A 72,089-nucleotide genomic window follows, 5' to 3' on the forward strand; every position below is an offset into this window, starting at 1 on the left:
AACAAAGAGTACGATTCAAGTATGCACTTATGTAGCGTTCACTTTCAGAGTTTCGGCTTATGATGAGTAAAACATAAATACAGTCCCTGAACTATTGTGTAAGGGTAAGTTTTAGTCCCTCTCAACATTTTTTGGAGAGTTTTAGTCCCTCCCCCATTTTGAAAGGTGTTTTCTAGCCAAAAGTTTAGGGACTAAGCTGAATACGCATTAGTTTAGGGACTATGACTCAGCAAATTAATTTAGGGATGTTGAATCATCAATTCAGAAAATAGTTTAGGGACGTTGACAAAGCAAATAGTTTAGGGACTTCATTGATTAATGTTTTCAACCAGTACAAAGCAATTTTTGTTTTATAGTTCCTTTTTTTTGTGTAACCTATTGAATCTATTAATTTGTTTTTCAAGTATGTTAACCGAATGATTGTTGGTAACATGAATACATTATACAGATTAGAGTTAATTTTACATCAATTAAAAAGCGTAAAATTAATTGATTGACAGTGGGCTATAAACAATTGATTTTGATTGCCGACTTAAAAAAGATGATGCTTGAAATTGATTCACGCCCAATTGCAGCGGCAGCCACCATCACCTCAAATTGCTTCGCTGCACCATCTGCTAGCACTTAATCGTGTCATAGATGCAATCACCATCATTCGTCCAATTTGAATAGTAGTAGTAGTCATGCAAAATCACCACCACAATTGCTGCAATTTTTCCCCTTCAAAGGCCAATGTCAGACCCAAGTAAATCTAATTAGTTGGCAAAAATCCAAAGTTTGAAGTAGTTTACAATCAATTGAAAAAAAATGAAGAATAAAAAAAAATCACTCAAAAGAAACATTAGCATTTAGCAGACAATTGAAATACTGAAAATACCTAGAAAATTAATTACTTGGCTAAAATCCAGACTTTAAAATAAGTAGTTTTAGTTTTTTTTAAACATGAAATCAAACAAATAAAATAAACAAGGAATTTGTAGTGAGAGAATGAGGAGTCGATGTAGAAAGCCCAGAAATCAGAAGGTTGGTTGAAAAATTATTTAAAAATAAAAATCATCAGTTCTTAATCAAGCTCAGTTAAATAATGAAGCTTGCAGAAGAAGTTTGGTTGAAAAATTATTTTAAAATAGAAATCTGACTAAACATCCCTAAATTATTGATGACTCACCATCCCTAAATTAATTTGTTGAGTCATAGTCCCTAAACTAATGCTTATTCAGCTAAGTCCCTAAACTTTTGGCTGGAAAACACCTTTCAAGTTGGGGGAAGGACTAAAACTCTCCAAAAAAGTTGAGAGGGGCTAAAACTTACCCTTATACAATAGTTCAGGGACCGTATTTATGCTTTACTCGGCTTATGATTGCTATTATTTGCATAGCTACGTCTTATATTATTGGATACTACTTCCGTTTTTTTTATTAATTGACACGCTTGACTTTAGCACCATTCACACACTTCCCCTTTTCGTGTTTTTTGCTTTATACGTAATGAAAAATATAGTCATGTGGAATCTTGTTAGATTTATCACAATATATTTTTTCAAAATACCAACATTTTATAATTTGAGCTTATCAGTAATTAAATATATTAATGGTTGAATCTATGCATCGGCAAACGTGACTAAAGAAATGTGTCAACTTGACCATGGTTTCTCAGTCTAAATTGCCATACGATTTCTCATATTGTATTGCCCGTATTGGATTTACTTCATGACTATAAACTTTAGTGTCATATACATTTAGTTGATTAAATGTGATGCAAAGCTTGGATACAATTGTTGAGTAATCTTGTATATAATTTGATGCAATATAGAGTGTATTACCTCTTTATATAGAGTGTCATAGAGTAGTAAACAAGATATCTATCAAATATTCTACGAGATCGTGAAGATAATATCTTATATTTTTTGATATTATCTCCTTATTTACATATATCTGACATCTAATAATTAACAAAATTTCGGTGTCAACACCGTGCTTGATAATTTACTTGATTAAATGTAATTCAATGCTTAAATAATTCAATTGTTGTTAGTTGTATTTTGCAATTACTTATTATTTATCAATGATCACATGGGATAATTGAGAACTTAATTACCTTGAACAATAACTCAAATGTCTCGAATTAACACTTTTATCTGAAAATATAAAAGTCTTTTAGGCTTGAAATGTATATCAGTATATGCAGCATAGGCGAGAAATATTCAATAGTTATTATGTGCACCTCGTGTATACTTTTGAACACTTAATAATGAAATATTTAAAAAATATTGAACACTTAGTAAAAAAAATATATTGAACACTTAGTAAAAAAAATATGAACACGTCACAAATGAGCATAAACATTCAATTTTATATGTTCCTATTTTATATAGAAATGTTCATATTACGAGTCAACCAAACTTCTTTCAAAAAATTGATATTCTTTATATAGTGTTGTGTTCATATTTAAAATTTCAATATTCATTTTCAAATAATAATTGTTCAAATTCGAGTAGTGTGATGTTCATATTTATTAATGCTTTTAATGTAAAATAATGTAATGACTCTATTTAAAAACTTCAATGTTTATTTTCAAAAATTATATGTTCAATTCTAATAGTGTCATGTTCATATTTTAAATTATAATGTCCATTTTATAAACAAATAGGTTCAAATACAATTTATATACGAATAAAGATACAATAAATTGTTTAAAATATGTACATTATAAATAAATGTATGTTGATTTTTACTGTAGTAAATAAATGTTCCTTTGTACAAAATCTTCATATTTAATGTATACATATTTAAATTTGCGATTTTTCATATATTTTTTTACAAAATATTAAAAAATATAAACGTGGTACACCTTATAATTTGAGGAGAAATATTCTATTTAAAAGTGAAGGTGAATGAAATTTCAACCCATAACTTTTATGTCACACTGTCGCTATTCAATTTTAAATGATTAACTCAACCAAAACCATAAACTGATTGTTAAAGCCTCGGACCGGTTTATACACTACCGAATATATCAATATCAAAGCATTGTCTATTTATCAAACTCGAGCACTATTTGGAATCTACAAAAAGTAGGACAGTCTCTCAATTCCAAGTTATAAAGCCCATTCACAACTTTGTGCATATTATATTATTGGGCCGTCGCATGTTCCCTAACCTTATCTCTACATCAAACCAAAATAATAAGTGTCAAACACAACAACTTAACATAAGACAGCAACTCAACAATCCTAAAACGTGTTATCTTCTAAAGCAACACGTCACAAATTCAACCCACGTGTCACTATCCCACAATTCTCATGACTTCCTTAAATGCTCCTATCCACCGTACTTCAAAATCAACCAACAAAACAAAGATAGAAAAAGAAAATATTCTTGCATTTATCCAAAAATAGAAAGACAAAAGAGAGACTAAGCAAGCTTATTTGCTAGTGAAAATGGACGCAATGAAGGAGAAGGCTTCTGACGCAGTTGCGTCAACAAAGGCAGGGGCCGAGAAGGCGAAGGCGACGGTGACGGAGAAGGTGGATCAGATGAAGGGTGATAACACAATCGATAAGAATGCGGCTACTGCGAAGAAGGAGGCTACTAAGGGCGGAGCCGAGGTTCGTAAGCAGGGGGAACACGCTAAGAATGCGGTCGAGAGGCAGACTAACACTTAGCTGCCTCTTTTAAATCTGCTCCCTATTAGTTACAATAGTTTTTTTGTTTAATTTTTAATTCGGTGTAGTAATATAAGTATCAAGCAAGGTTCGGCCTAGTGAAAAAAATGTGAAATTAAGAATTGATTCTTACAAAGGGGTGTTTAGGGTAGGGATCTAATCCTTACCCTTTCTATACTTCTAAGGAGTTTTGTTCGTTAACTTGGGTCGGGTTAACCTGTGAGAGAAAAAGTTGTAATAGTTGTTGTAGCAGGCGCATGACCACATACATGTAGATGTGTAATGCATAGTTCAAACTCTTTAAAGCTTAAATAAAATGTTCTTTTATATTTTCGATCTCATGTTGAACACTTTTACTTGTTTTTTTGTTATTCAATTCAAAGTAAAAAGAGTTTGATTGTGTTGAAGTTTAATTTGTTTATTCATTCAATATTAAAAGAGAGAGATTGAATAACTTTTGTATCTCGAGGACAATCAAATGTGTAGGTCCAATCTTTGTGGTACAAGTTTATGAAGAATTTTTTTTATTACATTAATTTATTTTACTACTCATTATGTATTTCTAAGAACAGATCAAACTCATTTTGTTAATTTATGCCATTTTTTATTTATTTATTTATTTTATTCATCAGTTTATAACCTTTCAAAGTAAACTTCAGTTTATAACCATTTAATGAATATAATTAACAAGTTCATAAACTTCAGCAACAATATATTGACTACTTTAGATCGAATACTAGTTGTGTTCTATTCACCTGATTTTTACTTATCAGATCTTATATGAACTTATTATAGCCCTTATTAGAACTTATTTTAGCTATAAATTAAATGGAATAAGGTGAATAGAATAGGGGTTAAATTGAAAATGCCTTTTAGCTGATAAATTTTACTATCTTTAAATTAACCCTTTTAAGTTGTAAAATTACCTTTTTTTTTATATATATACAATCAATAACAGATTGGGGTATAAAGCAAGTGGTTAGAGCTTCCTTAAAAAAAATAATAAATAAATAAATAAATAAACATTTTGGTTACACGTATAACCTTTATTAGAAAACATTAATAGGATGTATAAACATAACATTAAGGTCTATATTGTATATAAAAACAATTAAGACTTAATCACATTAGTTTGATAGTATGAAGATGAAAAACCAGCCTTCTTAAGTTTATCTTGAATTTGATCAATACGCTTAGCCATTGAAGGAGTCAAGTAATTGGTCCAATCTCCAACCTCCCCTTTCCTAAAGAAAGCCTTGTACTCAAACCAAGGATAAAACATTGTACTCTTATTGACATCCATATCTTTCAAGCTCTTAAGGCTACAAAGCTCTATTATCTCATCTATAACATTTTCTTTCTCCTCCTCCTTCGAAAACGGGTAACCCACAAACTCAGCTAACCTTTTCAAGTGTTCTTTTGGTTCTTTCTTTAACCCTTCATATTCCAAAAACAACACATTTTGTGGGTTTTTCTTGCTTTCATTCCAATAACTCAATATGTGATCTTCATAAGGTCCCCAAGGGATGACACCTGACCAAAACTTGTGAACATATTGTTCCATCAATTCCATATTGGGTGTAATGCCCTTGCATGATTCAAATTGTAGGTAAAAATGCCAGAGTGAAACAAAGGTGTCAAAAGAATTTCGACAAATATAAACAATTCGACATTTTGAAGTCTTGATCGAGTCTGGGAGTGATAGATATGGCATGTGGGTAGATAATATTCGAGGTGCGGGTGTTTCAGCTAAGTTTGGTAGATGCTCAATAATTTCCATCTCTAAGTTGATGATTAGGTCGTGAGGATTTTTTGTGTTGAAAGGGTGCTGGCTAAGATTGTTGGACAATGTTTCTCGATTTACAATGGTAAATAGGAGAGATTTTAGCCATGTTGTACCAGTTTTGGGTAGGCTGGCAAAGACGATATCAGTGTCACGAGCTTGAAAGTGGGTTTTGAATGCGATTACACCCTCAAAAATATGACTTAGGATCCATAGACCTTGATAGAGGTACATAGGCCATACAAACCAAGTTTCTTTTGGGAGGGAGAGTTGTAACTCTTTGATTTCGTCTTCCAATTTTTCTTGGGTATTTGGTGTTTGTGGTCTCTGAGGCTGCCATCTAATTAAATAAAATGGGTAGATGTTATTTGTTGTGCGACAGCGGAAGCAAAGGTCGTAAACAAACAAGAAAACAATAAAGAAATTCAATGCAAACAATAAGAACAACACCAAGAATTTACGTGGTTCACTATCGATGTGATAGCTACGTCCACGGGCACCGAGATCGAATGATTTCACTATAAACTGCAAAGATTACAAAGATGATTCTTGTATTTCTCAAGAACGGCTTTCACTCTGTCTCTCTTCACCCTAATACTGATATTAGGGAGGTTTTATATTAATCCCTAATTAAAAGATACTTGGGCAAAAAGATAATAAAATAAGATAACCTAAAACCGCAAAATCCGCGTTCCGTATTTTTCCTTCTCCGCCCGGTCAGACCGGGCAAGGTCTGCCCGATCGGGCGCGAGAAGAAAACTCCATACGAATGCTTCAACGTATCCAACCCCCACCGCCCGGTCAGACCGGGCAAGGTCTGCCCGATCGGGCGAAGGCTCGCCCGGTCGGGCGAAGGCTCGCCCGGTCGGGCGCGAGAGCAGCTTCTTCAACGAATTTGCCAGGCACCTCTTCTTCTTCCGCCCGGTCAGACCGGGCAATGTCCGCCCGATCGGGCGGACAAAGCTACGAAGTACGAGTCACCTAATATACTTATCAACAATCTCCACCTTGACGAGAACTCGTAGTCAGCAAACGACCCCATCAAGACATAGTGAAAAAACATCTCAAGCCAAACCCGATGCAGGACTCATGCATAAGCCATACATCCCGATAAGTCTTCAACCAAGACCCATCACATACTCGTCTCCAAGTATAACAACTCATAATGCTCCACCTGCATCACAAGCCCCGGGCAAGCTCCACCTTAATGCCAACACACCTACACCAGGAGCTCCCCAACTTCGCCCCTCAGGGCCTACTACATCACGTAGTAATCAATATTTAGCAAGTCTAAGCAATGTTTAAACTTGCTAAACGGAACAGGCTTAGTGAAGAAATCAGCCGGGTTGTCAGCAGTCCCAATCTTCTTCACCTTAATCCTCTTGTCAGTACGCAAGAAATGATACCTGACATCAATGTGCTTCGTCCGATCATGGTGTACTTGATCTTTAGCTAAGCAAATCGCACTTAGACTATCACAATACACTGTAGCAAAATCCTGTGCAATACCCAGTTCACCTACTAGGCCTTTGAGCCAAATAGACTCCTTAGCTGCAGAAGTTAAAGCCATATACTCAGCTTCAGTGGTTGACAACGTAACTGATGACTGCAATGTAGACTTCCAACTAACCACAGAACCACCCAAAGTGAACACATAACCAGTCACAGACCTCCTGGTATCCACATCAGCTGCATAATCAGAATCACTGTACCCAGTGACCAAGCATTCCTTACCATTCCCGTACACAAGACCAATATCAGCTGTCCCTCTCAGGTAGCGAAAAATCCTTTTCACCCCTTGCCAGTGTTCCCTCCCAGGTCGAGCCATAAACCTGCTTACAACACTAACAGCATGCGCAATATCCGGCCTAGTACAGACCATAGCATACATCAAACAACCAACCGCGTTTGCATATGGAACTCTAGACATATAAGACAACTCCTCCTCTGATTGAGGTGACATAGACAAAGACAACTTACAACTAACAGTAGTTGGCGTACTTATAGGCTTCGATTTTTCCATCCCAAAACGAGACAGAATCTTTTCAATGTAGCTTTTCTGAGTCAAGAAAAGCTTACCTCTAGCCCGATCCCTGTAGATCTCCATACCCAAAATCTTCCTAGCTGCACCCAAGTCTTTCATGTCAAACTCCGAGTTAAGCATCTCCTTTAATCTAGCAATATCAGATTTATTCTTTGTGGCAACCAACATGTCATCAACATATAACAAAAGATAAATCATGGAACCATTATCCAGCTTACTATGATACACACAGCAATCATATGAATTCCTGTCAAAACCTTGTGAAACCATAAAAGAATCAAACCTTTTGTACCACTGTCGGGGGGATTGCTTAAGTCCATACAATGACTTTAGCAATCTGCAGGCATAGTGTTCCTTTCCAGGAGCTTCGAATCCTTCGGGCTGCTTCATCAGAATCTCCTCCTCCAAATCGCCATGAAGGAAGGCCGTTTTAACATCCAACTGCTCCAGCTCAAGATCAAAATGTGCTACAATTGACAATAACACACGGATAGAAGTATGTCGAACCACAGGTGAGAATATCTCAACAAAGTCAATCCCTTCTACCTGACTGAACCCCTTAGCAACTAGCCTAGCCTTAAAACGTATTTGCTCAGTTTCCGACAACCCTTCTTTCTTCTTGTAAATCCATTTACAACCCACAAGCTTCCTCCCTTCCGGTACCTTTACCAGTTCCCACACTCTGTTCTTGTAAAGGGACTGCATCTCTTCACCCATTGCGGCAAGCCATTGCGCAGACTCACTACAACTAATTGCTTGTTTATATGTGGCAGGTTCAAATGACTCTACATCATCAGCTACACTCAATGCATAACCTGTCATCGCATCAACACAGCAATTTCTTCCCTCCATCTCTTCAATCAATCTAACAGGCTTCTTGATAACTCGTTTAGGCATCTCAAGAATGGTGTCAGGTTGACTAGATGACCCCTGATTAGATTGCTCCACCTCATCCCCAGAGTTAGAATGAGTAGGAGTAATCTCAGGTTCAGGAGTACCCGGCACTGGAACATCAGCATCATCATCAATATATTGTACCCGAGGTAAATCAGCAATGGTAGACTGATGTACCTCAAGTACCCCATCTGTCTGTAATAAATTGTCTCCTTCCCTTCTCAAATCTGAAATCTCTGCATTTTTAATTGAATACATGGTGTTTTCATCGAAAGTAACATCCCTACTAAGAATGACCCGACCCTCCGAAGGTGAAAAAATTCTAAACCCCTTCACACCATCCCCGTACCCAACAAAACACCCCTTCTTGGCTCGTGGATCCAGCTTACCCTCAATAACATGATAATAAGCAACACAACCAAAAATCTTCAAATTCGAAAAATTAGGCAACTTACCACTCCAGATCTCAAACGGAATTTTGGAATCAATTCCAGAATGAGGACCCCTATTAATGACATAACAAGCTGTTAACACAGCTTCACTCCAGTACCTCCTCCCAAGCCCTGCATTAGAGAGCATGCATCGAACTCTCTCTAGCAGTGTCTGATTAACCCGTTCTGCTACACCGTTCTGCTGTGGTGTCTTCCTGACAGTATGATGCCGACCTATACCCTCATCTGCACAGAACTGATTAAACTCGTCTTTGCAAAACTCTAGCCCATTGTCCGTTCGTAGCTTCTTGATCTTCCTTCCTTGTCGATTTTCCACCAAAGCTTTCCATTGCTTGAAAACTTTGAAGGCCTCATCCTTTGACTTAAGCAACCTAAGCCATGTGTATCGGGACTTGTCATCAACAAATGACACAAAATAGTGGTAACCTCCCATACCTTCAACTCTAGATGGACCCCAGCAATCTGAATGGATGTAATCGAGCACTGCATCAGTAATGTGAGCACCCTTGCTGAACTTTGACCTGTGTTTCTTACCAAACACACAATGCTCACAAAATTCAAGGTTGGCAACCTTGACCCCGGATAGAAGACCCCTCTTGGACAATAGCTGCATCCCCTTCTCCCCCATATGACCAAGCCTCATGTGCCAAATCTTAGTCATCTCCTGGTGAGATACAGATGCGCAAACCGCAGAACTAGGCAGTGTAACACCCTCAAAAACATAGAGGGTGTTCCTTTTGATACCCTTAAGTACCAACTCAGAACCTCTGAAAATACACAACTCCCCATCTGAAAACACACCATTGTACCCCAAGTCATCCAGGGTACCCAATGAAATCAGATTCTTTCCTAAAGCAGGAACATGCCGTACATTAGTCAAAGTTAACCTCCGCCCATCAACAGTCCTCAACCTCATGGAACCAATACCTGTGACCTTACATGGAGCATTGTTACCGACTATAACCATACCCCCATTGCGAGGTTCATATGTATCAAACCAATCTCGACGTGGACACATATGGAACGAACACCCCGAATCTAGAACCCAGTTATCAGATAAATCATCAGACCTAGCAGAACTGACTAATGCTAAATCTTCCTCTGAATTATAGCTCTCATTCGGTTTCTCTTCAACTACAGCAGCCTGGGACTTGTTTTTCCTCACCGGACAATTATTCCTAAAGTGACCCGGTTCTTTACAGTAATAACATGTTTTAGTAGTAGTTTTACTAGATCCATCCTTGCCGTTTCCAGCACCCGACCCAGCATTGTTCCCCTTGTTAAACCCCTTATTCTTTTTAGACTTTCCGGACTTAACAAACAACCCACTACCATTATCCCCATTATCACTCGTAGCTTTCATTCTGAGTTCCCTAGTATGAAGTGCTGCCTTCACTTCTTCTAAGGTTATAGAATCCTTACCAACAACAAAAGACTCTACAAAATTCTCAAAGCTAGACGGTAGAGATACAAGTAAAATCAACGCAGCATCCTCATCATCAATTTTAACATCTAAATTACGTAAATCAAGCAAAATAGAGTTAAGTTTTTCTAGATGTTCCCGTAAGGAAGTACCTGACTGCATCCGGAGGCTAAACAACCGCTGTTTCAGTAATAATTTGTTGGTCAACGACTTAGTCATATACAATGACTCCAGCTTCAGCCACAATCCAGCCGCCGTTTCCTGATCAGCCACCTCCGTGATGATTTGATCATCAAGACTAAGTAATATGGTAGAGTGTGCCTTCTCTTCCATAACTTCTAACTGCGAGTCAGTCGGTCCGTCTCCTGACTCCGAAGTAGTACTCTTTGGAGCCAACGGACGCCATATCTGCTGTTGTTTTAACAGAGCCTTCATCTTAATTTGCCATAGCCCGAAACTATTTTTCCCGGTAAACTTCTCAATTCTTATTGTTGAATCTCCTGCCATTGTTATTTTCAAGAAACTCTCCAAGGATTGAACCTGAGCTCTTGATACCAATTGTTGTGCGACAGCGGAAGCAAAGGTCGTAAACAAACAAGAAAACAATAAAGAAATTCAATGCAAACAATAAGAACAACACCAAGAATTTACGTGGTTCACTATCGATGTGATAGCTACGTCCACGGGCACCGAGATCGAATGATTTCACTATAAACTGCAAAGATTACAAAGATGATTCTTGTATTTCTCAAGAACGGCTTTCACTCTGTCTCTCTTCACCCTAATACTGATATTAGGGAGGTTTTATATTAATCCCTAATTAAAAGATACTTGGGCAAAAAGATAATAAAATAAGATAACCTAAAACCGCAAAATCCGCGTTCCGTATTTTTCCTTCTCCGCCCGGTCAGACCGGGCAAGGTCTGCCCGATCGGGCGCGAGAAGAAAACTCCATACGAATGCTTCAACGTATCCAACCCCCACCGCCCGGTCAGACCGGGCAAGGTCTGCCCGATCGGGCGAAGGCTCGCCCGGTCGGGCGAAGGCTCGCCCGGTCGGGCGCGAGAGCAGCTTCTTCAACGAATTTGCCAGGCACCTCTTCTTCTTCCGCCCGGTCAGACCGGGCAATGTCCGCCCGATCGGGCGGACAAAGCTACGAAGTACGAGTCACCTAATATACTTATCAACATTATTAATGGCAAAAGAGTTCGTTCCATTATATAACCATGATTCCTTTAAGGCTAAATCTTACAAATAAAGGAAGATGCAAATGAGTTTTGTTCACATGTCGAAGCTTTGTATCTAAGTTAAAAAAATGTGCGGATCCTAATCCATATCTAAGTCAACTATTCTACTTTGATATTTTTCGTTCTTTTTTAGTAGTTTGACTTTTGCATTATTTTTTGCACATCTTTGTCCATCTTTCGTGATTTAAACATAAGAAAATAAAATAATTGAGTTTTTTTTCGACTATCTTAAAATGCTATCCAAATGTCCACTTTTTAAAAAATATAGTCTTGATTTATTATTACTTTAAAAATTATGTGCAATTTTGAGGCTTGACATGAAAACCAATGTAAAAGTTGATATACATACAACTATTGTATGTTGTCCCTACATACAACACCATTAGAAATTTAACACATGATCAAAATAAGGTAGAAAATTATAAGTCGAATATAAATTGAATTTAATGGAACTTGGGCCCATTATTCTAGCCAATAAAAACATGATCAATTATAATTATATGTATGGACCACATGCAACAATTGTATGTGTAGTATTTATCGTGATCCAATGTATTCTAGGGGTATGTAATTAAGGTGGAGAGAGATTGTATAGATAATTAATCAACCACCCACTGCCACCACCAAGAGCAGCCAACACCACCGCCACCTTCAACGCCAGCTTCACCACCAACACTACCACCCCCACAAAACCACCATCACTACCAACCCCCACAAAACCACCAGTCCTCCACCACTACCAACCACACAAAACCCATCATTACAAAACCCACTAGCCCCACGAAACCCAGGCACCACTTCAACAAAATACCTCCCCCCCCCCCCAAAAAAAACAAAACCCACAAAAGCCAAACCACCATTCTCACAAAAACCCCCATAGATCCGGCGGAAACCACTGCAAAATCATCACCACAAAATCGACAAACCCATCACAAATGAATTTCTTGAAAGTTGAAGAAAGAGAAAGAAGATCTCAAATCCATGAAACCCACTATAAATTTTTTGAAAGTTGACGAAAGAAAACGGAGATCTAAAAAAGATGAAGAGGGATAATGAGATTGAAAGAGGAGAGTGAAAATATGGGGGAAGATGAAGATGGCCGGAGATGAATATGTAGATGAATGAAGATGGTTTTGAGTTTCTTGAATTGAAGATGAAGAGTTGATGAATTAGATTGGGTTAGTTCGTTGGGGTGAAAATTGGGTGAGAATTAGTGATTAATTAAATCTTATTATAGTTAGTTTGTGTTTTAGTTTTTTAAGTGAGGGTAAAATTGACATTTGACTTTTTTTACTAAAAGAGGAAAGAAATTTCTTAGTTGCACATAATGTTTAGCAGACAAAAATAGTAAAAGTTGCACATTATATTTAACGGAGGTAGTATAAATTAAAGATATGCATCGTTAGATTTGTACGGAAATACAAATTTATTACTCCGTACCTTGATAAATAAATTTGGCAAAACTATAAATATATCAATCTTTTTATTATGTAAGGGTTCACAATTGTTGATAAAATTATGAAAATGTCATGTTGACTTAACATTTTTGTTAATTTATTTACGATTTTTCCACTTAATAAACAACGTGATAAAGTGAGGCTCGCTCTAGATTTATGCATTGACAAATGCTTGATAAATAAAAAATTAAATAATAAAATTAGAATTGAGAAAGATAGAAATAATTTTAAAATCCCAATATTGATTGTGTGCCATGTTGTCTTCCATTATGTTTTCAAAATGGTATTATTATTGTTCTTGACAATTGCTTGGAGCTAGCAAAATTTGAGATTTGAGAATGCTGCAATAACTCTTACTGGGAGAGATTTTTTCCAACTGATGATGTATTGATGCAAAATCCCATACTTAAATTTAGATTTGTTTCAATCTAGTACTCCCTCTGTTCCTTTATACAAAGCCTCTTTCTACCAATTATTGCTCACATAATAAAAAAAAAAAAAAACTTTTAATTTAAGGACGGAGGGAGTAGGTTTTAGCTTATGAGTTTGTAATTGTGTGTAAGTAGATGTTAAGTCCTTGACTGATTTTTATACTCTATATCTCTATCATATACCAAAGTCAAAAGGAGATAAAATAGAGCGGATAATTTAATGGAATATAATAAGGTAGCACTAAACAGCTAAAACTAATAGGACGTGAAAAAAATATAAACATAATTGATTGCACGTATAAAATATTTGTTAGAAGTCAAAAGTCTTCTTTTATCACTTTTAATTTACTTAATGTGAAGCTGGAATAATACTAATTACAGTATTTTTTTTTTTAAAGATGATAATGTGTTGTCATATTATTAAACATATAGTTATGTGTCTTCTCTCTTTTAACAAAGAATTTGAACTTCATATTATTAAACATATTGGTTATTGTGAAACACAAATATTAACTAATACAATGTCCTTAAATTTCTCCACACTCAATAATTAACTCAAGTGGTCAAATTAAATGTAATTATAGTCACATGGAAGAAAATGGATCAATTATTGAGCGGTCATATTTCCTCTTTTACAAACACAACTCCATAAGCAACATTTAAATACTACTTTCACATTAAAAATAAAAAAATAAAAAAAATATTAACATTGTCAAAATGTACTTTCTTTGTCATTAAAAGTTCTTATTTTGACATTTTTGTGCAACAAAGATAAACTTTGAAAGAGTGGAGGAATAACAAGCTAAGGGCCTGTTCTCTTCAGATTATTTTGAGTTCAGTTGAGTTCGGTTCAACTTTGATAAGTTCAATTCAGTTCTTAATTTCCTTCTCTCATAAAATATTCAATTCAGTTCAGCTCTAATAAGTTCAATTCAGTTAAATTCAGCTCAATTTAGTCAATCGAAACAAGCACTAAGTATACTTGAATTAAATAATAAATAAATAAAACAATATACTTTGAATTAGAACACAATTATACTTCAAAAGACAAGGTTTTTTTTATCTCCTTCGAAAAATAAGGTGTTCTCTTTGCTTGGAATAGTATTATGTTATATAGAGTCACGATTTATACTGATTACTCTTATTCAGGATATAAATTTGTCACAAGAATTTTCTTCCTTCAAAAATTACGAAGCGACGACATATCCACTTAAAAAGTTGTATGAGACAAAGAATCGAGAATGTGTCAAATTGTGTAATACCTATTGTATGTATTTGGATTCTTAGTCCTTCCCCATTTATTTCTTTTTTTATTTTGTTAAATCTATTTCTTTGTCGTTAATCATGAATTGTAAATGTTGTAGCCTGTAGGGCTTTAATCAATGATAATTAGTGTTCTTTGGGACTTATTAATTAAAAAATACACACACAAAAACATATGATCAATAGCATTAAAATTGAAGTTAATTACATACTACTTCCAACTCTGGATATCTTACCCATTTTTTTTGGGCACTATATTTGTAAATAGAAACACTTGACTTTACTTTGTATAGATTAAAGGAAATGGAGGAAAAAAGGAAGGAAAGGCATGGGAGGGATGGATTATCATCCATTTGTAGAGGTGAAAGTTTAGTGTGGATTATATTATAGCCAAAACTGAATTCAAATCGAATTGATTCGGTTTTGGATTTCTCAAATCGAATCCAAGTCGAATTACGATTCGATCCAATCCAAACCAAACCGAATTATTTTGGATTTTCAAATTAGCATTCAATCCAAACCAAAATTAGTTCCCTTTTTCGCAACATTATTCAAACTTGAAACCCGAACTTCACCCAAAAAATCTATGCAATCATTCAACCTTTCTTGTTAAATACATTCACTTTTAGTATCCACTAACGAAATTGAGAAAGGATGGAGAACTAGAGAAGATGTGGAAAATGAGGGTGTCGGTAGATCGAAGTGTGAAATGAAGGAGAAAGTGAGAAAATGTGACGTGAGTTGTGAGCCATGACTTTTTTAAGAGAGTGAAATACTGACAAAGAGGAATTTGAGAATTAGGGTTTCATATTTTGGTTTATATATGAAAGGTTAAAGTGGGTTGGGATACATTGTTAAAGAAATGATATGGGTTTAGTGTAATGAGTAAAAATTTTAGTTTGTAATTTGTCTTTCGGTTTTTTTAAATCCCAAAACTAAATCCCAACCGTAATTCATATTATTTTAATTTTTACAAACTGTTCAAATCCGAATTATTACTAATTAGGTTTGGTTTGGTTTGGTTTAAATCTGAAACACTTTCACCCCATTCATTTGTATAGTAAAAGAGAAAGAAAGGGAATTGTAAAGGAGAGAAATAGAGGGATTAAATTGTAATAAAGTGATCTCTTGAATAATTGAGAAATTTGAAAGGAAAACTCATCTTTCTCTTTTCTTCCCTCCCCTTCTTTTCTTTCCCATTTCTTTATCCAAACACACCGTAGATTTCTATATATACCTAAGCTAGCAATTCCTTCACTAGTAGAATAAACTTAATGGGCAGCCACAAATGGCAAGCGGTTATTGAATTCCGCTTGCCAAAATGTAAATGGCAAGCTGTTTTGGATGAACCGCTTACCAAAATGTAAATGGCAAGCGGTTTCAGCATTGAACCGCTTGCCATTTGGTCAAAAAAACCCTAGATAATCAAAACCCACTCACGCGGCCTCATCTTCTCTCTCCTCTGTCCCCTTTCCCCTCATTTTCACGCTCTCTCTCCTCTCTATCCCCTCATTTTTCTCTCTCCTCTCAGTTTCACGCTCTCTTTCCTCTTTCTCCCCTCCATCATGCCTCAGTTCTCTCTCCTCTATCTCCCCTCCATCCTCCATCTCCTTCTCTTTCTTCTCTTATCTCCTTTCTCAGCCTCCCTTCTTTCCTTTCTCACGCCTCACCACAACGAAGAGCGACGACGAACACCGAGCGATGAACACCGAGTACCCAGCAACGAGAATGAAGAAAATGTTTGGGTTCAGTTTTCCGGCTCGGCGTTAAGGTTCAGGCTTCTCAAGTCATATCTCACTTGATTATTTTCCGGTATTTCATTAAATTTTTAGCTAATTTTCGAGTTTTGCATATATTATGTTTGTGTATAATTTAAGTTCTGAACCCAGTATGTTTGTGTATAATTTTTGAGTTTTTTGCTTTAAAATTTTGTTCTTTATAATTTAAGATCTGAATTTTTTTTTTTTTTTACAACAAAAGATCTGAAATTAAGTTAATTATTGTTGTTTATTTTTTTCATTTTATTGTTTGGCAGATATGGTGAATCGGGATAGGGTGGTGGTGGTGATACAGGTTAAGATGGTTGGTGGTAGCGCGCGCGGCTGGTGGCGCGTACGGCTGGTGGTGCGTGCGGCTGGTGGTGCGCGTGGCTGGTGGTGTGCACGGTTGGTGAACAACAGCAGCATCCATTTTAATACTTGTATTTTTTTTATGAAAATGTAATATTAAACAATTAATTAATAAAAATATTAATGTTTTTGCATATATTATATTTGTGTTTCAATTTAATTGAAAAAACTAAAAAAATAAATAAAAATTATACCCATAATGGGCAGCGGTTTTGCGCCAAAACCGCTGCCCTTTCACTACAAATGGCAAGCGGTTCAGAACCGTTTGTCATTTAAAAGGCTAATGGCAAGCCCCTCCAATGGCATGCGGTTCAAAACCGCTTCCCATTAGGGGGTTTGAACCGCTTGCCATTACGTTTATTCTACTAGTGCTTACACACAGAAAAAGAAATGAAGTTAATGTACTGAATATATATATATATATATATATGTATATATATATATATATATTGACAGGATCTAAGCAAACACCTAAGGTCAGCAGGTGCCTCAATTCCTAGCTTGGACTGCTAAGCCATGGGCATCTTGCATGACCTGTCTAGAAACATAAATACTACCTCCATTTCATATTATTTGCAACGATTTGACGTAAATTAGAGAAAAAAATGTCTAATCGTTGCAAATAATATTTAACGGAGGTAGTAATATTACAAAACATAAATAGACTACCCGTCAAGCGAATTTCCTTTAAGAGATGATGCAATTGTACCGGCCCTGTTGATGGTGATCTTAGGAATTGTATCGCAAGCTGGCAATCTGTTTTCACCTGGATTTCTTGTAGGTGGTTTGCATGACACCATTCCAACGCCAAAAGGATCCCTCTATGTGGAAAACGAGCTATTTGCTCGGGTTTTGTTTAAAGCTTCAGTTTTTTAGGTTGAACATGCCTTTCTCTCAGATGAATATTTTGGGAGAATGTTTTCTGTGTATGAAGAAAACGGCGCTCAATCCTCTTGGGGATCAGCAAACCTAGTATTGTACAATATATACAAAAGCTAAGCCACTAATAAGCTTACACCTAGGCTACACAAAAAAAGAAAAAGAAAAACAGCTAGCTGTACAAAAACAGAGAAGACAGGGAGCTGTAAAGGAGCATGTACAAATACAAAAGAAAATACAGAATCCTATTTCATAAGGATTTTCTTCATCCCCTCCTCAAGTTAGACTTGATGATGAGAAACAAGTCCCAACTTTCAAAAACTTTTAACAGATTTGCAATTACAAAAATCTAAGTGTTTCATCTTAGACAAATATCCATGCCCAAGTCTAGTATGCATAACATCTAGAGTCACTGTATTATTACAAGCCAAAAACTCAGAGTTATTTACCAAACTTGTTGTTAAGACAGTCTTGTTGGTTGATTTGTTGCTTCTTAACTCCTTGCTCAAATTAAACTTGTATATATCATTTGTAATCTTCCCAAAAGTCAGACACTCTTCACTGATAGGGTCCTAAAAAACACACCCATTTTGATCAAAAATCACTTTGATGTTGCTGCACCTTATTATCTTGCACAAAGATAATAAGTTGTTCTTGAACTCAGGAAGAAACAGAACATCATAGAGAACAATCTTAGGTCTAAATTTTACAGTTCCTATTTGAACCACTTCCTTTATTGACCCATCTAGTAATATCACCTTAACAGGTCTGGACAGTTTTCTCAAGTCACAAAACAACCTCTTATTCCCAGCCATGTGATCAGATGCCCCAGAGTCAATAATCCAAGAATTGCAATCAAATTTTTCATGAATACTAGCCACATTTGAAAAGGAGATAATACCTGCAAAATTTCTCATGGCATTTTTTTGAGTGATCATTTCCTGTTCCTTGTTTTTCTTAAAGAGCTCTCATTACTTCCTTCACAACTGCAGAAATCATACCTTCATCTGCCTTGCTGCTGGAACCTGTTCCTGCATCATATTCATCTTCATCTAAGGGAGAATTGATCTCATCCTCAAGCTTCCTAGTATTTGCTGCAGTTCTCTTTCCCTCATACCAGTCAAGGAACCCATAGATTTCAAAGCACCCAGACCTTTCATGACCCTTCTTTTTGCAATGGTCACAAACAACATCAGATCTAGGTTTCTTTGCATCTCTTTTCTGATACCTATTCTCATTCTGTTTTGCTGGAGGATGTCCTCTAGACTCCCTCTGAAGTTGAAATGCTGAAGCTTATGCTATCTCTTGCATATCACCAGACACTTTCTTCTGTTTTTCAGTTTGTTGCACTAAGTGGAAGGCTTTGTTAACACTAGGGAGAGGATCCACCACGAGAATATTCTCTCTGATATTTTGATATCCTCTATTCAAACCCATCAGAAATTGAATGACCCTATTTGTTTCAACTATTGCTAGTATCTTCTTGTACATATTACATGTACATTTTACCATTATCCTACAAGTGCATTCTGGTATTGCCTCAATATTGTAAATTTCATCCCAAAGCTTCTTCAACTTACAGTAGTAATCACCTACTGACATATCACCTTGTTCAAGATTTCCAAGATCCTTCTTGAGCTAATACAGGAGGGGTATATTTCTCTCAGAATACCTCTCAATCAACTCATCCCATAGTTGCTTAGAAGTTTGAACAAGACTCAAACCACCAGCCACCTAGTCAGTCATTGATCTAAAAATCCAGCACCTCACCATGTAGTCATTTCTCTCCTACCTGGTGTAGTCTTTATGCCCTGCTGCTGGTTTCGGTATCTTGCCTTCAATGAAACCCCTTTTGTTCTTAGCCCCTAGAGCTAGCTTCACATTCCTACTCCAAATCATGAAGTTTGTTCCATCAAACAGCATTGGAGTTAAAGATGCAGCATGACTATCAGAATGTGACAGAAACAATGAGTCTTGATAGTTCATTTGAGCATCAGAACTCTCATTTTCTGGCATCTTGAACTAATGGAAGGTAAAAAATTGAAGAAAAAAGATTAAAGCTTTCAGGCGAAATTTTAACCTGGTAGCTCTGATACCATGTGGAAAACGAGCTATTTGCTCGGGTTTTGTTTAAAGCTTCAGTTTTTTAGGTTGAATATGCCTTTCTCTCAGATGAATATTTTGGGAGAATGTTTTCTGTGTATGAAGAAAATGGCGCTCAATCCTCTTGGGGATCAGCAAACCTAGAATTGTACAATATATACAAAAGCTAAGCCACTAATAAGCTTACACCTAGGATACACAAAAAAACAAAGAAAAACAGCTAGTTGTACAAAAACAGAGAAGACATGGAGTTGTAGACACCCATTTGTATCTCCCCAAAACCAAACCCTGTGATGAGTACATTTCACGTCGAATCATAATCGAATGAAGTGAAAGTGTAGAAAGTCTAGTGTTGTGGATAGTTTTAATTTCTCTTCTTTTCTCTTTGTTTTTTAAAAATCTATTTTAAGAAAATAGCCAATCCAATTTGGCTGGTCCATGATATGGGTCCGATAATAGTGTAGCTGGATAGGGCTTGAAAAGAACTTTCCAACGATATATTATAAGCCCAATTCCAATGAATATTGAGGAAGTTATGGCCAAATTACTAAACTGGGCCCGATTTGAGCTTTATATGCGACCCAATGATCTAGGGAAGGTCCTAATATGGATTTATCATTCCTAATGCAATTAGAAATGATTTTAGTTTTCTAGACTCTTCTAGAAGGTTCTTTTCATTCCTAATCCAATTAGCATTGATAAATTGACTTTTGTTGACTTTTTAGAGTTTTAAACAGAATAAAAGTGTTTTTGAGGAAAATACGATTTTATCCTCTTGTATGGTTAAATTCTATCTGATTTTAGAAAACGCAACAGAAATTTAATTAGCGCCAAATGCCAGCATTAGCGCCAGGCGCTAAGCTTGGCGCCTGGCGCTAATGTCAGCGTCTGGCGCTAACTTTGTTTTTTGCGTCAAAACTCTGGTTCGATTTTTCTATCTTTTTGGCTGATTTTCTCTATAAATAGCCTCCTAAAAAACTCCGTTTTCATTCATCTACAATCATCAACTCTCTAGTTTTCTAATTACTCTCTCTAAGCTAAAGCTTTTTTCTCTCTCTCTTTTCTAAACCTACCTTTCTTACAAAAATTCCGCATTCACAAGACCTAGATACACCTAGCATTATTCGAAGTTGCCTTCGCCCTAGACGTGAAAGGTTTTAATTTCTGAGGGTGTGGTCCCAAATCTCTATTTCAATTATTTAATTTAATTTTTTAATTTTACTATTTTCCTTGAAGTTACTAACGTGTGTATTTTGTTATTAGAAAGAGGTTCGAGGCATCCAAGTAAGTGCTTTAATTGTTTGCATTGTTATTATGACGTAGAAATCATGCTTAGGTTGTTGTTATGATTCCTAATGTTATGTTAGGGAGTTTTGATCTTCATAGTATCATGTCTATGGTAACTTTAATATCAAGTATGATTAAAAGTATGATGCCTTTTATGTTCTTCCTAATATTTATGATGTTAGTATCATGTTAGGGCTATATATTTGATCTTTGTTGTTTAGTGACTTGCTAGGGTTTGTTATTAATCTTGTTAGTATCATGCTTAGGATCTTACTATTTTTATGCTTTAACATGAACATGATTATGATTATTACTATGATTATAATTATTATTATTATGATTATTATGATTATTATTATGTTGCTTGATTATATATTTATTGTTATTACTTGATCACACCTTTTATGCATGTTTTAAGGGAATTGGTACTTGTAATCACGCTTAATAAGATAATTAATAATCTTGTTCAGGGTTAATTTGATTATAATTCAAGTGATCGCCAATAATAGATTTATTTGTGCATTAAATTCAACCAACATAGATAAACAGGTTTAGGGTTAAACCTATTGATTGCATGTTAGTCAGGAAGCGCACATGAATACGATCATAATAAAGTAGAGGCCTATTATTAGGGAAGGTTCAATCTCTTTTAGGTTGGATTTGTACTTTCATCCCCGAACTACCAGTCATGGTTCCAGACCTATTGGAGTTAACAATCTCCTGGATCGTTAAGGGGTGTAACCTTCACCTCGTGAACGGTTTACAAGTTCCTAAAACTTGTTGGCGACTCTTTTGCTCTATCTTCTTTCCCTTTGGACGCCACCATACTTAAGTGTATGATCTCAGTGGGGTTCAAGCTAGGGATAATGCTTGAAATATTCCCTACAGGAGCTGTAAAGGAGCATGTACAAATACAAAAGAAAATACAGAATCCTATTTTATAAGGATTTTCTTCACTCTAAGTTCTGCATGAAGAGGAGACGTACTCACATACACTACAAGAAAACAGCTTAATTACGACGGAAAAATTCCGTCGGAAACACCCTGTTTTCCGTCGGAAATGGTGTTTCTGACGGAATTCCGTCTGAACGTGTCGTCGTAATAGTATTTGTCGGAAAATCGACCTTTTCCGAAAGAATTTCCGTCAGAAACACTTTTTCGACGGAAATTCCGACGAATTTTAGCATCGGAAGAGGTTTTCAAGGTACGGAAAAGTCCGTCGGAAATTTCCGACGGAAAATGATTCCGTAGGAAATTTCCGACGGAAATTCTGTCGGAAAATCCTTTTAAAAAAACCAAAAAAAAGCCCGCACCACCCCCACCACCATCAGCCACCACCGCTAAACCGCCACCTCCACCGCAACAAATTAAATACAAAAACTCCTAAAATATCCGTCATAACCACCACCGGCCACCCTAAGCGAACCACCACCGACCACCTAAACAAAAACTAACCCAGATCCACCCTCCAACACCTAAAACCAACCCTCACCCACCCACCTAAAACCGACCAGACACACCACACACCCAGCTACCACCCCCCACCACCAGACCCTAACCCGATCCACCACTCACACCCACAGCCCACCTCTAACCCGTTTCACCAGCCCCCTCTAACCCGATCCACCACCCACACCCACTATAACCCTAACCCGATCCACCACCCACCAGAACCCCTACCCACCTAACCGACCCGCTAATCGAACCCACCCACCAACCTAACCCAACCCCCTAATCGAACCCACCCAAACCCACCCACCTAAAAACACCAGCCACCCAAAAATAATTTTAAAAAAATGAAAACAAAAAAAACCCACCACGGCACCAGTCACCCCCCACCACAGCGCCACCAACCGAAAAAAATTTGAAAAAAAAAAACAAAACAAAAAAATGTCGAAAAACATACCTCAATAATACAAATTGGCTTTGAATTGTTGAATTTGGTTTAAAAGGCCAAATTCGACCACAAAAAAGCCTAGATCTAGTCTTTTATGGTCGAATTTGACCAAAAAAACCATTAATTTATGAAATATTTGAGAAGCACCACCGCGTTGCCGCCACACCACTCGCCACCACATCAATCGCCGAAAAAAACAGAGAAAGAGAAGATAAATGAGGAGATAGAAAGAGAAGGAGGAGATAGAAATGAAGAGAGGGTAGAACAAGTAGAGGAGATAGAAATGAGGAGAGGGTAGAACAAGTAGAGGAGATTACCAGAGAAGAAGAGAGGAGAGGAGAGGGAAAGAGGCGCACAGTAGAGGAGAGAGAACATATGGAATAAAAGGGTAAGAGTGTCGGTTAGGGTTTATAAAATAAAGGGCTTTAAAAAAAATTGTCTTCCGACAGATTTTTCGGTCGAAAATTTCCGACGGATTTAAATTCCGTCGGAAATTTTGAATTACGACGGAAAATTCCGTCGTTAAATACATATTTTCCGACGTATTTAAATTCCGTCGGAAATTTACGACGGATTACCGACGGATTATTTAAATCCGTTGTAAATTTCCGGCGGAAATTAATTCCGTCGGAAATTTCGAAATTTACGACGGAATTATACATCCGTCAGAACGAATCCGTCAGAATTAGCCTGTTTTCTAGTAGTGATAAAACAAAGAGTCCACCTCTCCCAATGATGGTCCCCTCATCAGTTTCTCTACAGATCCATCTAATACCGCTCCTGGGAGTTCTTATTCAACACATTTATACAATGCGGTTTCCAGCTATCCTGAAATTATTACGAGTATCCTCTTAAGGGTCTGTTCACATTTATTGAACTGAGCTGAAGTGAACTGATTGGAGCTGAACTGAATTGAATTGAATTGAACTGATTGGAGCTGAACTGAACTCAGTTGAAATGAATATTTTATGAGAGATGAAAATTAGGAGTTGAACTGAACTGAACTAATTAGAGCTGAACTGAACTAAAATTAAGTAAATGTGAACAGGCCCTAAGTTTGTGTGCGCGTATATAGAGTAAATGATTGGGGGTGTAAATTTTTTCTGTTGGATTGAGGGAAATAAGTATATATTGATGAAGGAATATTTAATAGAGGGTTGTACTTGTACATCACATACAATAATAAAAATTACAAAAATTACCTACCTCCGTTTCATATTGTTTGCAACGATTTGACATAAAGTGTTAGTAGAAAATATCTAATCGTTGCAAATAATAAGAAACAAATGTAATATAAAATAGACAATGGTGTAGCAAAAATGGAACTAAAAATATTTCTAAACACATAGTTAAACCAGCTGAACCAACATTCAATGGCCATTTCCCCTTAGCAGAACTTGATCATGTCTCGGTCGTTACACATGCATACCATATATACTTCTATGATAGACCAATTCAACAACATTGGTATGATCCATCAACCAACAAAGTCATCAATACTCTTAAAAACTCGTTGAGTCGGGCCTTGGTTACATTTTACCCTCTAGCTGGCCGGTTGAAATAGATAGGAGGAGGACGAGTTAAGCTCGTGTGTACTGCAAGGGTGCGGAGCTCATTGAAGTAGAGTCTACCATGAAAATCGCGGATTTTGGTGATTTCTACCAATTCAAGACCTTCCTTTATTAGTTGTGCAAGTCACTAAATTTGCATGTGGTGGGCATATCATTTTACTGGGGAATGGGCAAGGCTTGCTCGAGGCGAGCCCTTAGAGGTTGCACCTTTCCTAGATCAGCGTATCCTACAATCCGAAGATGATGTAGATGGATCCATAACAAGGGAAATTGATGATGGTGGAAGCATGAAACATTTTAGGCAAGTTGGTATAGGCAAAAAGGGTGATAATGTGACTCCAATTTTCAAACTTGTTACAAATGATGAAATTGAACGTCTCAAAGAAGCTGCTAATAATAGCAACAACAGAAAATTAAGTCGTCCATATAGTCCATTTGAAGTTATAAGTTTATAACGGCTTATGTATGGAGATGTATTTGCAAGGCACGAGAGCTCAAGGATGAGGACACTACCACCTTATTAATTGTTGTTGATGCACGACGTCGTATGGATCCACCATTGCCATGAAGGTACTATATACTTTGTATTATCGTTGACTTCTAAGAGATAGAAACTTCATTATAGTAACATAGGTAGCACATACATAATATTTTATTGACTTGTATGTTATTTTATACTCTCCCTTGCATTAATAAGTGTTATATTTTAACTGGCTCATAGTTTTTAATTTGATAATTTATCGACTTAAGTCAAATAAGAGGTGATTAGGTATAGTTAGAGTATTAAAAAATTGTAAGACAAAGATAGTGGGGATAATAGCTTATTGAAAAATAATGAATTTTAGAGGGGGGAAAAATAAGAGGTAAGTTTGACCGGCACATAGTTTTAGGCAATTTAATTGACTTAAATAAAATAAAAGGTAAGTGGGGTAGTTAAAGTATTAAAAATTTGTAAAAGAAAGATAGTGGAGTTAATAGTTGATTGAAAAGTAATGAATGTGAGAGGAAAGATATAATAAAAAAGTAGTAGTGGCCATGGGTTTGGGTGGGGACAATGAGTGGAGAGAGATATAATATTTTAATATAACTTTTTGTCAAAAAATGAAGTGTAACACTTAAAAAAACATGGCCGGAAATGGGAAGTGTAACACTTAAAAAAAACACGGAGGGAGTAATGAATTTGGATATAAACCATGAAAGGAGAAAGATACAAGGTTTTTTTTTTAAAAAAAAGGAGAAAGATACAAGGTTAAATCCAGTTTTATCTTTCTCCTAATCATATCATAAAACTAATATATAAAGCTAAACTTTTAGTCAGGTCACGAAACAATGACATTTCAACTTTTCGCCAAGTGTCGTGCCTTTTCGCCAAATGTTGTGCCACGTTGGATATACTTAGATAGACTTCATAAAATAAATTAGTTAGTTTAGATTTCTATTTTCAATCAAATTTGGATAGAATTTTAGAATAAAACTGTTAGTTGAGAGTTTTATTTTCGATGAAATACCAATATTTCATACGTATAAATTGAAGGATTTTTTTGTGAAAAACTACCTTTTATATACAACTTTTTGTGAAAAACTACCTTTTAAAAAAATTGTTGTAAATGACTACCTAATTTTTAAAAAATATTGTAAAAGACTACCTATTACCGGAATCTAGTCGTTGACTTTTGTCGCCGGCGTTGACCACCCATGTGTCAGTCACATGACCTTTTTTTTTTCTTTTTTTTCTATGCACCACCATCTACACCACCACCACAACACCTCAACCCACCTCAAAATAAACACCCCGGCCTACACCCTCACGCATCCCAAAACCAACACAACCCCACTTGAAACCACCTCCAGCCTGTCGAAATCCAAGCCCACACTACTTCGCAAGACCGCGATCCTCACAGTAGCATCTTCCCTTTCTCGTAGCAACACACATTCCCACGCCATCACCGCACCACCACCCTCTATCTCTACCTCTTGACGCCACCAACAATAACACCAATTCACACCATTAAGCTGCAAGTAGCAGCCATACTAACCACCATCCCAACCACGGTACACTAACAACAATCAAATTCAAAAATTAATTATTGTAAATTCCTCTCACAAACTTCAAACTTCCCTAAATTCAAACTACAATTGCACTAGTCTCTGGAAGGAAAAGCCATCACACCTGCATCATATTCACAATCGCAATCAGATCAATTCATAAAAACACAATTGCTTTAAACATTCAATTTTCGCATATACCCAACAATTGAAAAGGGGGTTTGCACAAATTAAGCAAGATAAACATGGATTTAAGGAAAAATTACAATAATTGGAAGGAAATTCAACAGATTGGGTCTGAATTGGAGAAGAAATCGAGAAATTAGGGTTCTAAGGTTACAAAAAGGGGCTGAATGGGAGGAATTCGTGAAATTTGGGGGAAAATGGGTGGGAAAAGGGTCATTAAAGGGCACGTGCTACTCACATGACTTAGTCAACGCCGGCAAAAAAAGTCAACGACCAGATTCCGGTAATAGGTAGTCTTTTACAACATTTTTTAAAAAAGAGGTAGTCATTTACAACAATTTTTTTAAAAGGTAGTTTTTCACAAAAAGTTGTATATAAAAGGTAGTTTTTCACAAAAAAATCCTAAATTGAATTATAATTTTATCCTAAAAAAATATTAGATTATAACTCCATTTCATATGTATAAATTGAATTATAATTTTATTCAAAAAAAAAAACATATTAGATTATAACTCTACAAAAAATACCAATATTATTATTAATCATTTACATGCGTACTACATAGTTTAAATTGTTACAAAAGCACATCAATTCCAAACTAATTTTGTATTAGAGATATATATATTTTGAAATTTGAATAAAGATTTAAAATTTATCTCAAAATTTAATAAACAAACCGGGCATCGCACGGGGCACAAAACTAGTATTAAAATATAGTTTTTTGCCAACAAAAAAAAAGTATAACACTTATTAAAATATGATCGCAATATTGGTAAGTGTAACAATTATATTTAAACACGAAGAGGGTATTATTTTATTGATATATAAGGGGTTTTTTTAAATGAATATTGATGTATTAAGGTAGATCTAGATGTGATAAAATATAGTCATCGTAGGATAATCTATATCTATATCTATACTTAGTCTATACTTAGCATTTAAAAACACAAACCATTATCCCCATCAAGTCACATGTTTATTTTATTTTTCACCAACGCCAAAAAAAAACACTTTAAATAAATACATGTATGAATGTTGTTTGCATGGTTCACTTTTCCCAACTTAATATCTTCTACAATTACATTCATTTTTCACCCCTTCTTCTCCTTCATAAGCTATTTGTTTTCCAATAAAAATATATTGTAAAATAAAAATTTGTATTATATATATATCTATAAACAACCCGTGCATTACACAGGCTAGAAGACTAGTTAAATCTAATTTATGTCCATACACACAATTCATGGCCTAAATACAAACTAAGACGCATTGTGTTTAGATAGAGCGAGAGAAATGGAAATTGTGTGAGGGATGTCTCAAGTGGTTAAAGCTTCCCTTCCTATTTCAAGGAATTATGGGATTGATTCTCATTATTCGCCGTTATGGCTCTCTAAAAACAAATACACACACAAGATAAGACGTGGTGAACCATCCTTTTTTGGATATCTAATGCATGGAGAAATTGAAAAGATCTATTTTCCTTCTCCCTTTAATAAATTAGATCCCTCCATTATTGATGAGTTACTTGAAAGATTACTTAAGTGGGGTTATTTGAGGGATTACTAGAGGGGTTAGTGATGTGGCACACACCTCGCCACACCAAAAACGCACTGTAAAGAGATTATAGACCCAAGGATCAACAACTTATAATATTCATCGATTTGGCACATAATATCGTGTAAAATCCTAATTGGGACAGCCATGCAATTGAAGGGAAAAATGCCATAAATAGATAGATATGTACGGCTGCAAACTCCAAAATACAAACCTGACATACATAGCCATGATAATATTTTCTGATACAAAAAGTAAAGGATCAGTTAATCAGCTGCGTGCGCCACGTCTTGATTAAAATTATCTACACGTATTAACGAAATCGGATCGATATCATATTATTCCAAACCTACCTTCACAATCCTTTAAAATATTAACATATGCATGCTTTCTAACTCTTACAACCGTATTTTGGCCAAGACTTTAATTTAACCTTGTCCTCCCTTAAGATTGTCTTGGTAACTTAAACAGTTAGAGTTTATCATCACTCGACTGTATTTTACATATTTGTTATCCTCTCACTTTAAGTATTTGAGTATTATTCACAATCTATCTATCAAGATCATCATTCATCTTGGATTCCTTCTTGGCCTTTATCAATACATCTTTCAATTCCTAACAGAAACCGATCAACAAATTATATTGTGTCTCTGGATTACTCTACTCCGACTCGTTAGGATATCTACTCCGACCCATTAAGATATATACTGAGGGTCTGTTCTCTTTCGTTGAAATTCAGTTCAGTTCAGTTTAGTTCAGTTCAGTTCAGTTCAGTTCAACTCTTAATTTACGTCTAATAATATTGCTAATGATATAAAGCCAAATTTCATTCTTTTAAGCTCTTATTACAACGACGAAGACGACGACGACGACGACAACAACAATAATAATAATAATAATAATAATAATAATAATAATAATAATAATAATAATAATAATAATAATAATAATAATAATAATAATAATAATAATAATAATAATCAATAAGTAATAAATAATAATAATAATAATAATAATCATCAATAAAAATTGAAATAATAATACTAATAATAATAATCAATAAATAATAATAATAATCATCAATAAATAATAATAATAATAATAATAATAATAATAATAACAATGATAATAATAATAATAATAATCAATAAATAATAATAATAATAATAATAATAATAATCAATAATTAATAATAATAATAATAATAATAATATGTACATTTGTATATACACATATGTATAGTAATAAATAATCAATAAATAATCAAAGACCACTAATCCGTAGTTAAAAATCACTAATTAATAAGTTCAGTTCAGTTCAGTTCAGCTCAGTTCAGTTCAGTTCAGCTGAGTTCAATCAATCGGAACAGGCCCTGATTTATTGTTGGGTAACAAGTTTTTATATTTTTTTACTACAAAATAGGATAGGGCACGATTTTGTGAGAAATGAGAAGACAATTCTAATCTAGTTTTTTCCTATATCTAGCTTAAAAAATAAATTAAAAAACCCATCTATTATAAATTTATAATATTACTTTATGTTAAAACATGTCTAGAATCTATGTATCTAAAAAAGATTATATAACTCACCAAAAGGTCATCGTGGTCTATAGATAGGAGCACTAAGAGTCTGTTCTTATTTACTAAACTGAACTGAAGTTATTGGAGCTGAATTGAACTGAATTGAAAATAAGCTGAATTGAACTAAACTGAAAATAAGGTGAAAAGAACAGGTCCTAAATCTAGTTTGTGGATGAAATAACAGTTATCAATGATGTATTATTGTTATTAGTAAATAATTATGGCTGAAAAACTATATAATATTTTCTATTCTACCAATGTGATACTTCCTTCCCAACATCAAGGTAGATTCATATATTACCTCTGTTAAATATTATGTGTAACTTTAAAATATTTTATATCTCACAAATAATATCCCAAAATTACACATAATAATTAACGAAGGTATTATGTGTTAATATAGGACTACCTTCAATGACACACCTATTACAAAGACTTCACTAAATCTCTAACAATTATCTCATTGAAGCTCTTATTCGTATAAGCATATCACTACAAACAGGAAACAAATAAATGTACACTTTCCTTCCATGCTCCGATCCAACCCATGCACGGTGTAGTTTGAAGCAAAGAAAGAACAATAAAAACCCAAACTCCTAAGCCAAGTTGCCCACGTTAATACATATACATACATTGATACATATCCATTAAAGCTCTAAAAGAGGAATAGAAATCTAACAAGTGCATAACAACTTCCTTAGCTCAACACGTACTTTAACACGTGGAGCTCTCTAGTTCTAACCTTCATGTAACCCAACACGTGTCCCTTTTACACTTCCTAATAACCCCATTATATAAGGACAACCATCTTACCTTATTTAGTCATAACAATACCAATTTCACAACCATAAAAAGAAAGCTCATAATATACCTAAACGTCGTTGTAACACAAAAAAAAAAAATAGATCAAAGAGTGCGATAATTTTCAGGCAGTTAATTTGATCCAAATCCAAGATGCAGACAGGAAAGAAAGCAGTGGAGTCCGTCAAGGAGACGACCGCGAACATCGCGGCGTCGGCGAAATCAGGGATGGACAAGACGAAGGCGACTATGCAAGAGAAGGTCGATAAAATGAAAGCCAATGATGAGTACGACAAAGCCTTGGCCACCGAGAGGAAGCAGGAGCGCTTGACCGAGGCCGAGCTTCATAAGCAGCAGGCTATGAGCCATAATGCTGCGGAGAAGAATGCCAAGACTGCTGCTGCAGGAAATACCGGAACTGGAACTGGAACCGGTTTATTTGGTAGTAGTGGTGGTACTCATACTACCACCACTACTACTGGGTCTCACACTCACTCCACCACTGGTACTACTGGTCTCCCCACCGGGACTCACCAGATGTCCGCTATGCCCGGACATGGTACTGGTGAGCCTGCCGGTGGGTTTGTTGAGCAAGGGACTCATGCTGTTGGGGCTCACCCTATTGGTAGGGGGGCTAGGACCGCGGCCACAAATCGGCAAACTGGTGGAGGGGCTAACACCGGGACCGGATATAATGTTTGATTAGCTAGGTAGTTGTTTTTCATAGTGTGGTGTGGTGTGAGTGACATTTTCTTGTATTTTTAGAAGAGGTGTGTCACGTTTTCATGCTTTTTAATTAATGTTTGGTGTATTTAGGTATGTATTTTGATGTTTATCTAGCATAATACTGAGTATTATGTTTTCTATTGTTGTTTTTGGTATGAAATAAAATAGAGAAAAAAAAAAAAAAAAAAAAAAAAAAAGGTTTCCTTTGGCTTGTAATTCATTAATCCATCACCACCTATGTTAGTTTTGAAATTTAGAGTCATTTCACTCAGCTCGACTTGATTGTTCTAATTGCTTTAATTTGCTACTTTGATTTGTAATGTAATGCACAATAAAAGTTTTAAGGTGAATAGGTTTTGTAAGTTTGTTGATTTTGGACATGTGTAGTTGAGCCAAGTTCTAAACTATGTCAGAATAAAACTCCAGTAATTAATTTTTTATATAAGCAACAAGTTTCATGGGTGAGAGTGAGCGCGAGCGAAGAAGCAGATCTCCTTCAGAGATCTAATAAAAAGTGTAAAAGAATTGAATATCAGACGGATGATTTTAATCAGGATGTAGACATGGATTCTCCTTTGGAGGCTGCTGTTAACCCATCGTCGGGTCCTAATGAATCTAGGGTTCCTAACCCAATTTCCTTTGTGAAGGCTGCTGGAAGTGCGAGCCAGAGGTCCAATCCGCTGTTTGAAAATGATAAGGAATATGATGATTGGTCTTCTGATGATGATGTTCCTCTAGAGTGTGACTCTGATGAGGAGGGGTGCCCAACTATCCTTTTAACCAAAGAGGAGAAAAGACGACTAAGGGAACCATGGAGAAATGCGCTGATAATTAAGCTTTTCGATAGGAGACTTAGTTATGATCTGCTGGTGAAAAAACTTCGAATGAAGTGGAATTTGAAGGGCGACATTGCCCTTACAGATGTTGGGTATGCCTATTATATTGTTAGGTTTAACAATATGGCGGATTATGACTTTGTGCTCACACAGGGACCATGGGTTATCGGTGACAACTATCTAACTATCCGAAAATGGATCCCTAACTTTGTCCCGGATGGAGAACCGATCAAAAATCTGACAGCGTGGGTGAGAATCCCTCAATTGTCTGTGGAGTACTTTGATAGGCAATTTCTGCATACCATTGGATCCAAGTTAGGGAAGGTTATTCGGATTGATAAGAATACCGAGTCGAAAGATCGAGGGCAATTTGTTCGATTTAGTATTGAGGTTGATTTGTCAAAACCCTTATTGTCGAAGTTTAGATTGAATGGGAAGGTGTGGAAAGTCCAATATGAAGGGCTTAGAATGATTTGTTTTAAATGCGGAAAGCTTGGGCATAAAGAGGAGGAATGTACAACCTCTAATGGGGATAAGTCAGTACAATTAGGGGGTGATAAGGATAGTTCTACTGACAATGCTGAGAACGGAGGGGTAGGAAATAGCAGTTTTGTGAATAGGCCTGAGGAAACTTACAAATATGGGGCTTGGATGTTGGTTCAGAGAACTAATAGAAGACATAATCAAGGGCAGAAGGGAGGGAAATATGACAGGCATGTCAAGGACAATAAGGCTACTAAAAGTACTCCTAAGTCTCACATAGTCAAGAATGCTGTGCCAGTTCAGGTGTCGAATGAACCAGTTAAGAAGGGAGGATCACAATTTGAAGTACTTCAACAGGAGGTGTTGCCTGACGAATCTAGTCATGGTGAAGTTCTAAGTAGAAATAAAACAGTTGATATGGAAATGGAAGCTTCTCATGTTTCGGAGTCAGCTAATGATCTTGGGGATGATAGGGAACTTAGAGACAAGGATGCTATTGCATATGTGCCTTCATCGATTGTAGATGAGGATATCAATATGGTTGAGTCAACAGTTGATTTGGGAAGTTTATTGCAAGTCAAGAGGAATAATTTGGAGGAAAATAATCTTAATTTGAAGATTGGAAAAGATAATTCTATTAAGGAAAGGATTTCTTTATCTAATAAAAAAGATAAGAATATCCCCCGTATCCCTCTTTCTCCATATAATAGGAAGCTAAATCCTACGGGGAATAAAATTTTTAAGAAAAAGGATCTTCCAAATCCTCTGTCCTCCCTAAATTCTTCAAATCCACTGACTGGTAAGGAGAATTTTATTGAAGTTGCCTCTTCTACACCTGTGGAACTGCGCAACCATAGTGGAGAGGAGAATTATTGCTTAGATAAGCTGTTAGACCATAGCCATGGCACTCAATGTACCAATCACCCTAGAGGTCAGGATTCCACCAATGTTCGAAACGTTTGTGGACAGCCCGATGGAGGGCCCAGTGATGGCGACATTTCATCCTCTGGCGAAAAAAGTGGAGCTTCAAGTGACAGCGTACCTTCCTCCGGCGCACAACCCACCGGACTTGATGGCTACGTTTCAACTTCCACTAGAGACGGCTGGCCCGATGATAGCTCTGAGAGAGGAGTTCGTTCGATGTCTGCCTAACATTCCATTGAATGTGTATGATATGTATCCTATTCCTCATATGTTTAATATGTCTATTAAAGTTCTTGTGTGGAATGTTCAAGGTGTTGGAAATAAGCTTTCGGCAATCCGAGAGATTGTTCGAATTAATAGACCTTCAATAATGGCTCTTGTTGAGACTCATATGAGTGGTGTAGATGCGGATAAAATTTGTGAAAAAATCAATTTCTCGGGACAACTGAGAGTTGAAGCTCAAGGCTTTAGTGGTGGGATTTGGTTATTTTGGAAAAGTGAGGAAATTTCAGTTACTCCATATGGAAATCACTCACAGCATCTGACTATCCTTATCTCCAAGAATGGAGAGACCCCCTGGCTCTTCTCTGCAATTTATGCAAGCCCAAATAGTGCTCTTAGGAAGGATCTTTGGCGTGAATTGGAAAGAATTAAAGATTCTTTTAGTGGTCCGTGGATGATGGCGGGGGACTTTAATGATACTGTGAGTCTATCGGAGAGGAATGGGAATGGCGGGTCTGAGATGCTTCGACGCTGTAATGAGTTCTCGAATTGGATTGAGAATAATCGCTTCATAGATATGGGTTGCTCGGGACCAGATCATACTTGGTTTAGAGGCAACTCCCCTGACACTTTTAAGTCAGCTAGACTTGACAGTAGGGGTGGCAATTCGGGTCAGCAGGTCGGGTTCGGGTCAGATTTCGGGTCGATTTCGGGTTATACTTAGAAACTATTAAAAATAGTGTAAAACTTAATATTATTACGAAATATGAAATTTGGGTCAAATGGGGTCGAATTCGGGTTATTCGGGTTCGGTTCAGGTCGGGTTCGGGTCTCTCTCAGTAACTTCGGGTCGGGTTCGGGTCGGGTTTTCGTATCGGGTCAGGGTTTGCCAGCCCTACTTGACAGAGGTCTTATTAATGAAGAGTGGAGATTACGGTTTGCTAAGGGGGCTCTGCGTAACCTTCCAAGAACCACGTCTGATCATTTCCCAATCTTAATTAGTACCACAGGGTTTCCTCCAATCCCGATTGCTACTAAGCCCTTTCGATTTCAAGCTGTGTGGCTCCATCATGATGCCTTTGAGAATTTTGTGATTGAGAATTGGAAAAATGATGTACCAATTGTCCAATTTTTAGTCGAGTTTGCTGGGAAGTTGAGTGCTTGGAATCGTGACATTTTTCATAATATTTTTCGTAAAAAAGAGGAGCTTTTAGCTCGGTTGGCTGGGACACAGCGCGAACTCGCAAAAGGTAATTATCCACATCTCATTAAGATGGATATCAACCTTCGTAAACAGCTTGAAGAGGTTCTAGATCAAGAAGAAACTATTTGGTTTCAAAAATCAAGAATGGATGCTATATGTGATGGGGATCGAAACACAAAATATTTTCACCTTTCTACCATTATTAGAAGGCGCTGTAACCGTATTGATACACTTCAAAATGCGGCAGGGGAATGGATTACTGAACTGAATGCAGTAAAATCTTTAGTGGTTGATTATTGGAAGTCCCTTTTTCAAGAGGAGCAGCGAGAATTTATTGGGCATAGGTTACTTCAAGATGGTTTTCCTTCTATAGGGGAATATGATTGGAGTGTTCTTACCAGACCCTGTGCGGAATGTGAAATCAAGAAAGCTTTAATGTCGATGAAAGCCTTTAAGGCTCCGGGTCCGGATGGCTTCCAACCACTTTTCTACCAAAAGTATTGGGAAGTTGTTAAACCAAGTGTAACAAGGCTGATTACCGACATCTTAGATGAAAAGGACTTTCCAGAAGGTTTGAATGTATGATGCGTACTTAGTTCTCATACCGAAGATGGGTGTGCCTCAAAAAGCAAATCAATTTAGACCTATTGGTCTATTTAATATCATCTACAAGATTGGGACTAAGGTGATTGTAAATAGGCTAAAACCTGTTCTTCCATCTCTTATCTCCCCGACCCAATGCAGCTTTGTTCCTAAAAGGCAAATCACAGATAATATTTTGATCGTGCAAGAGATGATTCATACAATGAGAAAGAAGCAAAGTGGAAAAGCTTATATGGCGGTTAAAATAGACTTTGAAAAGGCGTATGACCGCTTGAGATGGGATTTTATCCGTGAATCACTCATGGAATTGAGAATTCCTATGCTTATGGTAGAAATTATTATGAAATGCATTAACTCGGCTAAGCTTAAGGTCCTTTGGAACGGTGAGCCAACAGAGGCCTTTAGTCCAAGTCGTGGAATTCCCCAAGGAGACCCATTGTCCCCTTATTTGTATGTGATTTGCATGGAAAGGTTGGCCCAATTGATCGATTTTGAAGTTAGAGCTGGTACTTGGAAAGCGGTGCGCGCTAGTAGAAATGGTCCCCTAATCTCCAATCTGGCTTTTGCAGACGACTTGATACTATTTTGTGAAGCTTCTATTGATCAAGCTGAGACTATGAAAGAGTGCTTAGAGAAATTCGAAGCTGCTTCTGGCAGCAAAGTGAGCGTGGAAAAATCGAGTATTTTTCTCGACTAATGTTCACTATGATATCCGTGATGGTGTTTGTAATTGCCTCGGCATGGAGGAGACTGAGGATCTAGGAAAATATTTGGGAGTCCCGATTATTAATGGAAGAACATCCAAGGAAGACTACCAATATTTGATAGACAAAGTTAATGCGAAGCTAGCTGGTTGGAAAACTAAGACTTTGTCGCTGGCTGGGAGAGCAACTTTGATTCAAGCTTCTCTTATACCGATCCCCTCGTATGCTATGCAGACTACTAGGCTGCCCAGATCAGTGTGTGATGCTGTTGATCGAAAGATGAGGAAGTTTTTATGGGGAGAGAATGAACAGGAGCGCAAAGTGCATCTTGTAGCTTGGGAGACTATTACTAAGCCAAAGAACGAGGGTGGTTTGGGTCTAAAGTCAATGAGACAATCTAATGTTGCGTTTATGGCTAAACTTGGATGGCGTATGTTAGCGGAGCCTCACACTTTGTGGTCAAGAGTTCTCCGAAGCAAGTACTGTAATAACCGTTGTGATGTTGACATGTTCAAGGATAAGAGTGGTGCCTCGAATGCTTGGAGAGGTATTGTTAGCAGCGTGGATGTGCTTAAAAAGGGCATTAATATGGCTGTCGGGAATGGTATTTCTACTTCTTTTTGGAATCATAGGTAGACCTCAAAAGATACTCTTTTCAACATAGCTGACCCAAAACCCCCTGTAGATATGCAGCATGTTTCGGTTAAAGATACGTGGGATGGGAATATTGGTTGGAAATTTGATAATTTTGCCCCGTATCTCCCTGCTGAAACTCTTGCTGAGATTGCTGCTTTTGAGTTAATTGATGATGAAGCTGCTATTGATGGCATATACTGGAATGGCTCGGAAAGTGGAGGATTTACCCTTAGCTCAGTTATGAAGCTTGTGAGAAACGTGACTGCCCCCTCTGTCTCTCAAGTCAAGGGTTGGAAATTTATTTGGCAATTACAGATTCCTCAACGGAGTAAGATCTTCATTTGGCTTGCAATTCAAGACAGGATTATGACTAATAATACTTGGTTTATTCGAAAAATTACTGAAGATCCCCGATGTCCAATCTGTAATGCTAGTGAGGAAATTGCAGATCATGTTCTCCGAAAGTGCCCTCTTGCAAAAATTGTGTGGAGAGCTTTGGGATGAAAAAATGATGTAGATCTGTTGGGTGAGAAATTTCAAGAATGGATTTTGGATAACTTGGATGATGGTAAGCAAGGTGTGAGTGAAGATTGGCCATTGATCTTCGCTGTGGCTTGTTAGTGGATTTGGAAATGGAGGTGTGAGCGTGTGTTTGTGCAAACTACCAAAATCCCTTTCGATCAGGGGAGCTTTATTTTGGCTAGGGTGGGAGATATTAAAAAGGCTTGGGAGAGAAATTTGCTGCGTGCGAAGATGAGTAAGAAGCAGAAAGTTGAACTGTTGATAAGGTGGAAGTGCCCAGAAGAAAATTGGGTGAAAATGAATACGAATGGCGCTGCTAAGGGCAATCCAGGTAAGGCAGGGGCTGGTGGCATCATTCGTGGGCATAGGGGTGAGATTCATGAGATTTTTGCTGTGAATTGTGGTGTTTGTACGAGTACCAAAGCAGAAATTTTGGGTGTTATGCGAGGCTTGGCCATTGCTTGGAATGGCGGACATCGAAAGATTATGCTTGAAGTAGACTCCGAAGTTGTTCTTCGTATCTTGACCAGTCCTACTCCCCCCAACTCACCTTAATTCATATTATTGGGTCATTGCTATAGGGAAGCTAATATGGCAGCGGATTGGCTTGCTAATTATGGTGTCCGTTTGGAGCAGTGGATGATTTTGATAGAGGCGATCCCGAAGGATCTTCTTGCCGTTTTATTGGAGGATCTTAGTGGCGTCTCTCGGGCCCGGATGGTTCCGATGATGTGAGCATGTGACCTTGTGTTTTGCTTTGTTTTTTCTTTTTGTTGTTTTGTTTTTCCTTAAGTTTATTTGTTTTTTGCTTGTTAGGGGCTTTGCCCCTCGTTTGCACCAAAAAAAAAAAAAAAAAAAAAAAAAAGTTTATTAATTAGCCCTTGTTACTTTGTTAGAGTCAAGTTTGTAGAGTACAATCATTTTATTTTTAGTTTAATTTTTGGTACTGAAAAAGAAACAAATTATATACTACATATTTCTTTTTGTTACTTTTTAATCCTTACACCTGACCATTTTTGTTTTACAAAGAGATTCCAAATATTAAGATAGGGAGTATAAAAGAAGAATGTATAACTTTTTCCGATTGATTAACACCTTCTAATGGTGGGGCTTGGACCTCATTTGGCATGATGATTAGACGGGTTAGAACAAAAGTGGACAAGAAGAGCCAAATAGTTCATATTGGTCTAAAGTATGCTCAATTAATGGGGGAACTATATACCCAAACATAGGTTATCTCACCTTTCAATCTAGCAATTAGTGGCCTCTTTTGTAATATTGTTCTTTTAGCAATTTGTTTTGAATCGTATTGTTTTGTTTCTTTGCATCTTTCATTGTTTGGTTGTAAAAAGTTCTTCCTACACCTACACTCTTTCATTGTATATCGTATGTCAACTTGTCGAATGGTCATCCCATCATTTGCGCAAAAACAATCAATGTAATTGACATTTAGAGTTCAAGAGAGAGAACCCCTTAAATGATATGGCAAGTTGATGCTTTGGATTGTATATTAATGTTCTTGTAAAAATGTTCTGAGCAACTTTTTTTTTTTTTTCAAAAGGTTCATTTCACGAAAATAGTTCAACTGGAAGACAAACTGATAATGTTTGTACTAAAAAAAAAAAACTGATAATGTTTGTACTGCTCAATAATGTTTGTAATTTTGATCTTACGACACTGTAGATCGTACATCAAGGTCCTATGTACTTGTATTATAGATTATATATGAAGTATCAATTCATTTACTTTTCGAGTTGCGTAAATTCAGATGGAGTCGACAAATATTCAGGTTCGAGTAGAGTATTTTGACTCAGTAATTTAAGCACTTAACATTTAAACATTGAGTCATGTCTACATAATTAACAAGCTTCTATCCGTGTGTTCTATTAGCAGGTGTATTGAGGACCATTGGACAAACATTCTCAAACTTCGTAATTTTTCAAACAGCATATCAGCATAAATTTTCAAACAGCACATCAGAAGCAAACCTGCTCTCCCTACATTTTGCTAACAAAAACCAGAGCGAAACTGCATAAGCTGCTCACATATAAGCCATGAACATGGATTCCACATAATTAGTTTAAATAAATTAACTTTCATTGCATCCACAACATGCTAATGAATGTGCAAGTAGATCAAGTACGATCATGAAAATAGAGATTTAGCGGCTAAATATATTCTAAACATACACTAGGCCAATGAAAGGAGTCGACAGTCTATGGTCATGACATAGCTATTCCAAAAACAGTGCAAATACAGCCTGTGTCTGATTATACTCTGATGACAGCTCTAACGTGAATTACAACACCATGCAGCAATTTACCTTCTGTCTATCTTCTCTTGACAGTAATTAGTTGAATGTAATGACCAGCCATTACCTCCCATGTTTAGCAGAATTCTATCTATTAGAGGTGGGAAAAGCAAACAAGTATCGTCCAACCACAAAACCTAAGGAAAACAAACTAGTAATGACAAGCAGCAAATAAGCCATCTAGGAATCATTGAACCTCATTTTACTAAAAAGAGTCTAGATTGGATTAGCCATATTCAAGATTAAGAGCTTCACAAACCCATCATCATGAAGACTGAAAACCCAACAAACAAAATTGGGATCCGCAAAGACTCATACTCCAGACTTCCGTAGCTCGGCAGCCCCATGAGCAAAGTGGCACTTATCTCCAAAAGTACATGAACCTTTTGTAAAGTTCTCACAAAGCTTGGTCCTATAATTAGTTGAGAAAGGTCCATGGGGTGCAGGTCCTCCAGGAGCCTTGTTAAAGGGAGTATTTGCACTGACACTTGCTACAAGATCATGTACCATTTCACTCGCCAACTTGATCTGATCAAAGGTTCCTTCAAGTTCAATGTTCCTCTTGTTTGAATCAGAATCATGATCCCGAATCGAAAGCTTCACACCTGTTTGACGGCAAATCTGTTTCGAGTTCACACCGCTCTTACCAATGATGGCCCCAGCTAAGGAGGCATCAACACTAATCTTAGCAGTTGCTGATTCGCCAAAGGCACCAAGACCAGCGGGAACAGGTGGCTCATGTCGCCCAGAAAAGCGTCCATGCATCGGATGACCCCCCCTAGCACGAGGATCATCAAAGGATGGTAGACCAACAGGTTTATTAAGTTCCCACTCACCATGGGCAAAATGGCATTTATCGCCATATTTGCACCCTTCAGCAGAGTTGAATTTGTTACACAGGCGGGTTTTAGCGCCAGGAGCAGAGCCGTTGTGTGACTGTGGAGGGGGTTGTGGTGGTGGTGGAGCATTTCTTGACATGGGCGGAAGGTTCATCAACTGAGCAACAGCATTGTAGCCACCAGAGACATGGTGCAGAAAGTGGCAATTTTCTCCAAATGGGCATCCAGATGTACTGCAACACAATAAGATTCAGTAGCTAAATTAAAGTTCCATAAGATACAAGTTAGAGGACCACATAAACAAAGTAGTCCTCGTCTAAAAGCAGTCTCCTGTAAATAGAGTGGGGATCCTTTCCCTACAGCAACAGCACACAATTATTAAGCAAGCATGAAAGTGCAGGAACCAATACCAACTGATTCAGACCAAAGTTTTCACACCCTCTACAGAATCAAGTACAAGCACTTCTTCCAGGGGGACAAGGATACCAAAAAGGTGCTAGAAAATAATATAGCACATCTTGATTAACAAATGGAGAGACTATTACAAAAAAACTAAAATTGAATCCACACAATTGGAACTGAAAATTCATTTCAGAAGAATACAGCCAGACAAAACATCTACTTCAACATGGTTAACCAAAAATATAACTTGATTGAACCCACATTAATCAACCAAAGTACGCTAAAATCCAGTGAGACTACTAACATAAGAAAATTGCTTCTAAAGATCAACTGTGATCAGATAAACTAAAGTTGACAAGTAATATTGTCAAGCATACAGGTTACTTTCCCCAATCAAGTACATCACTATAGACATCAAGCAACTTTGGATCAGTAAAGCTACAAAACAAATTCAATATACCATATATGACCTAAAAGATTTCAATTTCGAACCTAATTCCTTGAGATACAAGGTTTAATTCATCTTCAAGTAACTTCCAGTTCATAACAACATGGTCTTCTTACAAGGAAGCCACATAGTTCATTCAATTCATTTTCTTCTCTATCATATTACATAATTCTTTTTTACAACTAAAAGCATACTTTCAATCACAAAATGAAATTATACATTTTCCTTACTGTCAAGGTGGTAGAAGCAAGAGAAAGCTAGTATAAGTATCACAAGGCAAAGTATATTCATATCACATAGCTAAGTGAGAATGACATCAATAAATAATCCAAAACGTTATCCCTGAAAGGCTGAATGACTGAACCTGAACAAGGATAGGCTACTTCTTGCACCACCTGAATAGATCACACTCATTTTTATTATGAAATTATATCCATTTTTATTATCTCTAAAGCCCGCAGTAATATAATTGAATTGAAGACTACATTAATGAGAGCTATAAACTTGGTGAAATTAAGAAACATAAATATGTACTCAAAAATTTCCAATCAAAATCTTCAACATCGTGAGCAACAAACATACTCATTAGTCTCAGAACCAATGCACTATAAACTACTTTCCATTAAAATTAGCTAAATTCTCACAAAGAAAAACCCAAGTTCATGTTACAGAAATGATAGCCAAATAAGCAGAAACAGTAAACTCATAATGCAACTGGAACAGGCGTATAGAGGTCTCCGGAAATCAGAAAAATGAAAATGAAGCTAATCTAGTCAAATATTCTTCTAACAATAGAAGCAAAATTAGTTGGTTAAATACTATAGATTATAAAAACAAAAAAAAAAAAGTAAAAACCCCAATCATAGAGGCAGAAAATTAATGTGCATTGCATCTTAACTTGAAAAATAACAAGATAAAAGAAATGTAGAAGAATGAAGATGCTACATGAAAGACAACAAGAAATTTAAAAGCATTGACAATAGCAAAGAGAATGAGAGATTAATAGAATATGTAACAATTTACATAACTTGCATGCTTAGTAATTTATATATTTATGGACCGTAAAATCTGTTCGATTGGACAAGTTAATAACCAAAACATTTTAGAAACGATACGCTATAATGTTGATATTTATTAAATAGATAAAGATATGAACCTGAAGAACTTGGTGCAAGGCTTTGATTTGCTTCCTATACCATCCGTTTCTGTTACAAAACATTAATTATTTTTTGTGAGTTTTCCTTGCCTTCGTTGTGTTAAAGAAGTTGAAAATAATCAAATACTTAATTGAAGGGACTTTACATGTAATTAATAGAAAATAATAACACACTACTAAACCAAAGCTTCATCACATGAGACACAATTTAACACAAGTTATATGCTCTGGCTAGATAATATGCACTGTAGACCTATGATAGCTTGACTCTATAGTCTATATATTTAAAAGTGTTAGCTTTTCGAATTGCAATTCCCTGCAATGGCTCTAAAGTCTTGTATTTATAAAAATAAATTTGCCTACTTCATTTTTCTCTAAACAAAACAGATAACGATCTTAAAAATCCTAGGCAAAATCAGCATATGCACACAAAATAAACTGCAGGCAATCTATCCTTTGAGCTTGCACACAAATCATTTCACACAAGCCACATACAGGACATTAATCACTTGCATCACACTTCAAAAATATACTACGAGTGATAACACAAATCAGCTAAATTCTACTCCCTCGCTCAAATTTATCACATAACTCACTCATATATATAAATACAGTGGCCAATTATTCTAGTACGTCCCAAAAAAAAAATGTGGCCTACTAATACTAAGGTGTGACGGACGAAGTACTAAATACTTCAAAACTACACAAATGTGGCCTATTAGAGTGAAACGGAGAAAATACTCCTACATCAAAAAAAAATTCAAAAATGCATCCACATGGGCTACTACTAAATAGTAACCCTTTTCCCAAATTAGGTACAAATCACAATAGTGACATCAGTTGGGTAAAACTCAATTCATAATTCTTTCTATACAAAGAAAATCAATTGTACAAAATCCCAAATCAGAGATTTTTCTAATCTAGTACCTTCTCACAGAATTGAAAAAACTAAAATAAAATCAAAATTATTAAGGTAAAAAATCTATTCATTTCTAACAATAATTCTACCAATTAAATAACAAGAAAAAAATAACCTCTTAGTTCTTGCTTCTAAGTTCAGATCCAAGTCCAGAAACACAGAAAAGCAAAAAAGAAGTTTCTAGAAATTAATTCAAACACTTGAGAAGTTTCTAGAAATGAACAAACCTTGCTTATGCTTCTTAAATCCGCCATTAGAATGAACAGCACCAGCATCGTTGTTCCTTCCTCTCTTTCGGCCGTCCATTTGAAGTTGAATTTTTCGAGCTTTAAACCCAACAAAATTTAAGCAAAAATTACAAATTCAAATACCAAATTTGACAAAACCCTAGATAAAATGGAAAATGATTGAGAAAAAATGAGTGAAAAAAATGAAAATGAAACCCTAGCAGAACTAGGGTTTAAAGTTTGGGGAGGAGAGAGAAAGAAAGGTTGAGGAAGAAACGCCTCAAAGAGAGAGAAACTAGGAGACAGAATATTGAGCGCTTGAGGTTGATTTTACAAAAAATAATGGATTTTGGATTTTTTTTTTTTTTTTTTTTTCTAATTTTTAAAGAGTTTTTTGAAAAAAAAAATGAAAATATTTGAGGTGAAGAGGTGGAGAGGAAATGCAAATGGAAGTTTTATGGTTTTTTTTTTCAAAAATAAATTTATAAAATTTCTTCAAAAAAAATCTATAAATAAATTAAGAAAAAGGGAAATTAAAGTCGGTTTGATTTAAAAAAAAAAAAAAAAAAAAAATCAAAGTGGAAGGGAGGTCACGTGCTATCTTGATTGAGCATATCAAGAATCCAATGGCTGGATTGATGATTTGGGCGTGATGTTATGGGGCGGGTTGTATCACCCAAGCCCGTATTAAGGGTACTACTACTTGTTATGTTTTGGTGAATTTGGTTGGTTGAGCCAAAAAAAAAAAAATTATTTTTTATATTTTTGCAAGAAAATTCTAGGCAACATTATAATTACTTTATTGATTCTAATTGATCAATTAAAATGTGAGATTATTCTTTCTGTAAAGATAGAATGTATGAGCTTAATACAAGTATGAATTAGAATATAGTAGGCAGATAAAATGTTTGGTTGATCTTGAGAGTTATAAATAATTAATACAAGTATGACCACTTTGGGTCTTTTCTCTTCAACTTAATTTCAGTTCAGCTCCAATCAATTCAGTTCCTAGTTTCCTTCTCTAATAAACAATTCATTTCAGTTCACCTCTAATCAGTTCAATTAAGTTAACTCTGTTTAGTAAATCAGAACAATCTCTTTGAGTAGCTTTGGTAAATTATACGAGTAAGAAAAATATAATCATGTAAGATCTTAACATATTTCCTCTCACTGTGTATTTTTATTTTTCAAAGTATTAACTTTTTATAATTTTTACTTATTGATAATTAGAATTGCTTAAGCTAAATTTATTCGTAGTCAAACTTAATAAAAGAAACATATGAATTAATTTAGAACATATCAACTTAATATTAGCTGACGTTAGAGAACATGGTACAACAAATCTCATAAAGGCAAACAAATGAGACAATAGATAGAGTCATGTAGGCTGTAAAGAAGACAGCCACTTCAGAAATAATTAGGTTACATTAGTTAAACTTGTCCAAAACCTGAAGCATTAGATGAAACTAAAAATGATTATAGACAATCTAAAATTTAATATATGAAGGTGCCTAAGATCAAGATGCTGTACAATTCATCCAAGTCTCATATTAATCTGCGCTTTCCCTTTCTGATATAATCAGCTCTTAATCTATTTTCGTCGCTCTCCGGTGAGTCTTCAACAATCTGTTCTTGTAGAACACGACCCCGATTTCTTGATAATTTTCTAATTGGGGTCAGTGTAGCAGCTTTTTCAGGAACTTCATTTTCTGATACAGTTGGTAGCTCTGAATCAGCAGATGCATCTGCCGGAACCCTGTGTGGCATCAGCTCCTCGCTTTCTCCAACAGAATCCACCATCAACTGTAAAATCAAACAAGTGATATGTTATAGCACATCCTTGAATCAGCTAAGTTACTGGTATACAGCAACCATTAATATTGTACTCCGTAACAAGCATGCTGAAATACTATAAAATATGTTTGTTGTTCTTGACAAATTCACCAACTTTAACACCTTAATCAGAATTTCAGAGATACGTAGTGATATAGTGAATATTTGTTCATAAAGGTTCATGAATCCCATGAACTTGAATGCTTGGTTTTCCAGCCAACTATGCCTCGGATTATTCCAACCCAAGCTTCAAAATAATGAGAGAAGCACAAATTGCCTGTGTTGGTAGCTGGAAAAAGGTTGAGCTACATGCTAATCCTACTTCTAAAAGATCAAGCAGCACATCTGTGAAACTAGATGAAACTATCAAACAGCAAACTTGGGTGATTGGTGCAACTAGGGCCTAATCGACATAGCTTAGGCAAACTGGCTAATATTCAATGGAACTCAGCTTCTGTAAGAAAATAAGCAGAATCACTACTTTCCAGTCCTTGAAATAGGAATCCATACAACGAAATTCACGCGGGATTAAAGATGGGAAATACAATATAGCAGCTGCACGGGGTTCGAACTGCATATTTACCTTCCAGTCCTTGAAGTCGTATCTAAAGATAAAGTGACTGTACGCAACTTTGCCTGATGTGATATCTTCAGCAGATGGAGCATTCTTAGGGCCTGCCAAAGGGAAAGAAACAATACATTAGCATTGCCGTCAAAAAAATAAAAATTAGCCGACGAGGCGATGAGTGCATCATAGAGATAGTTTGTGCATAGATATAAATCAGTTGATCAGCTGCGGCTCTTACAAACAAAATGGCCATCCGCATCTGCAGTGATTTTAGCTCTTCCATCTTTCACTAAAAATGACAAAGCAAATAAGTTTTCCACTGTCTGTGCATAAGATGTTCTGTTCAGAATTAAATTTTCAAGGCGAACCCTTCGATATTTCCCCAAAATGCCAAACATTATTGACATATTCTTGTCTGTATCAGTTTTCTCTTCCACAGTGCTATCAAGCTGCAATAAAACCAAACAGACATCTAGTGAATAATATGCAAAACACATTGCAATAATATCTATCAACTAAGAATATACCGATCAACCTGTCTCTCCCTAACAATCAAGAATTAAAAAGGTCAATTAACAAACTAGGCAGCTCTACAGTCCCTACCTCTTCAGGCCGTGAAGTATCAGTTGGCTTGACATGTTTTTTCCGAACTACAGTCTTCCTTCTCTTTAGTTCAGAAGACATAGGCCCTAGCCTGGAAAGTTAACAAAGGCAGATGTGAAATCTAGATAAATAAAATAGTAGAGAACCTTTGGATCAATAGAAAGGTTTGCAGAAAGTAACTAACATGGTACAACATCCAGTGCCTTTTCTGAAAATTTGAGAAACTGCAAGCCCAATGTCTTTCCAAAGTATCGTGTTCCCGGAACCATCTACACTGCCCGTAGCACCACCACCTTGACGACCAAAATCCCTAAGCAGGCAAGACACAAAATCTGATGGAGTCACACCTTCATTTTTTTGAGCCCTAACAGTTTTCACAAAACTGCTTGTAATGTCATATAAAGCCTCTGCATCAGCCACTTGCTCCCTAGGCTTCCGAACTGAAACCAATACATAGAGAATACAAAATGTAAACCAAGATTAATGCATAATTTGTCCTTTGTCTTGATTAATTATCTTGGTATGAATATTTGAGCATTGAGACTTCATTGGAGTTATACTAAAATTAAGAATTTGCCACTGAGAGAGAGAGAGCATTATCTAGCAATCAAATCTCCTCCCAATCTATGTTAACTCTCTGCCTCTCCGCAGGACTTTCATGCTTTCATTTGTCTATGTCCTGAGCTTTCGAAAATTACTCCTATATTGCTATTAAAAATGTAACTAATATCCAGATAATTACAGCACTTCGTCAGCTTAACTTTCTATTATGTGTTTACCCCTCGGGCCCTCGATCAAACAAACGCCTCATAAGTTCTTTATAAAAGCAAGCACAGCACATACAAAGTGCATAATTTGCTGCTCTAGAAATTGCCCAAAAAACGCAGTCAAAGAGTTCCACCATGAACTTAATGGACTCTCTAAAACACTATCCCACTACATCTTTACATACATGATACATCCAAGCCCATTCTATCAAACATCAAATATAACACTAGCAAAATAATGAGTATATAGGTTACACTAGTCACTCAAGGCCCTTGAACAAACCTACAATTTCACAATACTTGCGACTTACGAGAACCCTAAGCCCTAACCAGGTAGAACCAAACATCGATCAAATTGGCTAAATTGCCAATGTTAATATTTTCCCCACGAAATCTTTTAATGTTGAGCCTGATAACAACAGTCTTTAATCACAGTAATAACCCTCTTTGGCCTATTACCAGTACTTCATTTGTTAAGCAATGTACTTCACATTAATTTATATGCATGTTCTAAAAATGTCACAGCATTTAAAAATCAAGACATTAATAAGCAATGTACTTCAAATAATTAAATTTCATATAAAAGCAAAAGGCATAATTTTATAAAAACTGCATTACAATTGACAAAAACATAAAAGAAGGTTAAAAGTTGAAATCAATGAACACCTTTCTTATGCAAACTCTCAACTTCATCAATCATAATCTTGAATCTATCGGAATCCGGCCGCGACAAATCATCAGCTCCACCTACCAATTCCATTCACCTCGTTAGCTCAATAATCAATGAATCACAACACAAACACCAATAAAACACCAAAATTCAAAGTGAGAAAGAAACAGAGAAAAACCAGATAGTAAATTCTTGACGGCGAGATATCTAGACCGAAGATTTCTCCTAACAACAACTTCATCTTCTTCCTCCTCTTCTCCTTCCACACTTCCACGCTGCGACGGCCGCTGCGACGGCGGCCGTGGCTTCCGCTCTACGGCGGCGAAATCACCGGCGCTATTTTTCCGACTCCTCAATTCTCGATCAACAACAGTAGCAGGAGCAGCAGCATTCTTACTAGTACTTCCTTTCTCTTTCTTTACTTTCACCATTGTTGCTAAAACCCTAGAATTCAGAATTTGAAATCAAGGTACTTTCCCAAAAATTTGACTGAGATTGAAGAAGATGGAACCCTAAAACGGAGAAAATCTGGAAATTGGGGGAATTAATTAAAGAAGACGAATTGAAGAAAAAGGGAAGAATGAATATTAGAAAAATTTAAAAATAAAATTACAAGTGTAGAAATAATGAAAATGTGGAATAATTTAATGAGAAGAGAGCGGGGTTTGGGGTTCGAAATTTGGAAGAGTTGAGGTTTTTCCCGCACTCTTTCTGTCTTTTACCTCAATTGTCAAAATTTTGTTTATTCGTGGTTTATTCGTGCTCGTTAGCGTCTGGCACTAATGTCAGCGTCTGGCGCTAACTCTGTTTTTTTACGTCAGAACTCTGATTCGATTTTCTATCTTTTTTGCTGATTTTCTCTATAAATAGCCTCCTTAAAACTCCGTTTTCATGGATCTACATTCATCTACAATCATCAACTCTTTAGTTTTCTAATTCTTTTCTCTCTAAGCTAAAGCTTCTCTCTCTCTTTCTAAACATACCCTTTTTTACAAAACTCCGCATTCACGAGACCTAGATACACCTAGCATTATTCGAAGTTGCCTTCGCCCTAGACGTGAAAGGTTTTAATTTCTGAGGGTTTGGTCTCAAATCTCTCTTTCAATTATTTAATTTAATTGTTGTTTATTTTTTTCCTTGAAGTTACTAACGCGTGTATTTTGTTATTAGAAAGAGGTAGGAGGCATCCAAGTAAGTGCTTTAATGGTTTTTATTGATATTATGATGTAGAAATCATGCTTAGGTTGTTATTATGATTCCTAGTATCATGTTATGATGTTTTCCTTAATTTGATGTTTAAGGTGACAATAATAAATTCCTAGTATCATGTCTAGGGTAACTTTAATATCAAGTATGATTAAAAGTATGATGCCTTTTATGTTCTTCCTAATATTTATGATTGTTAGTATCATGTTAGGGTTAAAGCTTTGATTTTTATTGTTTAGTGACATGCTAGGGTTTGTTATTAATCTTGTTAGTATCATGCCTAGGATCTTGCTATTATTATGCTTTAACATGAATATTATGATTGTTATAATGATATTAATATTATTATTATTAGTAGTAGTAGTATTGTTATGATTATGTTGCTTGATTTATTGTTATTGCTTGATCACGCCTTTTATGCATGTTTAAAGGGAATTTTGGTACTTGTAATCACGCTTAATAAGATAATTAATAATCTTGTTTAGGGTTAATATGATTATAATTCAAGTGATCGTCAATAATAGATTTATTTGTGCATTAATATTCAACCAACATAGATAAACAGGTTTAGGGTAAACCTATTGATTGCATGTTAGTCAGAAAGCGCATATGAGTACGATTAGAATAAAGTAGAGGCCTATTTTTAGGGCAGGTTCAATCTCTTTTAGGTTGGATTTGTACCTTCATCCCCAAACTACCAGTCATGGTTCAAGACCTATTGGAGTTGATGATCTCTTTGATCGTTAAGGGGTGTAACCTTCACCCTGTGAACGGTTTACAAGTTCCTAAAACTTGTTGGCGACTCTTTTGCTCTATCTTCTTTCCCTTTGGACACCACCGTACTTTAGTGTATGATCACAGTGGGGTTCAAGATAGGGATAACGCTTGAAATATTCCCTACAGTTTTTGGCGACTCCACCGAGGAGGATTTCTATTTTAATTCCTGAATTTGTTTCGGCAATGATTTAGAATGAGTGGATGAGACTCGAAAAGTTCTAAGTATTTCATGTGCGTAATTTTGATTAACATTATTGTCATATGCATAAAAAAAATCTCATTGGAAAGACCATTCGTAATGAGTTAAAACATAGGATTTTTACACGTAGGAAATTTGAGGAATATCTTTCACAACTAGGATCGAAATAATGCTGCGAGAAACTGGAAAATTTTATCGAGCACAGAAAGCTGTTGAAGCATGTAGGAACTAGCGTCAGCGAACAAAGATTAGCGCCAGCGTTTTGACTTTAGCGCCAGACAACAGCCTCTGTCGGCAGACGCTAAAGCCAAAAAGTGGCGCTGGCCTCTGTTTGCTGGCGCCAAGTTCTTCCAATACCGAGCCAGAAATATGCGTTCTAATTTCGACCAGTTTTTAGCACTATTTGCTCGATCCTACTTCCTGATTGAGTTTTTCTCACTTTTCTGAAACCCATATGTGTTCTACATATGGACATAACCCTCTGGGAATTCATGCTCCACCTACCTGATTGAACACTCTAAGCAACAAAGGGTACATCCGAGAATGTTGAATTCACCAAACCATGGAAGCGAGTTTTTCTAAACTCGTGGTGTCCCATCCACTCGCGCCAACCCTTCACGATTAGGCTTCCGCGCGGTGCATCTGGACAATTAACCATGGACCCTCTATTGACTAACCCATATCCTGAACTTTAGAGAACTAGAGTCATGGTTAGGTTGCAAACTCATTGCATCATGATGTGTCTACTTGACTAATTATGCATTATTGGTTGTACATTCCCTATGTGTTTTTTCCTAACCGTTTGCTTGACTTGTGCTAAGATTAAATAAATTAATTCATGAATAAAAGAACTTTGCCTAATTAATTAATTAATTAAGTTGAGTAAATGAAGTCTAATTTTTAATCAGAATTGACTTAGTACGACTTTAGGCATACCCCTGTTGAGTAATAATACTGAAAACAGTTTCAGATCGACGCTCCAGCAATGGCGCCAAATTTTGAACTGTAGCGCCACTCTGTGGAGTGTAGCGCCTGGCGACAATTCTGTCGTCTGGCGCTACACTGCAAAGTGAAGCGCCAGTCCTGTCGTTTTGACGACAGTTCAGTTTATTGCTCGAGTCATCACCTTGTGTCTAATTAAACAATTTGCTAATTAATTCGGTTAATTTTTACTGTTAATTATACCTTGTTAAGTCATTAATTGAGTCTAGGCACTAAGTCCCATGGTCTTACAAAAAAGTCAAAGCATGTCACTTACACTCACCATATAACGCACACACTAATACACACTTTTGACCATGTCTAAGAGAGTCTTGTATGCGCGTTTTTTCCGTCATTTTTTTAGGGGGGTAAGTCGGATATTAATCCTCCAATTTAAACCACTTGATTAAATACCATACTTGATTCTTAAAAATATATACCTTATTTTTACCTTATTTTTTCCAAAAATATGCACCTATTTTTTTACTTTTCCTCTTTAAAACCGTAAAGTCAAGGTCGATTTGAGTCAAATAATTAAAACAAAAAATGGTTTAATTTATAGCGCGTGGTCAAGAAAAGAAGGGCGGTTAATCAAAGACAATCTTTTTGTACAAGTCCAACTTTTCGACAAACCCATCGCTCGTAAGAGGAAAGCTAGGACAGTAATGGCAACTCAAGAAGAAGTCAATGAGCTTAGGAACCAACTGGTTACCGAGGCGTTAAAGGTTCTAACACTCAAGATTGATGATCCTGTGAAACAACAACAGATGGACCTCATGCAAGAGAGTCTGAGCAAGCTATCTAGCGACTACAAGTTTCAAGGGATTAGCTCACAAGGGGTCTCGGTGGACAAGGATCTTCTTCCGCAGAAGTTCAACGCCAACGACATCCCGAAATTCAAAGCAACTGATAACCCTTACTTTCATTTAAGAGCCTTCGAAACAATAATGAGTATTAAGGGTATCGACAAGAAAGTGTTCCCCTCTCTGTTCTCACTATCTCTCGAAACCGTTTGCCAGCAATGGTTCTTTTCTACGAGAAAGAAAATACCTCTACTTGGGAATCCATAGTAAACGCTTTCATTGATAGATACAAATGCAATATTCAAGTTGAGACTGACTATAGGGAAATTGAAATCCTCAAGCAAAAGGAGAATGAAGGCTTCACCTCCTTCTTTAACAAATGGAGAGAAACCTCAGCTAAGATGATTAAGGTGCCCAGTGAAAAAGAGTCCGGAAGGTTATTCATCAAAAACCTTCAAGAAAAGTACTCCAAGCATCTCAAATATCAAAATAATCTCCATCACTTCAAGGTCGTCTACGGCATTGGAATTAATATTGAAGACGACCTGGCTCAGTTGAAAGCTGCCAACAATAACTCCAACAGTGGCTGGAAAGGCAAGAAGAACGACAAACCTTCTTCTTCCAAAACCACCCACTCAAACAATGTTAGCACTTTTAACCTAAGTGAAGTCCTTGCTATCAATAATCAAGGACAAAAGAAACCATTTAGGAGGAACTTTACTCCTATTGGTATGAGTTATGACACCGCATTTGACCGATTAAATGCAAAAGGTCTTATAACTCCTATTGGATCGTTTGGGGACCCACCAGTCGAGAAGAGGACGGCTAACTGGAACCCCAATGCACATTACAAGTATCACCAAGGTAAGGGCCATCTTACCGAGAACTGTTGGAAGCTTAAAGAAGCTATCCAAGACTTAATCGACAACAACAAGCTACCATTTCCCCCTGCCAGTAAGAAGCCAAGTATTGATAGTGCGCCCCTCGCTCACTCCTTGGCCATCTCTGATGAGGAAAACGAGGTTGATCCTTCATCTCTCATCAAACCTGTCGAAGAGATTCATGTTGTTGAAGAAGAGGAGGAGGTCTTTTTTGATGCCATGGATAGCCTCCCAGAATTAGCAAGTAAAGAGGACATACAATTGCTTATGTTGTCCATGTTAGAGGGATCACACTTGCTACGTGAAGCCCTTGGAGTTGTGAAACAACTGCAAAAAAAGTATGACGAGGTTCCACCCTCGAAAAATAAACTCAAGAGAGAGTTCACACCCATGGGAATGACCTATGATGCTACTTTTGATCATCTCTATGATCAAGGACTAATCAAATCTATTGGCCCTACTGAGGATCCAACACCAGAAAAGCAATCTTCAAGATGGGACCCCAAGTCCTACTACAAGTACCATCGAGGGAATGGTCATACCACAAATGAATGCTACAGGTTTCGAAACCTCATTCAAGATCTTGTGGAAGCCAACAAAATCCCATTACCTCTAGCTAGCAAGGGAATGAGGAAACGCTTTTCCTTGCAAGTAATCGATGAACCCAAGAAGAGTAATAGACTCATACTCCAATTGGGATTCCATACGCCCAAATGTTCAAAGTGCTCTCCGAGAGTGGCGAGATCAAACCTCTCGAATCGAGACCATTTGAATCATTAAAAAGGACAGATAGATTTTACTATCAATATCATCAATTAGGGGGTCATACTATTGAAAACTGTTTTAAATTCAAGGATTTAATTCAGAAAATGATTGATGATAAGAAGCTAGTCCAATTTCCACAAGAATAGGATGCAAATATTAATGGAGTTTGGGACAGCGACGAAGAAGACGTCTATTTGAAAGACATGGTAGGACCTCCACCTTCGGTGTCATATGCCATGGATGATTTTTGGGTTGAAGAAGATTCATCAATAGACGTCCTCACAAGATACGGGAGAATGAAACCTCCTGTTTTGACACAACCCATGCCAACCACACAGCAAGTTCCCATACCTATCATAGAAGATAATGACATTGTCAAACAGTTCAAGAAAACCAAAGTTTAAATGAACGTATGGAAGCTTCTGACAACGTCTCGAGAACATAGATTGGTCGTAATGAATGCCCGGGATAAAATAGGGATAGATTCTGACACCATTCCTGAGGGGTTGGCTAATTTCCTCACGAGTGATCTCCCTAGTCTTATCAACTTGATCACCTTTTCCGACAAGGAACTGCCCCTAGAAGGTGACAAGCATTATAAGGCATTAAACCTCATAGTGGTCTGCAAGAGAATGAACGTCCCTATGACTCTTGTAGACAATATATCAGTCGTTAATGTCTGTCCACTTAGAACTGCGAGAATGTTAAGCATAAGGGATGAAAACTTAACCCCGTCAACGCAAGGAATAAGAGCCTATGACAACACTCGTCGTCAAGCTCTTGGTAAAATTACTATGAATGTAACGGCAGGAGCGATAGAACACGCTACTACTTTCCAAGTAGTAGATATTAAAGCTTCATTCAATCTATTTTTGGGACGCCCTTGGCTTCATGACCTAAAGATCGTCCCCTCATCTCTCCACCAACAAGTAAAAGCTATAGTTGGAGGAATTCCCATTACGATCGATGCTTCGCCTATGAGAATTAAATCTATAGAGAATCCAATAATTAATGTGGAGCACGATGAAGACGATGAAGATTTGTGGGGCTTTAATGAAGAGGTCTCCTTAATCGAGGAGGATGAAAGGACCCCTCTCTGCCACGACCCCCACTCCAATATTATTGTGAACGCTATTCTGAAGAAGCAAGGACATTCAACTGGGATGACCCTAGGAAAGAAGAAAGGAATAACAAAACCGTTGGAATCACCTGGCCTCCCTAAATTAGACACTTTCGGACTTAGTTTCGAACCGACTCGGAAAGATCCCAAGCGAGCCCAGGAAAAGTCAAAGGCACGTAGGGACGCTCGCATCCAAAAGAAAGCAATCCCAATGGATCAGTATCCTCTTACCCTTAATGGACAATTTATAAGAGAAGGAGAGGACTATCCATGTCACGAATTTCCCGAACCATTTGTCGTAAATGGCATAAGGCAACCGGGATTCGAAATTTTCTTAGATTGCTATTTCACAGACGAAATCCCAACTCCTGTCCATAAGGAGAAAGTACCCCCTTGCTTTGACTTTAATGTCATGAGATTACTATTTGGGCGAGAAAAGGATGAGCCAACATACAAAGAGGATAACTCCTCGCTCATTCAGACAGTCCTACAAAGTGAAAGCTTCGATCCCTCGAAGCTAATCACTCCAGCGGAAGGATCACTGCAAGGGTGGCGCAAGACCATCAAAGTGATTACTCCAAGTGGAAGAAAGATCTTCATCACAACGGGGCAAGGGCCGATGTTCGAAGAGTCGTCTGAGTCAGAGTTAGAGTCTCTCCCTATAGAGTCATCTAAGTCCTTAGTTGTAGCACCTCCTCCTTCTATCCCTTCCCCTAGAATAGTTAGTGATCAAGTCCCTGAGGACATTTCCCTCTTTGATGTAATGATCTCAGAGTTTAATAATATGGCTTCTTCTCCTTACTTCTTGTGTTCTTCTCTAGCCCAAGATGACTAGCATTGCTTAACTAACAATGAAAAAGACAAAGAACTTATTAAAGCAATGAAAACACTTGAAAAGAAAACACCGATAATTGAAGAAACTGAGACAATTGATATCTCAAATGATTCAACCAATAAAAGAGAAGTTAAAATCGGACTAACACTTAATGAACAAGAAAGAACCGATTTAATTAACTTGCTTAAAGAATTCATCGATGTATACGCTTGGTCATACGAAGATATGCCAGACATTAATAGAGAAATAGCTCAACACACCATACCACTAATTCCAGGAATGAAACCTGTAAAACAAAAGTTACGTCGAATGAAACCCGATGTAGCTCTTAAAATAAAAGAGGAAGTTCAAAAACAAATAACTGCAGGTTTCATCAAGGTATCCAAATACCCCGAATGGGTCGCCAACGTCGTCCAAGTTCCGAAAAAGGATGGAAGGGTAAGAATGTGTGTTGACTATCGAGATCTAAATAAGGCAAGTCCAAAGGACGACTTCCCTTTACCACACATCGATATTCTGGTGGATAACACAACAAATCATGCACTTCTCTCGTTCATGGATGGATACGCGGGCTATAATCAAATTCTCATGGCAGAAGAAGACATGGAGAAAACAACTTTCATAACACCATGGGGCACTTACTGCTACACGGTAATGCCATTCGGGTTGAAAAACGCGGGTGCTACTTACCAACGAGCAGCGACTGTCTTGCTCCATGACATGATGCATAAAGAAGTTGAAGTATACATGGACGACATGATTGTAAAGTCAAAAGATCGCCCAGGCCATCAAGTAGCCTTAAGAAAATTCTTCGAAAGGCTAAGAAAATACAATATGAGGTTGAACCCATCTAAATGTGCTTTTGGAGTCACCTCAGGAAAGCTTTTGGGTTATGTCATAAGCTCTAAAGGAATAGAGATAGACCCAACCAAGATCAAGGCAATCATGTCAATGCCACCGCCCAAAACCGAGAAGCAGATTCGAGGATTTATTGGCTGGTTGCAATACATAAGCAGGTTCATATCAAAATTGACGACAATATGTGAACCAATCTTTAAAAAGCTTAAAAAGAATGTACCAGTAATATGGGATGACGAGTGTCAAAAAGCCTTTGAAAAGATCAAAGCCTATCTCGCAAATCCTCCCGTATTAGCACCAGCACTTCCGGGAATACCTCTTAGGCTGTACTTAACAGTTACCAAAGAGACAATGGGAGCCATGTTAGCGCAAGAAGTAGAAGGCAAAGAGAATGTGATCTACTATCTAAGCAAGAAAATGCTCGAATATGAGGCACGCTATACACCGCTTGAGAAATTGTGCCTTGCATTGGTGTGGGCCACAACCAAGTTAAAACATTACATGCTCGTGCATACAGTCTTCGTAGTTTCCCGACTAGATCCACTCAAGTATTTATTCAAGAAATCTACACTCAACGGGTGTATATCAAGATGGATAGTCAACTTAGCCCAGTTCGATGTAAAGTTCATGCCACAAAAATCTATCAAAGGATCTGTGGTATCGGATTTTCTAGCAGACTTTCCAATAGAAGACTCGACGCCAATACACGACAATGAATTTCCAAATGAAGACTTGATGGTCACTGAAGATGATACTTGGACCTTGTACTTCGATGGAGCCTCGAACCAAAAGGGATGTGGCGTTGGAGTATTATTAGTCTCACCCAAAGAAGAGCATGTTCTAATCTCCATAAAGCTTGATTTCGACGTTACCAACAACACTGCTGAATACGAAGCATGTGTGGTAGGCCTTGAAACACCCTTGGCATTGGGAGTAAAAAAGTTACGGATATTCGGAGACTCTTCATTGATCATCAACCAAATATCCAAGAGGTGGAAAGTAAGGAGCGAAAGTCTAGCCCCTTACCAAACTTATCTGGAAACCCATACTAATCAATTAGAAAAGGTAGAATACACATATCTACCTAGAGAAGAAAATCAATTTGCAGATGCCTTGGCAAGACTAGCCTCAATGGTTAGGATTCCTACGAAAATCGAGCAAATGCCTCTATTTATAGAAAAAAAGGCACAAACCGGCCTATATTCAAGCTATAGAAGATGAGGAAGTAATCCAGGATGAAGAAGAAGAAGAAGAAGAAGAAGAAGAAGAAGAAGAAGAAGAAGAAGAAGAAGAAGAAGAAGAAGAAGAACCGTGGTATACGGATATACTCAATTATGTCACCAAAGGAGAATACCCTCCCCATGCTGACAAAAGAGTAAAACGGGCATTAAGACTTTTGGCTTCCCAATACGTACTCATAGAAAATGAGCTACATAAAAAGGTACCTAAGGGCCGAGCTCTCTTATGTGTAGGAAAAAAAGGATGCCCAAAGAGCAATGAGGATAGTCCACGAAGGAATTTGTGGAACTCACGTAGATGGCAAAATGTTAGTCCAAAAGATAATGCGAGAAGGGTACTATTGGACTACAATGAATAGGGATTACCATCAATACGTAAAAAGATGCCCTAAGTGCCAAATCTACGCTAATCTACAACATGTTCCTCTATCTTTGCTCTACACCTACACGTCACCATGACCATTCTCTACATGGGGAATTGACATCATCGGCAAAATCACTCCCCGGGAACAGGAGGTCACAAATATATCTTGGTGGCAAATGATTACTTCACAAAGTGGGTCGAAGCACAATCGTACGCTAAACTCACTGCAAAACATGTAGCACTCTTTATCGAAAGAAATATTATTTGTCGATATGGAGTCCCACATGAAATGATAAGTGACAATGGAACTCACTTTCAAGCCGAATGTGAAGAATTGCTACAGAAATATGGTATTAAACATCATCACTCTTCTCCTTATAGACCCCAGGAAAATGGAGCAGTCGAAGCAGCTAATAAAAATCTAAAGACTATCATCGAGAAAATGACTGAAAATTACAAGGATTGGCCTGACAAACTTCACTTTGCATTGTGGGGTTATCGCACGTCAGTTCGCACATCAACAGGAAATACGCCATTTTCCTTGGTGTATGGAATGGATGTCGTACAACCTGTCGAACTAGAGATTCCATCTCTACGCATCGCATTAGAGAGCAAACTCGATGAAGTTGAATGGACTAGAGCAAGATATGAAGAGTTAATTCTACTTGATGAAAAACGACTAGAAGCTCTACATCACACTCAATGTTACCAAACTCGTATGGCTAGGCATTTTAATAAGAAGGTCAAGACAAGAAACATCCAAGTAGGAGACTTGGTGTTAAAATCATTAAGGAAAAATGTTTTGGATCCAAGGGGAAAATTCAGACCTAATTGGTCTGGACCCTACATTGTCAAAACAATCCTGTCAGGAGGTGCATCAAAATTAACTGACATGGATGGCAATGATTTCTCGATCATGACAAATCTTGATAAACTTATAAAGTACTACCCATAATCACTTGAGTAGGGCACTCAAGAGAGCTACGTTTGGCCTGATTCCTTAAGAAAGGATACGTAGGCAACCCTTTACGGGTGAGGCCACTTTATTTTTTTTTTCAAATCTCGCATCCTAGACTTAATAAAAAATTCAACAGAAGATCGACGAAACATCGGCGTCACAGAAATGATTTTGGCGCCAGACAATGATCATTAGCGCCAGACGACAACCTCCATCGACTGACGCCAGACTGCCGCAACTGGCTCCAGTCACAGAATTGCGGTGCCAATTTACTGTAAAATGTCGGGGAATATTTTGGTGTTTTTCGGAAAATTTTCGACTTCTGTACTCGAAAAAATTTCTGGAAAAATAATTTTTCGGTTTTCATTGCTTTAATAAATTAAATTTTAAGTAAATAATTTAATTAAAAAAGCTGGAATTTCATTAATAAAATAAATTACATTATTGATGGAATTTAAATAAAGCTTAAATAAATTAACTTTGAATTTAAAAAAACTAAGTCTAATAATTGAAAATTAAGTAATGCTCTTAATCTTCTTTCTCTTTCTTAGCTCTTTTCTAATTCTTATCTGCGTCTTCTTCCTCATCCATAACCTTAGCTAGTAGGCATCCTTTAGAGGACCTACATTCAATCTTTGAGTAAATAGTCTCTCCCTTAGCTAGGACCCCATACTTCTTTTCTACCCAAGCTTTCTTCTCTGTGGTGTCAGCTTTCCTTTTTCCTTTATCTTTCGCAGAACTTTTCTTCTTAGGCATTGTAGGTGTTTTGAACTCAACTCTTTCACCCAAGCGTTCCTTAACATGAATCACTTTGTCACCTAGACGACTCTTCACATCAGTTTTACTCTGATATTTCTTCACATCCTTTGAAGGTTTCTTCAGAAGCCACTTCTTCACATCATTGGGCAAGGAAGGATGAACCTTTTGGGTAATCACTTCCCATAAAGGTCTAGTGCTCCAATAAGCATCAAATTTGTCTACTTCCTGAGAGACAGGGAATTCATAGGGAAGACGAAGATCACCAGAAGGAATTGTCTGAAGTAGTCGTACTGTCTTTTTACCCTGCAGAGATAATAAAAAGTCATTCAGGACAAGCTTGGAAGACGGCAGAAAGGTTGCTTGCTGACACCAACCATCTTTTCTATTTTCCACCAAGGAATGACCCACTTAATGGCAAAATTGTAAGACTCGAAGACCTTCTTCCATTCATGGTGCCCCATCTTAGAGAAGCGTTTTTTCCTTCTCACGAAGCAATTTGGAGTATACTTCTCAATATTGTCTGGAGGGCTAATTAATCCCAATATTTCCATTAGCCACATCTGTAAAATAATTTCAATGCAAATAAATTATTATTACTATACAAAAATATATTTTTCATTTCCGTAATTAAAAATATTATTTTTCTACCTATAATAAAGTTGGAGAGCCCCGAAAAGGCGCTTTTGTATTCTTCTTTAATTCATCAAGGCTAAGCATAGTCTCTCCAACTATTAAAGGCATTGGATTTCTCCCGGATTCAATCTGCTCTAAAACAGTGGATATTATTGCTTGACCCTCATTATTTTTACCACTAGTAAAAAAATATTGATTAAGCATGCAAAAGAGAAAAGCCCTTCTTCTATAAACATGGAAAGATTTAGAATAAGGTCTATCAAAATAATGGCGAGCAAATTCTTTCAAATTAACTATGCTACCATCTACTATTTTTGTTAGATCTTTGTCTTTTAAGTTGAAGAAGCGTTCAAAATCCTTATAATAATATTCGTTTATTCTAGGGATTACTACAAGATCTAGATGCCTAAAATAGCACCGAATTCTTCTAGCAAAGGGCTAAATTCATCATACCCCAATCTAAAGCAATGAGTATTTACATCCCAATATTCTAGAGTGGTATGAATAAAATCCAAATCAAGATCTACCCCTATGACACCATAATTACCCCTTAGGTGAAACACATCTAACTATTTTCTCTCCTTGGCATTAAGAGACCGACACCATTCATGAGTGAAGTTGGTAAAACTTTTGGAGACTAGAGACATGATTTTTATTTTTTTTAAGAGCTAAGAAAATATTTAAACTGCTGAAGTTATGAAGAAAATCGGCTGGGCAGGGGGCTATTTATACACAAAATCGGCGCAGTTTTAATCCGGGAAGGATTCGGAGTCAGCGCTCATTAGCGCCAGACGCCAAACATTGGCGCCTGACGCTAGAGACTGGCGCCAAACGCTAAGTGTAGCGCCTGGTGCTACACCAAAACGCGTGGCGCCAGCTGGCGCTAACGTGTCTTATTGTACGAGCTTTCCAAAAACCGCGGTTTTTTTTTTACCTGATTCGAGTCTGGCCACTGACTTTACGATTTTTTTTATTATTATTATTCCTTTTTTTAAAAAAAAAATTCTTCTTAATTAATATAACTATTATATTACTTATATTATTTTTCGGATTTTATTTAGACTAACTTCCAAGTTTTTATAAATCCAATATTTTTTGACTTTTATTTTTATTTTTGGGGGAGAAAGTCGGATACCCTCCATCAATAATAAAAATGGCGGAATTTTTGTGCAAATTTTTTTCACAATTCTTTACACACACAAAAATGCGCATAAAAATAAAAAAATGAATAAAACTCATAATACTATGTGTATACAAGCATGTCTAAATAATGAGTCTAATCAAAGGCAAAGTTCTATACAAAGTCAAAATAAAATAATAAAGCACAAGAACAAACTACGGCGCCGGGGGACGTACACCCATCATCTCATAAAACTGCACCGTACGAGGAGTATCCTCTCCACCAGCTCCAGCTCCGGTCTCCTCGGGAGCTGGAAAACTCAGAACAGGACCCGTCCACCCAAGATCAACTTGAGGCTGAGGCTGCGGAGGCTGCTGCGATGACAAGCCGACCTCGTACATCCCACCACCTCTAAGAGCCAAGGTAGCCTCTCCTGGCCTACCGGCGCAGCATGTGCATCCTCAGATGAAGAGCCTGAGCCCTCTACTGCCTCGGTACGGGCAGCATCAAAACGACCGCCCCGACCACCCGAACCAGTGTGACGACGTCTCGAGCTAGACCTCTCCGGTTCCCTCCGCACCTCAGGTCTCGTACGGGTACGAGAAGGAATGGGATGACCCTCCTGAACGACGTCGTCTCGACGACATGTAGCCACGTTCCTCATCCGGACGAGATGGCTCCGAAAGGCATCTATGCATCGTGCCATCGCCGAGACCACCTCGCGTGAGAACTGACAAAGAAGTAAGTCAGTAAACATGCATAACATATATAGACAAAAGTTGCAAAAAAAATAAGCTTACTCGAGTCTGGTGACGAGGAATCGACCGCTCCACAAAGCGCTCACCCTCAGGAGCCGGAAGAATCATCTCCTCAATCGGCCCGTATGTCACCTGATAGTGGATGGACATGCGAGGTGGCACGAACTCAGAAGGACCACCCTGACAAAGCAAGTCAAAATCAGTAAAGCATTACTTGGGGGCTACTTAACGAAAGGTAAAAGCTGAAAATCATACCGCCACCTCCTCACCAGGTACAGGAACTGGAGCTAATAACGGCAGTAGCTCCTCCCCACAGCACCGCCCAGGGATCGTGTAAGACCGCCAAGGGGTACCAGCTCCCTCTGACATGCTCACCAACCGCGCGACATTAAACATGTGACGCGGTGGAGGAGTAGGAACGACAAAGGTATATGAGGAATGCTGAATAGAAACCCCCTCCCCAAGATACGCGACCGCTCCATAGGTCCCCAAGAAATACCGAAGCTCAGCAGAATACTGCGCGGCTAGCCCAGGGACTGCCAAGTCGACCCACAGTCGATACAGCACATCAGGCTCCTGCAAAGAACGTCTATCAGACAAGAATCTATCTAAGGTATCACAAAATTTTAAATAAGTAAAGAACCATACCGAGATGATCCAATGTCGGACATAAGCGGTGGACATCCCCACGCGGTGGCTTCCCTAGGAAGCACTTACTGGAAACCTGCGCGGCGACGGTCTCGCCAGCGCAGCTTAGGTAAAGTACTCGTAGAACAAGATCTATAAAAGGAAAAAATTATCAGCGAGTGCTAACTAAAGCTTAGAGTTAAACTTTACAGGAGATAAAATATACCTCTACGACCCTCCAAAAGCCGGATAGAGCAACGTTCCCCGTGAAGGACCGATGTCGACACGAGTCCCGCAATGCTCGGATGAAGTCAGCATAGGCCAAGCTGGCCCAGTCATAAGTCCCGATCCGGTGTAGATCACGGACATCAGGAAGGTAGTAAAGCAGTGCCCTACTACCCTTGTCCGGGGAGAACGTCCCTGACAGCAAGATAAGTGCAAAGATGCGCACCCGCTGCTCTTGGGTAGTCGCGCCATCATCAAAAGCCGCTGCTAGAGTCGAGCGGCGAATCCCCTTCGCGCTGAACTGAGTTGACTCCACCTCAGCTCGAGCCTAAACAGCAATCGGACCTGTAGGGAATAATTTCAAGCGTTAATCCCCTAGCTTGAACCCCACTGTGATCATACACTAAAGTACGGTGGCGTCCAAAAGGGAAGAAGATAGAGCAAAAGAGTCGCCAACAAGTTTTTTAGGAACTTGTAAACCGTTCACGAGGTGAAGGTTACACCCCTTAACGATCCAAGCGATCGTAAACTCCATAAGGTCTTGAACCAAATAGGGTTCGGGGATGAAGGTACAAATCCAACCTAAAAGAGATTGAACCAGCCCTAATAATAGGCCTCTACTTTATTCTGATCGTATTCATGTGCGCTTTCTGACTAACATGCAATCAATAGGTTTACTCTAAACCTGTTTAATCTATGTTGGTTGAATATTAATGCACAAATAAATCTATTATTGGCGATCACTTGAATTATAATCAAATTAAGCCTAAACAAGATTATTAATTATCTTATTAAGCGTGATTACAAGTACCAATTCCCTTTAAACATGCATAAAAGGCGTGATCAAGCAATAACAATAATAATATATCAAGCAACATAATAAATAATCATCATAATAATAATTAAAATAATTATGTTAACAATAAGGCATAATATTAATAGCAAGATTCGAGGCATGATACTAACAAGATTAATAACAAACCCTAGCATGTCACTAAACAATAAAAATCAAATATATAGCCCTAACATGATACTAACAATCATAAATATTAGGAAGAAAATAAGAGGCATCATACTTTTAATCATACTTAATATTAAAATTACCCTAAACATGATACTAGGAATTTATTGTTGTCACCCTAAACATCAAATTAAAGAAAACATCCTAACATGATACTAGGAATCAAAATAACAATCTAAGCATGATTTATATATCATAATATCAATTAACTATTAAAGTACCTACTTGGATGCCTCGTACCTCTTTCTAATAACAAAATACACACATTAGTAACTTCAAGGAAAATAATAATCAAAACAATTAAATTAAATAATGGAAAGAGAGATTTGGGACCAAACCCTCAGAAATTAAACCTTTCCCGTCTAGGGAGAAGGCAACTTCGAATATGGCTAGGCATATCTAGATTTAATGAATGCGAAATTTTGTATGTAAAAAGGTAGTTTAGAAAAGAGAGAGAGATATGGTGAATGATTAAAGAGAATGAGAATTGATGAGAATTCATGATTGTAGGTGAATGAAAACGGAGTTTTTACGATGTTATTTATAGAGAAAATCAGCCAAAAAGATAAAATTATCAAAACAGAGTCTGGCGCACGTAAAACGAGATTGGCGCCAACGCTAGCTGTTAGCGCTAGGCGCTACAGCTGGCGGCGCTACAGCTGGCGTTAGGCGTTGATCTGGAAAATTACGCGTTTTCTTAAAATCAGATAAAAATTTCCGTACAGGAGGATAAAATCGTATTTTCCTCAAAAAAGCTCTTTGATTTTAATTAAAACTTTGAAAAGTCAACAAAAGTCAATTTATCAATGCTAATTGAATTAGTAATGAAAAGAATCTTCTAGAAGAATCTAGAAGACTAAAACTATTCCTAATTGCATTAGGGATGATAAATCCATATTAGGCCCTCCTCTAGATCATTGGGCCGCATATAAGACTCAAATCAGGCCCAGTTTGGTAATTTGGCCATAACTTCCTCAATATTCATCGGAATTGGGCTTATAATATATCGTTGGAAAGCTCTTTTTAAGCCTTATCCAACTACACTATTATTGGACCCATATCATTGACCAACCAAACTGGATTGGCTGTTTTCTTAAAATAAGTTTTCAAAAACAGAGAGAAGAGAAAAGAAATTAAAACTATCCGCAACACTAAACTTTCCACACTTTCACTTCATTCGATTATGATTCAACGTGAAAGGTACTCATCACTGGGTTTGGTTTTGGGGAGACACAAATGGGTGTCTACAGAAGCCCCACTTTGACTGAGTTTGGAGAAACGCAAGTTTCGAAAATGTAAGTCAAAGTATCGATAGGGACGGAGAATGATTCAGAACGTTCTGCAATCCTAAATCATTCTTGTAACGCCGATACCTGCAAACTAGCGTTAGTTAAACAGATAAAAGAGTTAAGAAACGCGTATCTTGCACCGTCGAGCACACGTCTCTGAAAGTAACCGATTGTTGCCGCTTTACTGTTGTTTTAATGACCTCCTGCAAGCTAGAGAATGCCATCCCACTTGAAAACCGCTACGCCTGTAACTGCTTCCAATATAGAAGACTACTTTGTATGAAACGATCCTCCTCCGCTTTGATAATATTCCACGTCCAAGGGAATACAATCGAAGATTGCTTCTCTTGAAACAATCCCCTTCCGCATTGATAACATTCCACGTCCAAGGGAATATTATCGAAGATTATTTCTCTCGAAACAATCCTCATCCGCATTGATAACATTCCACGTCCAAGGGAATATTATCGAAGATTATTTCTCTTGAAACAATCCTCATCCGCATTGATAACATTCCACGTCCAAGGGAATACTATCAAGTGCAACAATCCTCATTCGCATTGATAATATTCCACGTCCAAGGGAATACTATCGAAGATTATTTCTCTTGAAACAATCCTCATCCGCATTGATAATATTCCACGTTCAAGGGAATACTATCGAAGATTATTTCTCTTGAAACAATCCTCATCCGCATTGATAATATTCCACGTCCAAGGGAATACTATCGAAGATTATTTCTCTTGAAACAATCCTCATCCGTTGTTTGTGACAACTCTCCGCAAGCCAGGGAATGCTGCCGAAGATTTCCACGCTTGAAGCTATCCTCATTTGTTGTGATAATTTTTCAAAGAGAATTACTGAAGACCTCCGCTTGTCGATCTTTAAAAGCCCGCCTGAACTTTGCTTCCGCCATGCCTGTACGTCGGCGCTTCTTCTGCTTTTGAACCTGTACGTCAATGCCTTTTGCGAATGAACCACTATGGTGGTGCCTTTTGCGATGAGCCAATGCTTAGGCGCTTTGAGCTAAGTGAGACGATCTTTCATCAGGTCGATCACTTTATGCAATCAAGGCGATTATTAAAAATCGTGTTAAATTGCTTAGAGGGGCTAACTGGCGTACCAAGGAACCCAAAATATAATGCAAAAAGGTAGAACAACCTCACCGAGTGGCTGAGTGTGCCAACTTCGCGAGGTTGTTGAGCATGTCAGAGGGAGCTGGTACCCCTTGGCGATCTTTCACGATCCCTGGGCGATGCTATGTAGAGGAGCTACTGCCGTTGTTAGCTCCAATTCCTGTACCGACCGGGGATGTGGCGGTACAATTTTTCTGCTTTTATCTTTCGTTAAGTAGCCCCCAAGTAATGCTTCACTGACTTCGTTTTTCTTTATCAGGATGATGCTACTGATTTTGTGCCACCCCGTATGTCTATCCATTACCAGGGGACATACGGGCCGATCGAGGAGATGATTCCTCCGGCTCCTGAGGACGAGCGCTTCGTAGAGCGGTCGATTCCTCGCCACCAGACTCGTGTAAGCTTATTTATTTGCAACTTTTGTCCACATATGTTATGCATGTTTACTGACTTATTTCTTTGACAGTTCTCGCGCGAGGTGGTTTGTACCTGTGCTTTTTATTATTTATTTGACTTTGTATAGAACTTTGCCTTTTAGTTAAACTCATTTTTTAGACATATTTTGTATATACATACTATTATGAGTTTATTTATATTTGCTATTATTATTATTATTATTATTATTATTATTATTATTATGTGCATGTTTGTGTGTGCAAGAAAAGTGTGACAAACAATTTTGCGCAAAAATTCCGTCATTTTTATTATTGATGGAGGGTATCCGACTTTCTCCCCCAAAAAGAAAAATGAAAAAAGGAAAAGGCAAATAAAATGTTGGGTTTATAAAAATTTGGAAATTAACCTAAATAAAATCCAAAAAAGAATAATATAATTAATATAATAGTTATATTAATTAAAAAAGAATAAAAGGATTTTTTAGAAAAAAATAAAGAAGCCGTAAAGTCATTAGCAGACTCGGATTAAGGTAAAAACGCGGTTTTAGAAAGTGCGGATGACGTGACAGATTGGCGCTAGCTGGCGCCACGCAATTGGGTGTAGCGTCAGGTGCTACACTTGGCGAGTGGCGCCAAGCCTTGGCGTCTGGCGCCAATCGCGGCGTCTAGCGCCAAATAGCGCTGACTCCGTATTTTACCCCGATTAAAACTACTCCTAAATAGTGCATAAATAGCCCCCTGCCCAGCCGATTCTTTTCATAATTTCAGCAAATAAAATAATTCTTGGCCTTAGAAAAATAATATCATGTCTCTAGTCACCAAAACTTTTACCTAATACACCCATGAATGGTGTCGGTCTCTAAATGCCAGAGAACGAAAAGAATTAGATTTGTTTCACTTGGGGGGAATTTATGGCATCAAAGGGGCAGATCTTGACTTAGATTGCATTCATACCGCTCTAGAATATTGGAATGTTGATACTCATTGCTTTAGAATAGGGTATGATGAGATTAGCCCTTTGCTAGAAGAATTTGGTGCTATTTTATGTTTCCCTTCAATAGACCTCATAGTAATCCCTAGAGAAGATGCATATTATTACAAGGATTTTGAGCGCTTCTTCAATTTAAAAGAAATGGATTTATCAAAAATAGTAGATGACAACATAGTGAATTTGAAAGAATTTACACGCCATTATTTTGATAAACCTCTTTCTGAATCTTTTCATATTTATAGAAGAAGGGCTTTCTTATTTTTCATGCTTAATCAATTTTTCTTAGTAGTGGTAAGAATAATGAAGGTCAATCAATTATAACCACCGTACTAGAACAAATTGAATCAGGGAGAAATCCAATGCCATTGATAGTTGGAGAGACTATGATTAGTCTTGATGAATTGAAAAGGAACCCAAAAGCACCTTTTCGCGGCTCTCCAATTTTATTACAGGTAGAAAAATAATATTTTTAATTACAGAAATCAAAAAATATATTTTTGTATTGTAATAATAATTTATTTGCATTGCAATTTTTTACAGATGTGGCTAATGGAAAGGCTAGAATTAATTAGCCCTCCGGACAACATTGAGAAGTACACTCCGAATTGCTTTGTGAGGAGGAAGAAACACTTCTCTAAAATGGGGCGCCACGAGTGGAGAAGGGTCTTCGAATCTCGCAATTTTGCTATCAAGTGGGTCGTCCCATGATGGAAAATAGAAAGGATGGTTGGTGTCAACAAGAAGCCTTTCTGCCGTCTTCCAAGTTTGTCTCGTATGACTTATTATTATCCCTGCAGGGTAAAAAGACAATACGGCTTGCTTTAGGATATTCCTTCCGGAGATCTTCGTCCTCCCTACGAGTACCCTGTCTCCCAGGAAGTAGACAGATTTGATGCTTATTGGGGTGCGAGACCTTTTTGGGAAGTAATTACCCAAAAAGTCCCTCCTTCCTTACCTAATGATGTGAAGAAGTGGTTGCTGAGGAAACCTTCAAAGGACTTGAAGAAAGATCAGGGTAAAACTGATGTGAAGAGTTGTCTAGGTGATAGGGTGATTCCTGCCAAGGAGCGTTTAGGTGAAAGAGTTGAATTCAAAACACCTGCAATGCCTAGGAAGAAAAGTACTACAAAAGATAAGGGAAAAAGGAAAGCTGACACCACAGATAAAAAAGTCTGGGTAGAAAAGAAGCATGGAGTCCTAGCCGAAGGGGAAACTATCTACTCTAAGATTGAATGTAGGTCCTCTAAAGGATGCCTACTAGCTAAGGTTATAGATAAAGAGGAGGAAGCAGACAAAAATTGGAAAAGGGCTAGGAAAGAAAAGAAAGATTAGGAGCATTGCTTAGTTTCAAATTATTAGACTTAGTTTATATTTTTCATTTAAAGTTAATTTATTTCAGCTTTATTAAAATTCCATCAATAATGTAATTTTACTTTATTAATGAAATTTCAGCTTTTAATTAACCATTTAAATTTATTTTATTAAAGCAATGAAAACCGAAAAAACTAATTTTCCAGAAATTCTTCGAGTACAGAAGTCAAAATTTTTTCGAAAAACACCGAAATTTGCCCAGAAGTTATCTGTGAATTAATGCCGCTTATCTGCAACTGGCGCCTGCCAGAGAAGTCTGGCGTCAGGCGACAGTGCCGTCGGCTGGCGCTGATGGTCGTCGGCTGGCGCTAATGCTCAATTTCTGGCGCTGGACTGTTTTCCGTGACGCCAATATTTCGCCGATTTTCTATCGAGTTTTTAACTAACTCTGGGATGCAAGATTTTTAGAAAATAAAGTGGTCGCACCCGTAAAGGGTTGCCTACGTATCCTTTCTTAAGGAATCAGGCCAAACGTAGCTCTCTTGAGTATCCTAATCAAGTAACTATGGGTAGTACTTCTTAAGTTGGTCAAGATTTGTCATGTTCGAGAACTCATTGCCATCCATATTAGTTAGTTTTGCTACACCTCCTGACAGGATTGTTTTGACAATGTAGGGTCCAGACCAATTAGGTCTAAATTTTCCCCTTGGATCTAAAACATTTTTCCTTAATGCTTTTAACACTAAGTCTCCTACTTTGATGTTTCTTGTCTTAACCTTCTTATTAAAATTCCTAGCCATGCGAGTTTGATAACACTAAGTGTGATGCAGAGCTTCTATTCGTTTCTTATCGAGTAGAATTAATTCTTCATATCTTGCCCTAGTCCATTCAACTTCATCAAGTTTACTCTCTAACGTAATGCGTAGAGATGGTATTTCTAGTTTGACAGGTTGTACGGCATCCATTCCATATACCAAGGAAAATGGCGTATTTCCTGTTGATGTGCGAATTGACGTGCGGTAACCCCACAATGCGAAGTGAAGTTTGTCAGGCCAATCCTTATAATTTTCCGTCATTTTCTCGATGATAGTCTTTAGATTTTTATTAGCTGCCTCGACTGCTCCATTTGCTTGAGGTCTGTAAGGGGAAGAATGATGATGTTGAATGTCGTATTTTTGTAGTAATTCTTCACATTCAGCTTGAAAGTGAGTTCCATTGTCACTTATCATTTCATGTGGGACTCCATATCGACAAATAATATTTCTATCGATAAAGAGTGCTACATGTTTTGCAGTGAGTTTAGCGTATGATTGTGCTTCGACCGACTTTGTGAAGTAATCAATCACTACTAAGATATATTCGTGGCCTCCTGTTCCTGGGGGAGTGATTTTACCGATGATGTCAATTCCCCGTGTAGAGAATGGCCATGGCGATGTGTAGGTGTAGAGCAAGGATGGAGGAACATGTTGTAAATTGGCATAAATTTGGCACTTAATGCATCTTTTTACATGTTGATGGCAATCCCTATTCATTGTAGTCCAATAATATCATTCTCGCATTATTTTTTGGACTAACATTTTGCCATTTATGTGAGTGCCACAGATTCCTTCGTGGACTATCCTCATTACTCTTTGTGCTTCCTTTTTCCCTACACATAAGAGAGCTCGGCCCTTAAGTACCCTTTTATGTAGCTCGTTGTCTATGAGTACATATTGGGAAGCCAAAAGCCTTAATGCTCGTTTTTCTCTTTTGTCAGCATGAGGAGGGTATTCTCCTTTGGTGACGTAATTGAGTATATCCGTGTACCATGGTTCTTCTTCTTCTTCTTCTTCTTCTTCTTCTTCTTCTTCTTCTTCGTCTTGGACTACTTCGTCGTCTTCTATAGCCTAGATGTATGCTGGTTTATGCCTTTTTTCTATAGTTAAAGGCATTTTCTCGATCTCTGTGGGAATCCTAACCATTGAGGCTAGTCTTGCCAAGGCGTCAGCAAATTGATTTTCTTCTCTAGGTAGATACGTGTATTCTACCTTCTCTAACTGATCGGTAAGAGTTTCCAGATAGGTTTGGTAAGGGGCTAGGCTTTCACTCCTTACTTTCCACCTTTTAGATATTTGATTGATAATAAAAGAAGAGTCTCCGAATATCCTTAACTTTTTTACTCCCAATGCCAAAGCTGTTTCAAGGCCTACCACGCATGCTTCATATTAAGCAGCATTGTTGGTAACGTCGAAATCAAGCTTTATGGAGATTGGAACATGCTCTTCTTTAGGTGATACTAGTAATAATCCAACGCCGCATCCCTTTTGGTTTGAGTCTCCGTCGAAGTATAAGGTCCAAGTATCATCTTCAGTAACCATTAAGTCTTCGTCTGGAAATTCATTGTCTTGTATTGGCGTCGAGTCTTCTATTGGGAAGTCTGCTAGAAAGTCTAACACCACGGATCCTTTGATATCTTTTTGTGGCATAAACCTTACATCAAACTGGTCTAGATTGACTATCCATTTCGATATGCGTCCATTAAGTGTAGATTTCTCAAATAGATACT

General features: G+C 37.3%; 4 protein-coding genes and 2 pseudogenes across 4 annotated transcripts; 3 read left to right on the plus strand and 3 right to left on the minus strand.

Moving 5' to 3' along the window:
• Positions 1-4,775: 4,775 nt before the first annotated feature.
• Positions 4,776-5,787, minus strand: LOC110689483 (annotated as a pseudogene).
• Positions 5,788-23,763: 17,976 nt separating this feature from the next.
• On the plus strand, positions 23,764-25,092 carry LOC110689484 (annotated as a pseudogene).
• Positions 25,093-30,559: 5,467 nt separating this feature from the next.
• Positions 30,560-31,688, plus strand: LOC110689558 (11 kDa late embryogenesis abundant protein-like). Its single transcript, XM_021866331.1, has one exon. The coding sequence runs from the start codon at positions 30,845-30,847 to the stop codon at positions 31,391-31,393; it is 549 nt and encodes a 182-aa protein (XP_021722023.1). The 5' UTR covers positions 30,560-30,844; the 3' UTR covers positions 31,394-31,688.
• A 2,249-nt stretch (positions 31,689-33,937) lies between these two features.
• On the plus strand, positions 33,938-35,671 carry LOC110689485. The gene is made up of 2 exons (XM_021866271.1): positions 33,938-34,553; positions 34,893-35,671. Exons 1-2 carry the CDS (start codon positions 33,938-33,940, stop codon positions 35,669-35,671), a joined length of 1,395 nt encoding a protein of 464 aa, XP_021721963.1.
• A 3,928-nt stretch (positions 35,672-39,599) lies between these two features.
• LOC110689245 (zinc finger CCCH domain-containing protein 44-like) lies at positions 39,600-44,320 on the minus strand. The gene is made up of 3 exons (XM_021865977.1): positions 43,854-44,320; positions 42,708-42,756; positions 39,600-40,934 (listed from the first exon to the last, which is right to left on the minus strand). Exons 1-3 carry the CDS (start codon positions 43,930-43,932, stop codon positions 40,175-40,177), a joined length of 888 nt encoding a protein of 295 aa, XP_021721669.1. The 5' UTR covers positions 43,933-44,320; the 3' UTR covers positions 39,600-40,174.
• Positions 44,321-45,236: 916 nt separating this feature from the next.
• Positions 45,237-49,048, minus strand: LOC110689246 (non-structural maintenance of chromosomes element 4 homolog A-like). Its single transcript, XM_021865979.1, has 7 exons — positions 48,473-49,048; positions 48,291-48,371; positions 47,042-47,297; positions 46,858-46,948; positions 46,493-46,703; positions 46,270-46,361; positions 45,237-45,656 (listed from the first exon to the last, which is right to left on the minus strand). Exons 1-7 carry the CDS (start codon positions 48,723-48,725, stop codon positions 45,399-45,401), a joined length of 1,242 nt encoding a protein of 413 aa, XP_021721671.1. The 5' UTR covers positions 48,726-49,048; the 3' UTR covers positions 45,237-45,398.
• Positions 49,049-72,089: the final 23,041 nt, after the last annotated feature.

Source organism: Chenopodium quinoa, unplaced genomic scaffold, assembly GCF_001683475.1.
Source record: "Chenopodium quinoa cultivar QQ74 unplaced genomic scaffold, ASM168347v1, whole genome shotgun sequence".
NCBI lineage: Eukaryota > Viridiplantae > Streptophyta > Magnoliopsida > Caryophyllales > Amaranthaceae > Chenopodium > Chenopodium quinoa.

Bases quoted from the DNA above. Each gene is read 5' to 3' on its own strand.
- LOC110689558 (XM_021866331.1), top strand. From the start codon at position 30,845: ATGCAGACAGGAAAGAAAGCAGTGGAGTCCGTCAAGGAGACGACCGCG.
- LOC110689485 (XM_021866271.1), top strand. From the start codon at position 33,938: ATGTCTATTAAAGTTCTTGTGTGGAATGTTCAAGGTGTTGGAAATAAG. The intron at 34,554-34,892 runs GTCAGCAGGTCG...TTAGTACCACAG, and splicing joins CAGTAGGGGTGGCAATTCGG to GGTTTCCTCCAATCCCGATT.
- LOC110689245 (XM_021865977.1), bottom strand. From the start codon at position 43,932: ATGGACGGCCGAAAGAGAGGAAGGAACAACGATGCTGGTGCTGTTCAT. The intron at 42,757-43,853 runs GTTTGTTCATTT...GTTTTGTAACAG, and splicing joins ATTTAAGAAGCATAAGCAAG to AAACGGATGGTATAGGAAGC. The intron at 40,935-42,707 runs GTTCATATCTTT...ATTGTGTTGCAG, and splicing joins CCTTGCACCAAGTTCTTCAG to TACATCTGGATGCCCATTTG.
- LOC110689246 (XM_021865979.1), bottom strand. From the start codon at position 48,725: ATGGTGAAAGTAAAGAAAGAGAAAGGAAGTACTAGTAAGAATGCTGCT. The intron at 47,298-48,290 runs GTGTTCATTGAT...TATTGGTTTCAG, and splicing joins TGAGAGTTTGCATAAGAAAG to TTCGGAAGCCTAGGGAGCAA. The intron at 46,362-46,492 runs GTAAGAGCCGCA...TCCCTTTGGCAG, and splicing joins TGCGGATGGCCATTTTGTTT to GCCCTAAGAATGCTCCATCT.